The sequence below is a fragment of the Thermobia domestica genome, chromosome 7 (genome assembly GCF_964235325.1).
Source record: "Thermobia domestica chromosome 7, izTheDome1.hap1.1, whole genome shotgun sequence".
Lineage (NCBI taxonomy): Eukaryota > Metazoa > Arthropoda > Insecta > Zygentoma > Lepismatidae > Thermobia > Thermobia domestica.
The window spans coordinates 199,469,938-199,542,026 of record NC_137460.1 but is presented as its reverse complement, the minus strand read 5'-3'; the positions used below and the strand labels follow the sequence as shown (position 1 = coordinate 199,542,026).

At 36.1% G+C, this 72,089-nt stretch overlaps 1 protein-coding gene across 1 annotated transcript; it reads left to right on the top strand.

Moving 5' to 3' along the window:
• The first annotated feature begins 38,612 nt into the window (after positions 1–38,612).
• LOC145690637 (uncharacterized) lies at positions 38,613–69,305 on the top strand. The gene is made up of 3 exons (XM_081765720.1): positions 38,613–38,732; positions 47,329–47,897; positions 67,032–69,305. Exons 2-3 carry the CDS (start codon positions 47,362–47,364, stop codon positions 68,971–68,973), a joined length of 2,478 nt encoding a protein of 825 aa, XP_081621846.1. The 5' UTR covers positions 38,613–38,732; positions 47,329–47,361; the 3' UTR covers positions 68,974–69,305.
• Positions 69,306–72,089: the final 2,784 nt, after the last annotated feature.

Genomic DNA, 72,089 nt, shown 5'->3' with positions numbered 1-72,089 from the left:
TCGACTTAAGGTGTGGAAACCTACGAAACAAACTCGAAAGATTTGGTTAGATTTAGCTGTAAAACATAGTTCTCGAAAATACCATGACATGATTTCAAGCGAATTTAAAAATTCAGATTTAGAAAGTAGTGTTGAAACTGTTCTTTGCAACGCATTAACCACAATACCAGTATGTTTATCTCAAAAGGTTCAATCAAGAAGTAATAACCAACGAATACACAAAATTTTGGAAAAATTGTTGGAAGTTGACAAATATTTGAATTTTCTTTACTGTAAAAATCTATGTTCATCTGATGTGTTGGAGTTAGCATTGGTAAATTTACAAAATCCTTATGTGTTATTGAATGAGAGAGTTCAAGGAATATATAAAAAAGTTGTTTCATATGATATAAGCAGGCATCTGTGATCAGCTATGCGACTTCCAGATGGCCGTTGATGTTTTCTTTTCCGAAGTAATGGAAAAACCAGCAAAGATATATGCAAAGTCATTGAGATGAGGTTCCCCCCTTTATATATTTTGGGTAATGTAATATTTCTTTAACGCTCGGAGTAAGCAATTTTGGTAAATCCCATTCTTTATTATTTTGAATTTTTAACCTTGTGTTCTATATTCCGGCCTCATCTCGGGGTGGAAAACAAATAATTCATTGTGGGTAGGCATCTTCGAAATTTAGCCAGGCAGACCTTGTCGAGTGGTCAGAAAGAATCATAACTGAATTATTACGTTGTAAAAATTTAGCTGTGAATCTTAAAGGCGTCGATAAATTTTATTAAATCTCGATAAAAACGTATATTAGTCAATATTGTGTGAAAATAAAGTTTAATATGTAATATGTTTTGAAAAATTATTTACTAATGAGAGAATTCATTTTATATATTCGTGTTATCGTATTATTGCATTGTGTTTGAAGTTAACTCATAAGTTAATAGTGTCGTTTAAATGTCGTATTTTAAACGTTTGAATAACGAATATAATACATTATTAAAAGTTATTTTGAAAATTAGTTATAAGTAAATATATATGTATAAAAATAGTTATTTTTGCATTTTATGTGTCATTCTTTTCAAAACATTGAAAATTTGGTATATCCAGTGTGGTATAATAAGGATCTTTAGTGTAAGATGTAATAACACGAGTCAGATACCTACAAAGAAAGAAAAAGAAAAGGTTGAAATTTTACGATTTATGTAATGGTATAAGAAATATATTAGTTATTTGATGTGAATGAATAGAATATGAAAACCACATATATATGATATATAAAATGAAAATATAATAGATCAGGCCCGTAGCCAGCCTGATTGCTTAGGGTGGGCAATGATGAATACTGAGGGGGCAATGGCAGGGACCTCGAGGAACACAAAAACTTTCTCTCTCTAATATATATTGTTTTTGTTCCTTGAGGCGCTTGTCGTTGTCAATGTCTATGTTCATTTATATATTTATTTATTATTTATGGAATCGATAAGGAAGTTGAAACACTTTATTATGCTGATAAATATTTACAGTACCAAATCCACGACTATCAAATATCATCATTATTTTTTTGTTAAAATGATTGTATATAATTCAATATATATTTTAATACACTAAGTAGTACCAAAAGTAAAAATAATAATTTATTTTGGGAACATTTATTGACTGTTATCTAAATTATAGTATTTTGGAACTACAATACTTTTATTACAGAGCTCTCTCGTGGCTAAGCGGTTAGCATACGCGCCTCTGGCGTGGGAGACCCGGGTTCGATTCCCGGCGGGAGCTCATGTGGTTCGGATTCCACGTTAATCAGTAGGTCCACGTCTCATATAGCCTCGCTGCTGAAAGGGACGCTAAACTAAAATCAACAACAACGATCAACTTTTATTACAAGTAGATCATGGAGTATTTTTATGTATAAAAATTAGGAAACAACCCTGACATAAGTAAAATAAATATTTTTTACAGCCTTTATGTAAGTAATTACGTCAAAAGGAGTTTACGTGAGCACTCTGCAAATTCAATTACAAGCTGGTCTAGATTTAGTGCACGCAGAATATCTTTGTTGTAAGCCAGGAGAACGAGGTCCGATTTTCTTTCATGTCCCATAATCAGACGTTGAGGTCGAAGAAGAGCTGTCAGATGTGAGAAGCAGTTTTCGACCGTGGACGTAGAAGACGGAATAATTAGAGCAGCTTCTGTAAGCATCTTTAGGCCCGGGAAAACCTTGCCATATTTTCCAATTTGTTTTGTGAGCTCTTCCAGAGATGTCTTGTTGATCAGTCGATTTGCTAAATCTATTTCCTGCTTCACATTCTGAAGCACTTTGCAATGCAGGTCTTTGTACTTTACAACATCACACAGAGGTTTCAAGTTTTCTTCACTTCTTTTCTCGCTCAGTAAGTGGTGAATGGCACCAATCACAGCTGTCCTTGTCTCACTGAATCTGCTCCGAATTTCTTCGACGGAGATATTGAGAACTTCGCAGAATAATCTTTTCAGCTCCTCGTCTTCCTTTTCCTTCATGCCTTCCAAATCAACAACCGAATCAGCTAAGCGACTGGGGAGTGTGCATTTGCGTTTCAATTGTTGCTGAATCGAAGTGTTTAAGGCATATACCTTCATTGCATCGTGAAGGATATTTTCAAATATTCCTTCGTCTTGCCGGCAAGACCTTGAGCTGTTCCGTTACCGATCCCATTAAATTCACAGCGGCATCAATATCCAAATCTCTTCTTTGTAGCAGTGCGTTTGTCGGTTTTAGATATCCAAGAACTCTGAACATGAGCTCAGTGGGGAAACAGAAAGTCTAAGTGGAGATCTGATGTAAACCGGTAGCTTCAACTTTCATTGAGGCGTGTTCTTCTCGGGAAGTTTGAATTACCATCAGTGCACTTAATATGTGAAACCTGTCGTCATGAATTACAGTCACTGTGTCAAGATGTCCAGTCCAACGTTGTTCCAACAATCGCTTTAAAATCCTTCCTGCTTAATTTGCTGCAACGCGTCCTTTTCTGAAGAAAGTAATATAGTTGTTGACAAATATCAAAGAACTCTTTCAGTTCAGGAATTGTGTCAATGGCTCTACAAATAACTAATTGTAATTGGTGATTGAAACAGTGAACAAACAAAATGTTCCTCTTCAAATCCTCAGACAAAAGAGCTTGCACTCCATTTTTCTGTCCACTCATGACAGGTGCTCCATCGTAGCATTGTGCTATTATCGTGTCGGTTTTGAATTCTACTTTCCTTAAACAATATAAAATGACGTTCTTAATGCTGGCAGCGTCTTGTTTGTCCAACTTCAGTATAGCTACGCATCTTTCTTGCACTTTAAAATTCACAAGGTACCTAATTGCGACAGACAAATCTTCGATTCGTTTCTTGTCTCTGGTTTCATCTGCAAGTAATGAACAAAATGTACTTTCGTTTGCATCATTTACTATTTTCCTCTTAACAGATTCTGCCATGAAATGAATTATCTCAATCTGAATATCCGGACTAGTGTATGTTGCATTGGCAAGGATAGTTTTGACAATTTCTGCTAATTTCGGATCTTTACGAATACTAAATTCAAACAAATTTAAGAACAAACCACTTGATTGTTTTCCGAGTTGCTCACACCCAGAATCTCCCTAAAGGACAACTGATTCACAACCAAGAATTGAATAACTTCCATCACACTTTTTACATAGTACCTACCTATTATTCTTAATTACATTACTACACATCTTCTTCACGACAGTTTCGCGCGAGTCCTCACGTTTCCGTTGCTCCAAGTAGCAAGCCACAGCGTGCCTATGAGTTTCAGAATCGGGAGACGAGAAAATCCCTTATTTTTCTCGGTTGCATGCTTCCAGTCTCTGAAACCATTCTGCACAAATGAGGGATCACTGTTTCTTAAGGGATATTTCCGGCATGAGAAGCAAAACGCAGCATCTAACATAACAGTATACTCGAGCTAATCCTACGTTTTGTACCATATTGGACGAAATCGTCGAATTGAACCAGAAATGCTGGAACCTGGAAAATTTGCAAGATGCGGCTGAGCGGGTTTTGTATTGCCAAGGTCTGATTCATGGTGGAAATCAACACCAACATGGTGGAAATCAGATGTTTGACGTTTAGTTTCTTCTTGACCTTCTACACATGTTAATACAGATGACCCTGCTTCTGAATTAGTTTCATTTTCAATAACTTTTGCAGCAAAAAATGACTTGATGGATGCCTGCTTCATATTTATGACGTTATAATAGTAGAGTAATTGGAAACGTCTCGTGAGGTACATTTGCTTGTAGTTCATTTTCTACTGTTTTTGTTTCCTTCTGGAAATTCGCTAAGCACTCTGCTACTTATTATTGCGCGCAATTATAATGGTGTGTGACAAAACCTTTTTAAAATTATAGGTTCGGTGTTCTGCTGCCGTCTTGATTTTTTCTCTGAGTGCCTATATGGAATTAACGTTCCTTTCATTCCGTATATTTGTAAACAAATCGTGAAACAACTGGCTTGGGGCCATTCAGAAAACACAAGGTGAGCCGATATAAACTGCTATTTAGAAACATTTTACAATCATTGATTTATTTTCGTGGATGCTGCCCGCAAAGACTCAAATCACGTGAAAAACAGCATTGTTGCCGCTTTTACAATAATAAAACTTCGGAATTCCCCACTGATTTTTTTGTATCTGCCTATTCTAGAGGCGCATGTACGTTTTCACCAGACATCACAATTTCGATACCAGTTTCATATATGAAACATCCGTTTTCCTTGCATTGTAAGGAACATGGACATGTTGCATGTTTTACACGTTAATTACAGGAACACGTGGGACATGTACTATCAAGTCGGCAAAACAAATGTTTTTACCTGCAATGTTACACGTGCACAAGCGAGGCACTTACATTCATGTAACATAGCCTGTTTTCGAGTCAATTTTCATATGGGTATTCTTTGGAAGGGCATTTTGTCCATCGCCTTGAATGCTTGTCGTGGTTGTGATTTTTCAAACTCTTGGAATGAGGAAAAGTAATACATGGCAGATTATTGAGTATATCTAGCAATTGGAATAACTGTTGTTTTTCGTAGAAATATAAGCCACGTTCAATTTCATTTGTTAGTAGTAGTAAATGCGCGCTAAGTTCAATTTTATTTAGTAAATAAAATCACAAGATTTTCCCATTTGGGATTTGCTGAAACAATTTGAAACTTCTGGACAACGTCCTTTTTAAAGCGGAAAAATATTTTAGAGCGGGCAAAAAATATTTTAGAGCGGGAATTGCCCACTCTAGCCTCTCCCTGGCTACGGGCCTGTAATAGATAATCGATATATTATTCCATTTGTTTTAAAACATTGTGCTATGAGCAAAATATAATCTTATACTGATACAAAAAAGCCAATTTAAAGTAAATAGCCCGTAAAAATAAAATAGCCCATCTACGTTTATGTAAAGTGTTAGTGAACCATAGTAAATCAACTATTAATGGTGCAAGAAAGAAGAGGAGTAATAACCGGAAAAAATAATTTTAAGAGGAAAATTCCAGGATTCTGATAATCTTCAAAGAAGATCATCGTCCCATCCGCACGCCATATGTGAGCGTGTGGCCCCCTCACTCCCATTTCATTTAATTTTCCCAGTTACTCTTGGCTGAAGTGGAATAAGGCTCCATGGATTATACGTCGATGCAAACTTTGTTAGTTTTATCTTTCTCAACGAATTGGCAACATTGTACAGTGGTGACTTGCAATATCTATTGAAGGCACAAAGAACAGAAAGGCGTTAGTAACTCTGCGAAAAATAGTTCCTTTAATTCCAACCTCATCGATATTAATCTTAATTATTTTCAACATTTTAACTATGTAATTTTAATGATGGATCAAAATGAAATTTGACAATGTATATAATGTTTATGAAAAGATACTTTTCAGTAATAATCGCAGTAAGTATCAGGTGTAAGAACACAGACGCTTAGGCGAAAAGGCGCGAAGATGTGCTTGGTGATGATGGCTACATAGACTGTCCCGCATATGTTGCGTCCGTCGAAATAATCTAAAATTTCTTTGAGCATCGTTGAAAATATTGTGGATTAAGTTATATGAAAATGAAGTGGAACTAAAATAAGTGTTTGAACGCGAAATTTTCATGAAACTAATGAACGTATGCAAAAGCAACGCATAATATTCAAAGTAATGAAAGGCCACGATTTGTATACAAGGAATCGATGCAGGTACAAATTTAATTATTTCCAAAGTTAACTAGCAGCATCCAAGACGGAGACCGAAACATGACCATTGGAGAGACATCACGAATCAATAAGGAATTTCTTCACTGGGAATAACTACAAGACCCCCCTCCCAAATCCATCAATTTTCAGTGCAGTGAGCTGTAGTGTGAATAAATAGCGTGTGTTGAATGTTAATATATCGTTGAAAGTAAATTCCAGCCGGCAACTACGGTGTGTTATTTTCTTTAAAGAAAGAAAGAAATCAATCGTTCATAATTACTCCTTCGTATAAATCTTAAATAAATATCGATATGGGCTTATAGGGTGTGAGTACATGTTTAAATAAATTTCTCAATAAAATATAGTAAAGTTGTACACGTAAGTAATATACATAACTTGTGTTAATTGAATAAAAGTTCCTTAATGTATATGTTTTGTTTGCAATTATCTTTACCGTATTCATTACATGAATCACTATCGAAATGGTAGATATTATATCTAAATACTTGCGTGCATTCTGTTGATGTTAGCAGGCGTGACGAGGACGGTAGGCACCCGCAGTCGTAACCTCAACCGGAATCCAAATTGGTTCGAGATCAAACTTGGAGATTTGCGGATTCTTTATACTAGTATTGTCAGCTGTGGAATGAATATTTGTTTTCCACCAACCACTAGAACCCACCATAAGAAAGGGTACCAGTCAAGAATCGAACCCAGTAGGGTTATAAGAATTGCTTATCCCGAATGGGAACAGGTAAGAACCAAACCCTACCGGTTATAAGAATGGCTTTTCCGAACAGGAACACGAACCAATCGTGTTATACAATATAGTAAAGAGATAAACCAGTTTATTACAAATTTGCAACCGATAAATTGGCAAAATCCCGATAAGAAGATAATAATCGTCATGGATGCCAATTCAAAAATGTGGCTTGGGGGGTCTCCATATACAGATACAAGGGGAGAAGAGATGGGAGACTTTATCGCGCAAAATGAAGAGGAAACAAACCAACATTTTCCTCGGAATAATCGTATATTGAGTTAACAGTATGTACGCCAAACTTAATGGGAAGGATCATCAACTGGGTAGTGCATGATAAACTAACGAATAGCGACCATGAAGTTTTATCCTTTAATTTAATTATGGAGAAACAAAGAACAACTAGCGAAAAACTGAGTACAAAGAAGATTAATTGGAAAATTTTAAAAGAAAAATTGATACTCCCGCAATTAGAAATAACGTAAGAAACCGACACGATGGTGACGAGAATTGAAGAAGCAACAGTGTTAGCAATAAGAGCATCAGCTCCCAAACAGATACAGAGAGCAGGTTATGGGGACTTCTGGAATCCCAAACTGGAAAGAATAAGAAGAATAGTAAGAGCAAAGAGGAAAAGTTATCAAGCGACGTGGGTACCACAGCTAAAACAGGTGAGACTCCAGGAGTACAGAAGAGCTAAAGAAGAATGTAAGCAGAGATTTTGGAAGCAAAGAAAGAAAGTTGGGTTCTTTTCCTAGCAAAAAACATAGAATTTGATCCATGGGGTTTGCCATACAAACTAATTATGCAAAAAAAATAAACCCGGTGATATTATATACTGTTAGAAATTCGGATGGATCATTCACTAACACAAGGAAAGAAACACTAGACAAACTAACACAAAAGTTCTTTCCGAAAGATTTAAAAGAAAACGAAACTGAGGAACAACAACTACGAAGGAAATATGAAGAAACAGAATTTGTAGAGGAAATTACGGAGACAGACCTGGTCACTAACGAAGAAATAGGAATGATTATCAAGAAATTAAAGTCTGGAAAATCGCCGGGATTAGATGGTATAACTAACGAGATTTATAGACGAAATAAAGATGTTTGGACTCCATATCTGTCAAGACTCTTTAATATGCTACTGAAAAGACAAGAATTCCCTGATAGGTGGAAAATTTCTAAGTTGATTATACTGTTAAAATGTACATACAAGGACCCAGTGGATATATTAGCATACATACCAATCTGCTTGCTAGAAAAGATTAGTAAAATGTTTGTAAAAACAATAGCCAACAGAATAAACAAATATAGGAATTAAAAGACGACGAACTGCAGTTTGGATTTAGGGCAGGCAAATCAACAGAGGACGCGCTAAATGCTTTTAAAGAACAATTGCAGATAAGTAGCTTCCAGAGGAAATATGCGCTGGCGCTATTTGTAGACATAGAGGGTGCCTTTGACAATCTTTGGATACCATAGCTAGTAGATAATTTAAAAAGTATAGAGCCTCCACAATACCTAATAAATATAATCGAAAGCTACTTCTGTAATAGACGAATATTAATACAACTAGAACAAGGGGATATAACTGTGAATAACGAAAAAGGATGTCCACAAGGCTCAATTTTGGGACCACTCATGTGGGACATACAGTTGCAACCATGCCTTCATAAAATGAATAATAGCGAACAAATACACAAAGTAATAGCTTTCGCCGATGATATTGCCAGAATAGTATCAGCAAATTCTAGAAGAGAATTAGAGGTGAAGACAAACCAAACACTAAACGAATTACAAAATTGGTGATACTATTATCTATCACAACTAAATTCTATACAACTAAAATTATCAAATAGAAAACCTAAATACATGTTATTCGGAACAAAACTGCAGAGATATCCACTAATTAAGATCGAAGATCAGAAAGTAGAAAGAGTAACAAAGTTTAAGTATTTGGGGGTCAATATTGATGACAGACTAAACTTTGGGAAACATATTGAATACATTATTAAACGTGGAAATAGAGTGACAAATAAATTACTGACAATTGGCATGAATACTTATAAATTACCCATCCAAACACTCAAATTATATCATGAAACTTTACTCTGTGCGACTATGACTTATGCAGCAAGTGTATGGGCACATAGAATTATTAACAATAAAAGGATAAAAGAAAGTATAAACAGACCTCAGAGGAACTTACTTATAAGGTTATGCGGAGCTTTGAGCACTACACCCAACAACGTTTTATGTATACTGTTAAACGATAAACCTTTGAATCTCATAGTCGTACAAAGAGCCTGCAATTATTGGCTAAAGAAAAATAATCAAGAAAAAATAAAAGAGTTAATTGGCAATGAGGCCACAACCAAGAATGACATCGAGGTAGCCATTGAAAACATATGGGATCAAGAATGGAGGACCTCGACTAAATCTAGGAGGTTATTCAATATAATATCAACAGTGGAGATGAGAAGAGAATTAAAATACCTTGACCCAGCATCAGGATTGATACACTTCCTCAGTGGACATGGACCCTACGAAACTTACCTACATAAGATCAAAGCAAAAGAAAACCCGTTCTGTGAATGCGGAGAACTAGGATCACCTGAACATCATGTTCTTTGGTGCCCAGTGTTGGAAGATGAGTTACCAGAAAGAGATAGTATAAGAACAAAAACGCTGGAACAGATAATCAGCAGCGAAAGGGATTGCAAAATATTAAGCAAAATCACACAAACATACTCAGAAATGAGGAGAAAAAATTATTACAATGGAAACAAGTAGGAATCAAATATGGATAAAGTGAGATGGATGCGTGTTGGAGAAAGTGGACCCCTCCCCAGGACCGAAGGCACCGGAATTCCGTGCTCCCCGGGGAAGAATGGATGAACCAGTGCATTCCCGGGCTAAAGCTGGATCGGAACTCCGAATGCGCTGGATGCGTGTGAGTGTGTGTTTGTGTTCACACTAGGTGTTTCTTGTGTGTGCTACAGGAACTGTTACCTCGCTAGTGACTGGATGGCAGGAGTATCTCTGGAATAAGGTTAGCCGGTGTGTGGATCTCAGTTCGGATATAGATGGTAGGACACAACTGACCAGGGCCTGCACTAAGTGCTCTGAGTGGGCCCTGGACCTCAAGCCTGTATCACTGAGATTACTCGACAAGGATACTCGACTGAGAACACTCCTCCATTGGACAAGCATAAACCACTAGGATCAGCTAAAACTAATGTAGCCACAGGGAAATCGTCTATGATTATAACTATATTGGAATGTGTTGAAATAAGTGAGAAGAGTGAATATATGCAAAAATGTATGTGATTGTAGCCAGTGGTAGGGATTAGTGTTGTTATTCTAGTGTTAATCAGTGTTTACCGTGAAATTAGAAAAGACACACAGGGAAAAACCCAGTCAAAATCGATTAGTAAATTAGTGCATTTTCTAGTGAAACACAGGAGAGAAGCCCATACAGGGATTAACCAAAAATCTTACAGGGAGAAACCGAAGAAAGAAGAGGACACCAAAATAAATAAATAACAAAATGAATAAATAATATATAATAACATAATTAATGAAAGAAGTATAAATATGGAGAACTAGTACACAAAAGAAGGGAATGTAATGGAAACTAAATAAAAATAACTGATATTGTAAATAAATAAATAAATAAATGCGTAAACAACAAATAAATAAAGAAAAAACTAATTATGCATAAACAATCTATTTTTTTTAGAAAAAGAAAATATTAATAAATAAAACCATAGAATAATTAAACACTAGCAAAAATAAACAGTCATGTTAGGCTAGGCTTAATTGGGTAAGATAGTTTAGTAAATAATAAACATTAATAAATTTTGATAAACTGTTAACATAGGAATAGGAAACAATTAGGAACTGAGGTAGGCAGTTAAGAGATATGCTAAATGAATATAGCACTTAGGGAAATTATTGTTTTTTGTTTGTTGCTTTGTGTGTGTTGTGTACTGTGGTTGTTTTCCTTTTCCCTTTTTCCTTTTCCATTTTCCTGAAATATAATGGATAATGAATAAAGAAAGGAAAAAATGGCAATGATGATAACCCGTTCCGGTTTAATTTTTCAGATACCGGATCTGAAAGACGGGCCTGAGCCAAAATAAAAAAGTAAGGGCGACAACGCAAAGGTCACACATACGTGATAAGATAAAGGATTATCGATCTGGTGTAATTGCAATCTCATTACTTCAATTGAAAAAACTAATTGAAGTGTGCTTAAAATAAGTCATAAAAGGGAACAATTCATTCATTCATTCATTCATTTCGTCTTTTTAGTCATACATATTGCACGATTACGTGCGTATGAATAAGACTCGTCAAGGGTACAAATATATAAAACACGTAGTAATGGAAAATACATACCTATTGAATTAAACTACTATGCTACATCTACGATATAAAAACAGTACATAACAATATATATTTCCAAAACTATCAATAGACAATTGAATTAAACTACTATAGTACCCAAAACTATCAAAAGACAAATTCACTTACATATCTAAAAATTCGTTTACATAATAAAAACAGTGCTGCAACAGATAAGTTTTCATTAACCTCTTGAACTCTTCTTTTTGTTCTGTCCTTCGAATATTCTGAGGTAGTTTATTGTACAATCCGCGGCAAAAAGCCTGCAACTTGATCATATAAGTTTATTGTGAAATGACGAAGTCTTTTGCTCCAAAATAAGTATGCACGGGAGGAGGCCGAGGTTTATCCTGGCGTGATTCGGTCCACTTAGACGTTATGTTCATTCCCTGTGGTGTTAGGCGTAGTTTCACATTAAACTTAAATCCTCATGTTGCAGGTTTTTTTGCCGCGGATTGTACAATATAGTACCCATAAACATTGGATTCCTTTCATATAACTTATTGAAGTGCTGTTTGCTGGAGATTTTATCCTTACGCCTGGTATCATATTTATGTGTTGATGGTGTGTTAAATAAGTCAATGTTGTTTTTGACGAAGAGCAGCAGTCGAAATATGTAAAGAGAGGGTAACGGCAAAATTTTAAATTCCTTAAATATTATCCTACATGGGTCGTTTATTTTGGCTCCTGCTATAGTTCTTAAAAGCCTTTTTTGAATTACAAACAACATATTACTTTTTCGAGAATTTCCCCAGAAGATTATGCCATATGTAAGTAAAGACTGAAAGAGCCCGAAATATAAGTTACGAATCGTGTCAAGTTGTAAAACATGTTTAATTGGTTTTAATGCATAGAGCATTTTATTGAGTTTTTGGGCCATTGAAAATATGGGAGTTTCCCAGGAGAGGTTGTGATTTAGCCAGAGTCCCAAAAATTTGTTTGAGTACACGATTTTATGATTATTTAGTATTATATCAATTTCTACGCACTGCTTATTTTGAATGTGATGGAAATTTAGAGCTGTAGATTTGTCTGTGTTTAATTTTAGTTTATTTTCGACAAACCATTTTCTAAACTACGAGTTGTCTCGTCAATTTTATCGCAGACAATATCATATTTTGTACCTGTTATTGTTAGGCTTGTGTCATCTGCGTACATAGTTGTATTTGCTAATGATACGTCATGTGGCAAATCATTTACGTATAACAAAAATAATATGGGTCCTAGTATCGAACCCTGAGGGACGCCGGTAGAGATGCTTCTAAATTGAGATTTATAAGTTGCTGATTCAGCTGTGTCTGACGAAAAAGATATTTCAACAGGTTGGGTGCGATTTTGCAAATAAGATTTAATCCATGAGTTAACGACTCCTCTTAGACCGTAACTGCTAAGTTTTTGGTTAAGAATGTTATGAGGGACAGAATCAAAAGCTTTGGATAAATCTAGAAACAATCCTACGCATTTTTTGCCTTTGTCCAGGGCCTCCGTAACCTCATTGATATAATTATAGATAGCAATTTCAGTTGATTTGCATTTTTGAAACCCGAACTCTGAAGGTGAAATTACATTATGTTTAGATAGGAATGGTATAATTTGGTTGAGAAAGGCTTTCTCTGTAATTTTTGAAAAAGAAGACAACAAGGAAATTGGTCTGTAATTTTCGATTTTTGTATTGTCCCCCTTCTTATATAGCGGTTTAACTTTGGCATATTTTAATTTCTCAGGAAAGGTACCTGTCTGAAAGGACATATTAATGTGGTAGGACAATGGTTCCGAGATGTGAATGCTGCATTTTTTGATGATGACAATTGGTATTTCATCCAGACCAAAAGACCACTTTGACTTTAATGACATTATTATGTTATGTACATCTCTTGCTGAGGTGGGGCGTAAAAACATAGTACCGATAGTTGTGTTTATCTTGCAAATGTTTGGGTGCGATTTATCATTAGGAACGTGCTGATTATGTAAGCCTGTGTAATAATTATTGAAGGCGTTTACAATATGGTCTGGGTATGTAACTTTGCTCCCATTAACATCCAACTCAGTAATTTCATTTTTCTTTTTGATGCTATGTTTTAACTCTATGTTTACTACCTTCCACATAGCTGCCTGTTTGTTTTTACAATTGTCTATATAATTTGAGTGATGTGATTTCTTGGCAAATTTAAGCAACTTTTTATAAACGGTTTTGTAGCGTTGATAATATTCCTGCATTTCTGGAGATAAATTCCCTTTTTATACGCCATATTTAGAGACCTTAGTGTTTTGCTTGATGTTTTAATAACGGTGGTTACCCATGTTTTTTTATTACATGTCGATGTAGGAACAGAGTACATTTTTTGGGACACGCTTCGTTGAAGTAATTTGCAAAGATATTGTGAAAACTATCCTACGCTTGATTCATGTTATTAGCCGCATATACGTGCTCCCAAGTTTCGTTGAATAAACGAGAGTTTAGATGTTGTATGCTCGAGTCATTAAAGTTTCTTTTCGTTAATAATCTAGTACCGCGTTTATGAACTGTACCGTTAGTAATCTCGTTACCATTTAACAATACTGTAAAAATCTGCGCCTCATGGTCTGAGCACCCACTGTTTAGTACTTGAACATTACAGGCAAGACAGGGGCGTCATTTAGGGGGGGGCAAGGAAGGGCAATTGCCCCCCTAGGTTTGAGATTTATAGATTTTATCAATAGAATAGTAGTAAATGAGTAAAAAAACGTGAAATTTTGCTTTTATCAAGGGGTCTTGCCCCCCCCCAAGCACAATCTGAAATGACGCTCCTGAGGCAAGACGATTGGAATTGTGTAAAATTTGATCTATTGCACTGTTTTTGTTTTTAGATAACCTGGTTGGCACTCTGACTGCTGCAGTTAAGTTATATGCTTGCAAAAGAATCTCGAGCTGGCCATTTATTTTGGGTTCTAAAAAGTCAATATTAATGTCACCTACTATGACAACTTGCTTACCCGTTTTAATATAAGATTCAAGGATAATTTCTAATTTTTTCAAGAAAATATTAATGGCGCCGTCTGGGGTTCTATATACACACAAAATAATTAACTTCATATACGGTATTTCTACTACACATGATTCAAAATCCTTTTCTATATTTAGATAATTAAATTTAGTTACGACCTTATTTTCTAAACCTGTTTTGACATAAATACAAGACCCCCCTCTATTCCTAACAGATCTACTGTAACTAGCGATTAGATTAAAACCGGGAAGGTTAGTTATACTCAGCTCATCTGAATTCAACCAGTGCTCAGTTAAACATATTAACTTTACATTTTTCTTAATGTCACTTATTAACACTTCCAACATATTTCTTTTATCAATCGTAAACCCTTGCACATTCTGATGGTATATTACTAACTCACCCGGCTTTTCATTCACCATAAAAAATCATCTTTAAAGGTGTTTGGTTTTTTACACCTTGCCGATTTTCTAGTTTGCAAAGTCGATTAATTTCCACTTGAACATTTTTTAATTCCATTCTCAACTTCTGACGCTTGTTGATTTTCCAGAACACGCGCTATCTTATCTGACACAATGACACCTTTGGGAGATATTTCTCTATTGTCACTTATTTCACCCTCGTTTTCTTTGTGAACTGTCTTTTTAGCCGGTAGCTCACTATGGTCACTTGGACGTATGTTTCGGTTATCACTGTCATTACTGTTATTGTTACTAACCACCTGCATATTGTTGTTGTTCCGAGGAGTCGATTCCTTTACTTGATCCGTTTGAGAGGAATTTATACGAAACGGTAATGTTATAGGAGATTTCATGGGCTCTATTGTTGATAGTAGATCAGTTAGGTCTTCGGCGAGGGAGTTTTTACCGGTACCATTAAGATGCTGACCGTGTCTCGTGTGATAGTGTCTTGGATATCTGCTAATATTAAGAATCTTCATATTTCTAAATCGTTTGCAAATATTCTGAATTTTAGTGTTTGTTTCATGTACCTCTTTGTTCACTATGGAGGAAGCTATTAGATCGTGGCGATGCGGTAACGTAGCGACTATTACATTTTTATGTGTAAGAGTTGGTAAAGTTGTTCTCAGGGTGCTCAATAATTACATTACATTACATTACATACAAAAATTATCGAAAATTTAGTTACCTTTCGCTGCAACACTGCAAAAATCACTAAAATCCCTTAAAAATCAGGAAAATTTACCTGTTTAGGGGAAAAAAGTATCACTGCAATTATTCTCATTACAGGCAACACTGTGAGATCCCGACATTTTTAGGATAAACCTACTAGGGATGGGCACGAGCGAGTTTTCTTTGAAACTCGACTCGAAACAGACATCTTTGAGCTCGACTCGAGAACTCGGCTCGAAAAATTTTCTACAACTCGTCTCGAATTTGGTTTGAGTTTCGAGTCGAGTCGAGACAAATCGAGCTAAATCCTGTGTATAGTTTCAAGTACTCTCTTCAAGTATCCTACACAGACAATATCACTGATACTGCTACTACTACAAAATAATAATAATAATAATAATAATAATAATAATTATTATTATTATTATTATTATTATTATAACAATACCGCGTACAAACATGAAAGATAGGCGGTTTGTTTCTGAATACTTAAATCTAGTTGACTACCCACCTCTGTAGACGTGAAGTCTACGAGGCAAGGACATCGTTCACGAAGTTCTGGGTTTGAGTTCCAGAGGAGCAAGGAGCCATAAATTGTTCAAAGTTATAGGGCACTGGCCAAACATGTTAAAAACTCCTCGGCCTGGGTTTAGAATTGTCAACAGCTCGAGTGGCTCGGCTTCACAGATTATTCATTATCGAGCCAAACCAAGAAGTGAGGTCACCCAACCGACCCGGCTCGAGTCCTCAGTTCAGTATAGATAAGCTAATGGCTCATCCCAACCGCGTCGGCTCCAGCCGACGGTTCACCTGAGCTGAGTCGGTGGCTCATTCCAACCAAACTGGCTCGAGCCATTGGCACAATTTAGGCGAGTCAATGGGTCATTCCAACCGAGCCGAGCCGATGGCTCATAGGCCAATGGTTTAAAAATTATATGGCGCTGGCCAAACATGTTAGAAACTTCTTGGCCCGGTTTTAGGATTGTCAACAGCTCGAGTGGCTCGGTTCACAGCTCATTCACTATCGAGTCGAACCGAGAAGTGAGGTCACCCAACCGATCCGGCTCGAGCCGACGGCTCACCAGAGCCGAACCGAACCGAGCTTATGGTTTGCACCAACCGAGCCGGCTCCAGCCATCGGATCAGTTGAGCCGAATCGAACTGAACCAATGGGCTTGTTTCAACTGAGCACGCTCGAGCCGATGGGTTAGCTGAGCCGAGTCGGTAGCTCATTTCAACCGAGCTGATGGCTCATCCCAACCGCGTAGGCTCGAGCCGTCAGCTTACCTGGGCAGAACCAAACCGAACTCATGGCTCACACCAACTGATCCGGCTGGAGCCATTGGCCTAATTTAGCCGACTCGAACCGAACCGATGGACTCGCTTCAACTGAGCAGTTTCGAGCCGATGGCTCACCTGAGCCAAGTCGAACCAAGTCGGTGGCTCATTCCAACCAAACTGGCTCGAGCCATTGGCACGATTTAGTCGAGTCAATGGGTCATTCCAACCAAGCCTAACCAATGTCTCATCGCAACCAAGCTGGCTGGAGATGTTAGCTCAGTTGAACCGAGCCGGCTGACATCACTACGCGGGTAAAGCTTCTGCTTGGGCTCAAAAATTAGACTGTGCAGTTCTCAGCTTGGATAGTAAGAACTTTAGTATATACATATATTGGTGCTCACAACATTTGAGGCTGTCTCGTTATGAAACTCTTGTCGTCTCATTATCAAGACGAGACGAGACGCGAGCCGTGTTTCCTCTTATGAGCAACACTAAAAGTACTTTACGTTACTGTTTACATTTCTCATAACTTTCGTTTTTCAGTCTAATCAGGCCATTATTCCAAAACGAGCTGAACGAGCGAGCCATTCATCAAACTCGACCTCAAAAGCAGTTACTCGGCTCGGAACTCGACTCGAGGTGGTTATCTTTGACTCGACTCGAATTCGAATCGAGTCGAGTTTTAGCTCGACTCGTGCCCATCCCTGGCAGTATGCAATACCTTACATAGTGAAATTTGAGAAAATACAACTTATTGTTGCGTTGGCAACAGGGCCGTGCTGTGGGGGAGCAACGGCCCCGGGCGCCGAAGTAAGGGGGCGAAAAATTCGGGAGAAAAAAGGAAAAAGATAGGAAAAATTGCTTGGATTGTGTATAGGGGCGCCGTCGTATACTCTTGCCCCGGGCGCTGATTTTCCACGGCACGGCCCTGGTTGGCAACACTCCTTGCTTATCTAGTTGTAGATTATCTAGAAGAATTTTTCCTTCAATATATGACACAATATGGTACAAAATATCAGCATTTTAAATATATCTATATCTATATTTCTCTCTCTCTCTCTCTCTCTCTCTCTCTCTCTCTCTCTCTATATATATATATATATATATATATATATATATATATATATATATATATCTTCCTGCAAGGGAAATCAACGGAAACCGCAATATATAACTTGGTGGAAAGTGTACATGAAAGTTTTTGATAGTAAGAAGAAATGTATAGGTGTTTTCCTGGATCTTTCGAAAGCATTTGACTTAGTGTCACATAGAAATCTTCTCTCAAAGCTACAAGATTACGGAATAAGAGGCATTGCATCCAAATGGTTTCAATCGTATCTGAAAAATCGGCAGCAAGTAGTGGAAATTACATAAAATGACAGGGATACAAACCAAGCTACATGCTACATATCAGAGAAACAAGAAATATGTGGAGTGCCACAAGGATCTGTATTAGGGCCGCTATTATTTTTAATATATATTAACGACCTACCAAGTTATATTGCTCCAGCAGAACCATCCCTTTATGCAGATGACGCTAATATTATAGTAAAAGGTAAAACAAATGAGGTTGTTGAAGGTAGTGCAGATGAAATCCTTTGAAAACTATCTCACTGGGTTAAAGAAAATAAATATTGAAAAGACACAAGCAATTAATTTTCATCACATGCGCAACAAACATGCACAGCCTAAGAACATTGTAATTCAAAATAACGAAACAGAATATGTAACCTCAACTAAATTCTTGAATTTGGATAGATAAAAATCTCTCATGGGATGTGCACATAACTAAGCTTAGTAAAAAAATTAAACCAAATGTATTTCGCAATTAAAGTACTTAAAAATAATTTAAGAGAGTCTACTTTAAAAACAATATACTTTGGATTATTCCAATCGAATTTAACATATGGTATTATATTTTGGGGAAATACACACAAGGTCAAAGTAATTTTTACGATACAGAAACGAATAATAAGAACGATGGCAACTGCTAAACTAAAAGATCACTGCAAACCAATATTTTAAAAACTACGTATACTTCCAGTATCCTGTTTGTATATTTCAAATCTAATGATATTTGTAAAGAGACACGTACAAGGTGTCCTTACGCGAGTAGAACAGCAGCATGATCATGATACAAGAAACAAACAAAACTTTTATATTGTAGAACACTGTTGGGGCCGGTGGAAGGAGGCGATCAAAACTTTTTCGGCTACTTGTGAGGGAGTTCCACCACAGGTCACGAACATAAAAAGAGATTATTAGCGACGCTATCTCTACCGAAGGTTGTCGAAAAGAAACTAAAAGAATAATTAATAAACGACCACGAAAGGTCTCGAAAATATCACTGACTTAGAGAGTTGCCTGACATTTAAAATGTAATGGAGCTGAGCAGTCTCTTGGCTCAACAGTTAATTATTAAGGTAAGGAGGGGGTCCGTCCTGTTCAAACGAGGGCCGACCAACAAGGCTGTCGGCAGGGTGATTTAGTAGAGAAAGAGAGAGAGAGAGGAACAGGATAATTTGAGTGCCTAGGTATGACAATAACAACATCAACTAATTACAAAGTTCAAAGCACGAGTTTAACGAGATTATAAGGGAGCCTGGATTCACGAATGTCCCGTAGGTAATTGCCAGCACTTTGGGGCAGTGGTGGCTCCAAAGGGAGTCACTAGTTAACGTGAAGCCCACACAACAACGAGATTAATTAGCACATCAAAATAATAGACAACTAGGACTCGTGCAAAGAAATAAATATTTGTAGCGAGATGACAACTTACTAATTAGGCACTTATTATACAGCAATGCATTAAGTTAAAGCTAATGCAATGTAAACAAGATTATTAACACAATTAATGGACCTCAATTAGGTAAACTTCACAAGACAATGTCAGGCTTGGCTATACTTAATTAATCAAAAAAATATTCGTTTCATTAGAGACTTAGGTAATTTAGCCTAATAACAATTTAATAGATAAACAATAAAATGAAAGAGATAGTTATCGCTAACAACCTTAGTTGTAGGATCACTTTATAAAAAGACAAACATTGAAATCGGATATTGGGTGCACAGAAGTAGACGTGTTTCTGAGTCTATGCGAGGAATCAAGATGCACAATTAAGATCACCAAAACAATTTAAATCACTCACCTCGCAACCAAACACCTACGGAGATGAGTGGCCTCTGGAGATATCGTCGAGTCGTGTATAAGTCCAGTTGAGCTTAGCGTGGCAAGAAGATGTTCACTGCGACCAAGAATTCCCAGAAGGCGTCTGTATTGGTTCGAGCGGTAAAACCAACAAGATACTATCACTTCCTACGGAGAGCGAAGTCCTTTCTCCAATTGGAATTCCCACGGACGAATGCAGAGATGGTACTGGAGTCGCAGAGCACACAGAAGGGTGATGGTTCACCCAACTTCCCAATCAACAGAATGTCAAGCATTCAGTCCTCGACAGACGAGACTTGCGTAGTGGTTCACGTAAGAACAAGATAACAAGAGAGATATTCGTAATAATAGACTTCGACGAACGGCTTCTTCGGAGGTACTTTCTGAGAGAATATGAGAACAGGTGAGGTAGTACTTTGAGAAGTTTAGATAGGCGTTGTAAATGACTGGAACGCTGAGTTAGAAGTAGTATGAGTTTTATTGTATGTTGCTTTTGTACAGCACAGAAGAGTTTATAAGCGATAAGTTTGTTATACAGCAGAGGTAACGTTAGACGACGCCTAAGTCCAGTGGCGTATGCGTGAAATTTGAGAGGGTCAGAATATTACCGATGTTAGAAGAGAAATAAGGGCAGTTCAATGAAGAGATCGAATTGCGACTGCCTGCATGTAGTAGTAGTAAACTTGCTAATCAGAGTTCAGCACATTGACAAAATTCTTACAGTCTTGCTCACACGAAACGAAAGCAGAGATGGTCCTTGATAGGAGAACGGAGATGACTGAGTTCTCCACTACACAGTGTAATAACATACTCTGGTAATGCACTAAGTTCTTCTCTGTATGACTAACAATGTCAGAGAAAAGAGACAAAGTCCGGCGGGTGAAGGGCAGAAGCCTGAGCCCGAGGAGTGGGCCGAAGCCCGGCTACGAGCGCGAGGCTCTTGCTCCGTGTTAACGCAGCAATTCTCCTCCGTCGAAGACGATGGGTTTTCCCCAGAAAACAGTTTGTAGAGCTATTTGTATTCAGGGAGTTTTTCCACACGTTACGTACGTGGAAGTATAATAGGGTGGTGTCTTTTCAAAAGGGAGGACACTCGTGTGCAATAAAATTAGTCTTTGCGTTTAGATTGGATGCTGTTTATCTAAACGACTATTTAGGGTGTTAACTACAATAGTCACGCATGCGCGTTATTATAAACAGTATAAGGCTTTAGCGTCATCTAGTACATAATATCCAAATTAAAAGTCAAAGGTTAATGTGATAATACAAAGAAAATCAGGCGTTATCAGGTTTTAATAGGTTTCTTAATAGTTTCACAGTGATACCAAAAATACAAGTGTTCACTAGACACTTATTTTATACAGTGTCAAAATAGACATATTTAGTATTTTTGAATTGTCAATTCGGCGCCAAAATGTTAGTTATATGTCTAGCATGTTTTTGAAAACATCTGGGCTTAAACAGAGAACAATGAAAGTATTCAGAAAATAACATCAGACTCTCAGATAAGACACAAGGGTTGGATGTTTCCTTGTATGAGCAGCGAATCGAATTTTATAGGTTACCAACTCAGATCTGTTTCTCAAGATGCAAAGAGGGGAGAAAGAGATATGAGTTTCCTCTTACGAGACAACAGCTAACTTTAAGTATTCGTCTGGCTTAGTTACTCCACGGAAAGAACAAAAATACGAGGGGCATTCAATAAGTAAAGAGACAAAGTCTATATTTTTAACACTAATCATTTTTTTGTTGTTGTTGTTTTTTCAGGAGTGTTAGCTGGCAACCTTGGGATATGCTCTGATCTGCTGTTTCGTAATTTTATGTCAACATAACTTCAAAAATCTTAATTCATCATGGCAAGTCCTCTAGAAGATTGCACCTTAGAAGAACAGCGCTCAGTCATTAGGTTTTTAGTCGCAGAAGGTGTAAAACCAAGTGAAATTGTTTCTCGAATGTTGAGACAGTACGGTAACAGTTGTATGAACCGTGCGAATGTGTACAAGTGGGTTGATCGGTTTACAAGTGGCCGAACAAGTGTAGGTGATGAATCCCGATGTGAACGCCCAGTGGAAGTTTCTGGTTCTTCGTTGGAATCGAGGATTGACGGACTTATTCGTGATAACAGAAGAATTACTGTTGAAATGATAGCTGAGGAAGTTCAAGTAAGTGTTGGAACTGTTCACAATGTCATTAGGAACATTTTAAAGTACAGAAAAACGCCCGCCCTCATACAGCCCAGCTGACCCGAGATAAGCTTCAAGAATTGGGTTGGGAGGTCTTACCTCATCCTGCCTACAGCCCAGACCTCGCCCCATCTGATTTTTACCTGTTTGGACCACTCAAAGACGCCCTACGTGGAAAAAGATTTGCTAACAATGAGGAAGTTAAGGCAGCGGTGCAAAGGTGGCTTCGGGGTAAATCGAAAGATTTCTTCGGCAAGGGAATTAGGAAGCTGCAAGAAAGATGGGACAAATGCATAACTGTAAAGGGTGATTATATTGAAAAATAGCCTTAGTTTTGAAAGATTGAAATAAATCTTTATTGAGCTATAGCAATTTGTCTCTTTACTTATTGAATGCCCCTCGTATAAAGAAAGAAATTTAACATTGAATAATACGTGCAGTAATTAGATGACAATAAAGCAATTAAACGTTTTTTTTAAATACTAATTATGAATTAATAACAATAAGAAAAGCAAAAAATTAGATCGGCCCGAAGGCGCCACAGGTCGGCCGTTACAACAGAGAACAGTATTATATGAAAAAGGGTGTAAATACGCAGTTATTATGCTTTACAATAAACTTCCGAAAGAAATAAAATGTCAGGACTCTGTTGCTAAATTTAAAAAAGAACTCCAGAAATATTTATTACAACATTGCTTTTACTCGGTAGAGGAATACATGAACTGCTAAGTGAATGGAAGTGTTACATGATGTACAGTAAATCAATGTCATTACTTGCTTTTAGCATTTGAGGATATTTGTTTGAGGATTACTAGATTCACTGCAAGTAATAATTGCTTACTCTAAGTTTATTTTTAATAATGATGTCATGTAATATGTGCAGTGTAATAAGATGTAACAAGTAAGGCTTAATTATTAATCTAGTGTGTGTAATTTTCACTATTATTGTTTCTTTTAGTTTTGTATTCATATATAAATGACGTGTCCACTTCATATGCATTGTAATACAGTGCTAAATGTGTGTGTGTGTGTGTGTGTGTGTGTCTATATAAAATACGGAAGAGGCTGTTTATGCGCGGATCCAAGGGGAGGGCTATTGGTGCTATAGCTTCCCTTGACGCTCAAGCATACACTAGATAAAATGGGCTTCAATCCTTCTTTCTTTACACTGGGTAAAGCGGCAAACTATAGTTTAGCCCCTCCTTTGCTTATATCCTAGATCCACGGCTGTATATATGAGGGGCTTGAGCCCGATAGCCACCCGCTAAATACGCCACTCTACGTCAGTCAGCCGTTCCGATATTATCTAACACAGCAACGAAACAAATTTTGAGTAAAGGCAATTTTCGATCAATATTCGAGACGAGACCAAGACTGACCTAAATCTCGTCTCGATTTATAAAAGTCCGTCTCGGTCTCGGTACCATCCCTACCGCACAATATGTAACTCTTCTACATTCTTCCACACTTGAACAACCGGGGGTTTCCTTCAAACGTCTTGGTACCAATCAGCCTCGGATAGTGCGCCATCTTTGGGAACACTACATCCAATCTCATCACTCAAATACTATTTTAATCTACACGGATGTTTCCAAACAGCATACCGAATATGAATCTGTGGTTGCAGCAGGAATCTATATATCAGCGCTTAATTACGCAGAGACTCAGACTTCCCCCGGATATATCAATTTATTTAGCAGAAACCTGGGCAATTCGCACGGGATTGAAAATTGCCCTACAACGAAAACTCCCAATCGTAGGCATTTCTAGTGATAGCCTTAGTGCTTTAAAAGGAATATGTAAAACCCCATGACATCTGCAAATACATGGTTGCACATAAACATTCTTCATCAGCTTCGCATATTAAACAACAATCATCAAGTGGTTACGTTAATTCATGCGCCATCCCATTGTGACATTCCGGGAACGAAGTCAGTGATATCCTTATCAGATATGCATCCTAATTGGCACGCGCATTGATCTCCGGCTTCCAGCATCTTCTTTCTCCGAGATGCTGCTACAGAAACGGCAAACCGAATGGCGAACCTACCAACAACAACAACGACCAGGACCAGGAATTTATTACTGGCAAATAGAACTTATTCCCACCACGAGAAATTGGGAAGCCTCTCATAATTTGGCAAGGAAACATCATTATTTGTATTCTCTCCTTCGTCTTCGTACTGCTCAGACTCCTATCCAGCAATATAAAAAGCATCATCGCTTCTCACGTTTCTGTTATTGTGAAGAAAACGAATGTTCAATTAACCCCTGACCTTTGACTGTTCTCTAACGCCTGGTTACCGTCCGACGTGCAGTTTGACTACACGGATCCATAGCAGGGGTGCCCACAAGGGGGGGCTATGACGCAAACTGCGTCATTGAAATATTTGGGGGGGGTTAAAAATCTATATAAATATGTTTGGCGGGGGGGGGGGTAAAATGAATCGAAAAGATTTTTTTTCATGGAAGAATACCTATGGATAGACAATTGCGGGGGGGTGCGTCATGGACATAAGGGGGGGTGGGCACCACTGTCCATAGTATAAGTAGTAGTTGAAGTAGGGGTAGCAGTAGGAGTAGAAACGGGTAGGAGCTTCTAAGGTTCTGTTCTCGACACAAAACGGGCAAATTAAAGACTTCCCTAATTTTTTGGGGCCTTGTACAACTTCACCCCGTCCCATACTCAACACAGTCATTCACTCTGTTTATTTCACTAGTCCCGTCACAGTGTCTTTCTTACTAGCTAACAAAAGTCACTTCGTTCTTTATCATCTACTACAATACTACATAGTGAAATACGACGACTTAGTTTATAATGGGATTAAAATGAACAATAGTGCAATTTTCTATTTATTCATAGCAGCCTGTGGTATATAGTGTCCATAGTGTCACTGTCATAGTTAGTAGTTAGTGTTCCACATCGGACCTTCTCGAGAAAAGGTGACACAAGTCAAAAAAAGATTAAGGTCCTTGTCCGTATCCCTCACGAGAATAGTGACATAACACGCAAATTGTCATATTTGTTCTAATGCGCTCTGATTTTGGGATAATTTTAAAGCTATACTTACAACACTTTTACACATAAAAGAAAAAAAACCTTGTGATTAAAAATAACTTTAAAACAAGTTACGAGTTATGCCATTCTTCTCGCGAGGGATACGAGCTTGGACCTTTAGGTTTTTTGACTTGTGTCACTTTTCTCGAGAAGGTGGGATAGCAGTGTTGCCAACAACTTCTGAAGAAAATAGGCAAGATGACCTTCAGAAATATGCTTTCTTACGCAAAGAATGCCTAAATTTTGTACTGCTAACCTATAACCCACATGTAGATTTTAAACCCTTTTTTGTGTGTTATAGTAAAATTTCCAATGTTCAATTTTATTCACTGAAGACTAATAAAAACAAGATACATAACTTTAAAATTTCAATAAAATCCATCAACAACTCATCTGATTTGTGACAGTCAACAGCCATAATTATCAATTGAATTGAAATAAGTCATCATCGATGACGTTGTATCTAGCCGAGACACCAGAACTGGATACACCATCGTTGGATTGTGTACTGTTTGTGTTTATGTAGACTGTCATTGTCCCACATATTGTTTATGTAGAGAGAGAGAGAGAGAAGATTGAAAAACAAGTGTTAACAGCATAATAAAACGCCCTGGGCGGTATTCAGAGAGAATTCGTTAATCGAAAGTTAGTAACAGTCTAGTTAGTAAGCATACTAACTCTTTACTAAGGAAGGTGCACTTTTTGCTATTCAGTCTACTTTGAGTAGAACTAAAGTGATTATTTGGGTATGATTAACTTATAGAACCCCAATGCAACGATGAGTAAAATAAATGTGGCAACTACGGAAAAGTAGATGAACGCATGTATAGTTTGTAAAAATGAAAATACATGAATTACGAAATACGAAGTGTTGTGTCGCACACTAAACCGTGGGTAAAAGATTAGTCTCTGCCCTAGATTAATTAGTCACATGTGATTAACTTCGTCCAATACTCAATGGCGGCCGGTGGATTCTGGTTTCGGGTGTTGCAGTACGAACGATAAGAGACACAAGATATAAAGTTGACTCATTGACTACTCAGCATAACTTTAGATGCAAATGCTATGTGACATGTTAAATTAAATAAAATTCTGTTTTTAAAAAATAAAAAATGCAGAACATTTTATCCGATTAATCACCTTAATTAATTAGTAAGTTCATTCTCCTCTCTTTGATTGGAGAAATCTGTCTAATACATGCTGGTTGAACTCTGGTATTCTTATTGTCAGGTCTTTTTCGATGGAAATCATAGCCAATGGTGATATTTTTTCTCGGGACATTCAATTCCTTGAAAGTGTCAATTCTTTCTCATGTGGAAAAAAAAAAAAACTTTTCGTCTTTTGCTGGCGCCATAGGTACAGTTAATATTAATTTCATATTATGTAAATTCACTAAATATTTTTTCTAGATTATTGCGAACGATACATTCTAGCAAACTCAGCCCCTGACAGTGATCCGAATTCCTCTTCAGCGTTGACTGAAGAGAGTTCGTAGCAGAGATTAGTGTTTTAAAAAAATGTACATTGAACACACTTTATTCACAATATATCCAGGAAAATTTAAAATAAATTGAGGAAATGTATCTGGTGCAAACAACACTACTGCCATAAGATATCCTGTAAATTTAAACTGGATTTTTTTTTTCGAACACTCTCCTGAACTGCCCTTTGCTTGTTTTGTCTAAGCCTTAATTGCAATTTTTTTCTCAGTTGAAAGCTGGTCAATGTTTTTGTAAGTTATTTACAGAATTCATGTTATACAAATCATTCAGAATTTGTAGGTTATTTACTGAATAAAAGCACACACAATAAAATTAAACCTAATAATTAAAAACCAAAACAGCTGATACAAAATAGGTACTGGTATATAAATTCCGAATGTCACATATTCATACATCAACACATACACATGTGCGTAAAAGAAAAAAAAACTACATTCCAAATCATCCGTCTTGGTTGTTACGCAATGCACGATGAACACAATATACTTCCACATGAGGCGAAACAATGCTTACCAATGTGATATGTTCTGGAAAGGAAACCTCGAAACCCGCCAGATGAAGGATTAGCATGTAACAGAAGCCAAAAGTCAAAGAACATCAAAACAAACAGCACTGCCAATTCTACACCCAGAAATGTAACTGGGAGGGGTCCAAAGTATTTGAGGGAGGTCCAATACGTCTACATAATATGGAACCTGTCTTATACTGCATCCGAAAAGACGATAAATAATTCTTACTTACTGTCATTATATTTTTAGAAAAAAATGATAGAACGATTATTTTTATAAGAAAAGAAGAGTACATGATGCGTAAAATAAAATATTTAGCCTACATCAATCATTTCTCTGTTAAACAAATACAGTTCGTTAAGAAAATCCACAAATGTTAGTCAAGTTTCGAAATTTTTGGGAGGTCCGGACCCGGTCGACCTCCCCCTTCGTGGCTACGCCCCTGAGCATTGCTAACTAGTCCCAAATTCAATATGTCGTTCCCCATCATACACTTTTGTGGAAATTATCAAGAGTGTAAAATATATTTATTTTATAAAAGAAATATGTTTATACTAAAATACTATCCACAGAGGGGGGGGGGGAGCGATTCTACATACTGACTTCTTAATATTTGATTCACAAAAGCCTTCATTATCAATATAAGCTGAGAATTAGCTTGTAAATGCGGGTCTACTTTCATTTGTTTTCTCCTCACAGTAGACCCGCATTTTCTCCAATTGCCGCGCTGATGGAATCTGGTCGTTGTAAGCTCGCTGCAACACAATATAAACTAGAGACTCTGTGACGGATTATTTTTCGCTTTTAAAAACTGATTAACTGAACGGACAGTTACAGAAGTAAAAAATATTGTATTTAAAGTGTATATATGCAAGTATTAAGGTTGGTGTAAAGGGACAAGTTTTGCCAATAGATGTCACTACACACTTTGTATCTGTCTCATGTATTTTTTACCTTTCACGAAAATTCACGATTTCTCTTACAAATTTCAACCTAGAGATTTCAATTTTTAGAGAAGGAACTTCATAACCCATCGAAGGAAACAATCCGTGCCGATTTTTTATTTAGAATTTTTTTCTTTGTTGAAACAGTTATATTGTTAAAGGTTTGGATATCCCTTTCAAGAAACAAGCCATTTCAACAATGAAGAAAAATCTAAATAAGAAATCGGCACGAATTGTTGCCTTTGATGGGTTATGAAGTTCCTTCTCTAAAAATTTGAAATCTCTTGGTTGAAATTTGTAAGAGAAATCGTGAATTTTCGTGAAAGGTAAAAAATACATGAGACAGATACAAAGTCTGTAGTGACATCTATCGGCAAAACTTGTTCCTTTAAACTAACCTTAAAACGCATTTTTCTGCTCTTTACTACTATTGATAATAATATTTTTTTCTTGAAATACTTTGGTCGTTGCGCAACGCTGCAACACTAACAGTAGCCGCCACTGCCAATTAGGGATGGCCACATTTTTTCGAAAAATACTTTTTCGATAAATGAATTTTTCGAAAACGAAAAATGATAAACGAAAAATTTTTCGAAATATGAAAAACGAAAATTTTTTCGGAAAACGAAAAACGGATAATTTTCGTACAACAAACTAAATTCATTCATTTGTTAGTACTTCCAAACTATACTATACTATGCATACGTATAGGAAGTCTTATAGAACGGCTATGTTCATCTGTCTGTCTATCCATCTGTTCGTCTGTCGGCTAGCATCAGAGCAAGAGCGGTAAGAAATAGCGAGAAGCATATGTTTGCAACACGAATAGATTCATCTAATGCATTTGACTTTTATTTAATCCAGAAGTGGTAGAGATCTATCGCTTTCTGCTACATTGTTGATCACCACAGAACACAAACGGTAATATATAGAAAGACGCGGTTTTCCAGAACCAATTCAGTGTCCCAAGAATATAATCAATGTTCACCCTTATTACACTTGCAGATTAAGCTATGCGTAAGTGTCGGAAGTCTTTAGAATGGCTTTGTCCGTCTGTCTGTCGACAGGGGTCAGAGCAAAAACAGTAACAGATATTGAGAAGTCGTTTCTTGCGGTCGATTTAGAGCCCCTAAAATAGGTTCGATCTCCTCCATTAACCCTCCATTCAAACCGTAAAGTGTTCAAATAACCTTTTTTTGGTTTCAATTTTTATCGCTATAGAATGAAAAGAGTAATAGATAGCGAGAAGTGATTTACTGCAAACAATTTAGCGTTTTAAGACAACATATAACTATCTACAACATTCAATCAAAACCAGAAATTGTTTATATTTACTATTATTTCCGGTTTCAATACTGAATTACGAGATATCGAGATGTACATTTTTGCAATCGATTCAGCTACCAAGAAATAGGTCTATCTTTTCCATTAATCCTCTATTCAGATCGGAAGTTGTTTAAAATAACATTTTCAGTTTCAACATTGATTGATATAGAACAAAAATAGTAATAGATAGCCACTTTTTTTTTTTTTTTTTTTTTTTTTGTCGAATCGATACAGCGTCTAAAGAGCATATAAGCTGTATATCATCTCAACCCACAATACTATCGAAACTGAAAGTGGCTGAATTTATTAGTATATAGGTTTCAATACTGATTTCTATACGTTTCAATACTGAGCAAAAATTTGGAGAAATCGTGATGCGGTTTTTCGTGATCGACTAAGCGTTCTAAGAATAGGCTCTACCTTCTCCCTTGATCTCTATCCACACCAGAAGTGGTTCAAATTAACGAGTACAAGCTTCAACATATATCACCACAGAACAAAATTGGTAATAGATAGCGACAAGTGATTCACTTACAATCGATTCAATGTCTCAAGAGGAAATACCATTACAATCCGCGACATTCCACAAGGGCAAAAATGGTTGAAGTTTATTACTATTTTTGATTTTATAGGTAATATTAATTTTCATAGAGCAAAATCGGTGAGATATTGAGATGCATTTTTTAAAAAATCAATCCAGCATCCCAAGAACAAATTCCACCTTCTTCATTAACCGGTTTAACACTTGTCGCGATAAAACAAAAATTGTAATAGGTAGCGACAAGCAATTTTCTGGAATCAATTTAGGGTTTTAAGAGAACATATCGTCATAACCTGCTTCACTCTTTTGTAACCGGAAATGCTTGAAATTCACTACTACCTTCGGTTCCAATACTTATATTCATAAAGCAAAAACTATAAAAGATATCGAGAAGAGATTTTTCTGAAATCGATTCAGCGTCCTAAGGATAAATTCTATCTCCTCCCTTAACCCTCTATTCAAGCCGGTTCAAATTAGCCATTCCTGCTTTTAATCTTTATCGCCATAGAACAAAAACGATAAGTGATAGCTACAAACGGCTTTTTGATACGGATTCAGAATCCGAGGAACAGATTCTATCTTTGATCTTATTAATCTATTCCAACCAGGAGTTTTAGTTGTGCTACTTGTTGTACTGAAGTTTGAGTATTCAATTCGCATAGTTTGGAAGTCTACCGTAGTTTTACACTGTGAAACGAAACTCACTTGTTTCTCTACAAAAACAGGAAGTAGGAAAAATATATCACAACCAGGGGCGCTCCCCCACCAGAAGGGGACATTTTCTTATTTTATATATAAATAAAACCCATCCCAGAGTTTGGAGCTCTTAAAAGCAGCTCTAAGTAGCAGTATTACAACCCACCGCCACCAACCCCAGAAGTCCGTTCTGGATCCGCCCCTGATCACAACTCCCGGTTTCAGTATTGATCATCATAGAGCAAGCATGGTAATAGTTAGCGAGAAGCATGAATTCAGTACCTTGGCAATATACTATCTCCAAGTTTTATCCTGTGGTAGAAATTTACTGGCATTCTATAATATGAATCCCGGATTCGAATATTGTCATCTCGATCGCTATGTCTCTATGTAAACCGGAAATAGTGAGAAACTATCATTTCCGATTTCATAGTAAAGAAAAAACGATAGCCGGAAGCAGTTTTTGATATGGATTCTGTGCCACAATGGTAGTTTCCATCTCTAAGTTTAATGCAACCGAAAGTGATAAATACTTACTATATCTCTGGTTACAATATTTTTTTTTCTCATAGAACGAGAGAGGTACTAGGAAGCGACAAACGTTTCTTTTAAATATATAATCTCATAATTCTAAGAAAAGATTTCAAGCCCTGCCCACTGGTCTAGTGGCTAGCGCGTATTCTTTTGATGCACAGGGTCCCGAGCGGGAAAACATAGGAAGTGTTATGGTGGTTCGGATTCCACTTTAACATGTAGTCCACGTTTTGTATAGTCTCGCTCAATACTGAAAAGGGACGCTAAACTTCAACAAACAACCAAATAAAAAATATTTCATCTTAGTAGTATTCTGCTACTGAAGTTAGTAGCAGTAAAAACTAATACGAAAACGAAGACCCACATATTTAAAATTTGAATTCTCGTTTGATGAGATTATTATAGTCAGTTACTTAGTTCTTCGTCCTACTGCATATAAAACATCTTTAGAACAAATAAACCATTCAATAGTATTATGTTAGTATTAAATTGCCTATTTTTGAAAGCAATCAAATTGCTTTTGATACTGACTTAATTAGTTATAGAAAATAAAAGAAATGAATGGGGAATCTTAGTAAGAAGTCTTTAGAATCAATATCAGTACATATAATCACTTCATGTTTCATATTTTGTTAAAATCAATTGTTAAAAGTCAATTTATTACAGAGTTGTCTGATACTATCACGATCAGTTATACAGGATCCTTCTATTTGGTAATTTGTTAGTCTTTTTTTACAGTATAAAATATATTGTCGGGTCAACTGCTGTATCGCCGAACCAATTTTAGGAAATTTACCGGGTCAATTAGAATATTTTTAAGGTTATGAGGAATAGTGATTGAAAGTCAGATAAGGGGAATAGTAAAAGCTCAGAAAGTGATTGTATTTGCTGGTAGTTTCTGATGTTGTAAGCGGCACTGTATGTGGAGGCGGATGGACTATTTCGCGGAAAGGTACACTTGTTTTACTATACGGATCCATAGATTGTAAAATGTACAGAAAAATTTGCGCAAATCTTTAATTTGCCCATTTCATGTCGAGAATAGAACCCAACCAACCCATGCGGGGCTTGTAACCCGTTCCTCCTTCTCCTCCTCCTACTACTACTACCCCTACTCCTCCTCCTCCTACTAATACTACTACTCCTACTACTACTTATACTATGGATCCATATAGTAAAACTGTGTACCTAATAACATAATCTAACGTAATTTAATGTAATCCAACCAAATATAACCGAATACAGTATATTTTGCTCCATTTTTTCGATTTTCAAATTGGTTCGGCGATACAGCAGTAATGCCATATTGTCGATAACACATTAATAATCACTATTAGTAAATACTTATTTTTTAATATTCTGTAAAATATAAATTTTACACTGTTTACCTTTGTGAATTATTATTTCTAATTTATATCCCTCAAGAACCGAGAACGAAAGGTCCAGGGGAGGATACAGGACCGACTTCTGGGGGGGGCGGTGGGTTGTCATACTGCTACATTTAAGGGCACAAAACTTTGGAATATATTTTACTTATATATATAAAATATGAAAGTTTTCCTCTTCTGGGGGGGCGACCGCCCCGATCGCCCCCCTGGATCCGCCCCTGAAAAGGTCTGTGTATGACAATATTTCGTGCTGAGCTCGCACGCGTACCAGACTCGTTAAAGTCTATGACCATATAACTTTAGCCAATATCGGATGAGTTTAACGCGTTTTCATGAAATTTCTTGATTTTACTAAGTTTAAGTCCAAATTTTCTGGACAGTATTAAAAAAAAAAAATACTGCTACAGCTAGTCAGAGCATCAATGCAACTGTGTACTGTCAGCAGTTGAGCTGTGTGCAAGAAAAAACTCAAGACTAGAACCAGCACTTCTGAATCGCAAATGGGTCCTCCTGTTACAGGACAACGCTAGGCCCCACGTGGCTAGGATACCCGGGACACCATTCTACACTTTGGATGGAAACTATTTCATCTGCCATACTCCCCGGACATTGCACCGTCTGATTATCACCTGTTCCATTCCTTGGACAATCAGCTTAGAGGACACTAGCTCAAATCCCTAGTAGAGGTGCAAAATGCACTTGATACCTTCTTCGCTTCACAGCCCACCAAGTTCTACCGCGATGGAATGCATGGCCTTCCAAAACGTTGGCAGAAGGTCGTCGATTATGATGGAGACTATTTTTGATCTTCCAGGTATGTCTTAGGTTACATATCGATGTTTGAAGGTGTTGGGTGAAAAAGTGACAGATCTTTCTTGGTTTCCTTTATAGTTACTAAGCTCGTCAAGATCTACCACCTTGCAAAGTTTGGTAAAAATTGGATGAGTTCCATCTTTCGCGCTTTAATGAAATTTCTTAATTTCACTGATTCCAAACCTAACATTGATAGCTAATAACTCAGGAACAAAAAGTCTGTGCACCATAATATTTTATACTGAGCTTCCATGCATACAAAGCTTGTCAATATTTACGATCCTACCAACTTTCGTCAAGATCAAGATCATGCGTCTTAGTGAAATTTCTTGACATCATTAACTTAAAACACAAATTTAATTAGCAATAACTCTGGAACCAAAGTCCCAAACACCATAATATTTAACGTGTGTACTAAATACATCGCATTCCATAATCATACTAATTTTGGTCGTGATTGAATGAGTTTCGTCAATAGTAGGCATTATACACTATCCTTTCATTAAATCCAAATCCAAGGAGACACGGTAGCTCAGTTAGAACGCTTACCTTTCGTGCATTTGATCCCAGGTCAAGTAAGTTCGTGGCAGACAACATCGTGTCCATGTGTTTTCTCGAGGTACTCCCATTTCCTCCCACATTATCATTCCACGAATTCCGAAAATTTTCGAGAACCGAAAAATCATCGAAAAACGGAAAACGAATTTTTTCGAAAAACGAAAAAAGATTTTTTCGATAAAACCAAAAACGAATTTTTTCGAAAAACGAAAAATCTTTCGAAAAACGAAAAGCGAAAAATTTTTCGAGAAATCGAAAAACGACAAATTTTCCGAAAAACAAAAAACGAAAAATTTTCCGAAAAATTTTTCGAAAAACGAATTTTTTTTCGAAAAAACGAAAAATGAAATTTCCGAAAATTGAAAAACATATTTCTCGAAAAAGGCCATCCCTACTGCCAATACTACGTCCTAATCAGAGACTCTGAATACAATTTTGATAACCACCCGTTAGTCAACGCGTAGTATGGTTTTAATCAGACGTCAAAACGACTCTGCATAAGGCCCCCTTTGTCTAGAGAAATCAATTAATACTACTATATATAATGATAAATAGGCTTTTTTTTAAAAAAAAAAAATCACTTTATTTTCAAAGAAAAATTATTTTTAGAATTAATTTAATGGCTAATTTGAAAGCCAAAAATGGCACAAGATTTTCAAAAAATAAGTTATCTTTCACCTTATGCAGAGTAGTTTTGACATTTGATTAGAGTCATACTAAAGGCCTGACTACTGCAGTAAACATATGTTAGTATAATGCTTTAGTTAACACGCGTCAGAACTACTATGCATAAGGCCCATTATGGCTATAACCATTCAGTAGATTTGTATGGCTAAATGCCTTTCCAAATAGGCTAAATTGTCATCTATTGTGTTTACGCACTTCGTTTCTGTATTCAACCTGGATCATTCAGGCCTTATACAGAATTGTTTTGACACGTTATTAATGCCATACTTAAGAAAAGGAATAACATAAGTTCCCTGCAGTAGTCAGGCTTTTAGTATGATTCTAATCATACGTCAAAAGGACCCTGCATAAGACTTTTGGGGCTGTATTCAGAGAGAATTTGTTAATCGAGCTTTAGTCACAGACTAGTTAGTAGTTTACTAACTTTTTACTAATGAAGATGCACTTTTTGGTATTCAGTCTACTTTGAGTGCAACTAAAAAGATGATTTGGGTATGATTAACTTATATAACTCCCATACATCGGGTGAGAAAAATAAATGTGGCAATTACGGAAAAGTAGATCAGCGCATGCGTAATTTGTAAAAATGAAAACACGAAATACGAAATGTTGTGTCCCACGCTAAACCATGGGTAAAAGATTAGTCTCTGCCCTAGATTAATTAGTCACATGTGATTAACTTCGTCAAATACTACGTCCTAATCAAAGACTCTGAATACAATTTTGATAACCACCCTTTAGTTAAGTGCGTAGTAGGGTTTTAATCAGACGTCAAAACTACTCTGCATAAGCCCCTTCATCTCTAAATGAATAAATCCCCATTTTCCCATCTGGATTGCTCCGTAGACATGTTCTTGGAGCATCAAACATTGCGAGAGAGAGAGACAGACAGAGATCCGCTTTTTTAATAATGGTTTTACTTTGAACAATTTTGAATAACGGGCGAATTCGGGTTTACACCCGTGTCATTTTGGTTTTTACTTACGTCATGACCACGTAAATTGTTTAAATAATTTTTGTGAATAATTCAATTTGATTTTTCTACAAAATGTAGAGCAATGATAGACGTACCTAGCAAGGCCGCTACTTTTAAATTCCTGAATTTAAACCAGTGTTGCCAATTCAGCGACTTTGTCGCTAGAACTAACGACTTTTGGAAGTGTCTAACGACAAATTTTTTTATTTAGCACCTAGCGACAAATTTAGCAACATTTAGGAATTCAAAGATTTTGTGCTATATTTATATTAAAGGTTCCAAAATTTTGCAGTTTGTGATACTAATAATTACTTTTACACACAAGGTTGCACTACTACTATGAGCGAATTACTTCGTTGGATTCATCGCTGCTATAGGGATTATGCCCTTCTTCTCTGCGGCATCGGAAATCCGGGAATTTCCCGTATCTAACTAGTTGACCGCTGGTAACCTCTTACATTACACAGTGCGTGAAGTGACAGTGGCCCTGGAGAACATTGTGCTTTTCTGGTTCAGTGTAGTGCGTGTGATTTGTATATTAATATACAGTAACTGCGATCTATATAAATTATACAGAAATTTTCGTGGTGTGAGTCGAGTGAAGTGTTCCAATACGAAAGCAATATGAATTTATTCCTCCAAAAAATCGTATAGTCAACATTATATAAAGGATGGAAAAGTGATTCAAAATTTAAAGGCTGGCTAAAGCCAGTTGACGGAGATTTAACCAAAGCATTATGCGCTTATTGCAAAACTACATTTTGCGCAAAGATAATTGACATTGGTAAACACCTTAAAAGTAAAAAGCATGAAGAAAACTCAAAATTGCATACTTCGAAGACGCAACCCAGAATATCGTTTACTCCTTCTAGTTATATGAGTTGACACTAAACCATCTAAAGTTGCAGAGGGCTCTGTTGCCATGTTTATTGACAAACATTGCTCGATGAATACAAAACATTTAACTGCGCTTTGTAAGAAGGTGTTTTCGGATTCCGCGGCAAGTCCAAAAATTAGGTTAGGTCGAATGAAATGCAGTGAGATTATTCGTGAGGTGTTAGCTCCACATTTCCAGCAAAAAAATCGTGACTGATATTGAAGATAATAAATATAGTACCGATTTTGGATGAATCAGCGGATATTAGCGTAACCAAACAATTAAGTGTTGTAGTGCGGTATTTTAGTGTATCTTAGTGTCGGGTTATTTCGACGTTCCTGGAACTTGTTTCCCTCTCTTCAGCTAGTGCGCGAGACATCGCTTTGACGTTCGTAAACACACTGAAAAATTTGGGACTGAATGTCGAAAATCTTGTAGGTATTGGCACGGACAATGCTTCGGTAATGACAGGAGTGAACAAGGGAGTATACAGAATTTTGAAAGAAGAATTCGGTTTGTCTTATTTAGTTCTTGTGCGATGTATTTGCCATTCTCTACAGCTGGCAGTGTCTCACGCTTCTGAATCTACTCTTCCAAGGAATATTGAATTCCTTTTAAGGGAAACATATAACTGGCTTTCTTTATCACCCAATCGTCAAGAAGAATACAAACAAATATATGAAACCATAAATTGTGGAGAAAACCCTTTGAAATTGTTGAAGACTTGTGCAACTAGATGGCTTTCAATTGAACCGGTGGTGGACAGAATTCTAAAGCAATGGACTGAATTATTTTTTGAAATTGCGAAAAATAAGAATAACTGTTACACAGCGGAAATGTGCTGTAAAATTCTATGTACTCTGATATTAGAATTTTTTTGTATTTGACATACCTAAAGACAGTTTTAAATGAAGTTCAAAGTGCTGTTAAGGTTTTTGAAGGAGAAAACACGGACACCACACGGTTACTCGACAAACTCATTCACCTTTGCAATGCAGTTTCTTCGAAAGTAGTTGCACCTTCTGCAGAGATGAATGTTTTTACCAGCAACATTAAAAGCTACCTAGATCCATCGCCTTATCTTGGTTATGCTCTCGGAAAAGCTGTCCACGATGCCAAATTGCGAAATGATGATAAGGTACTTCGGAAAAGATGCATTGATTTTACAATTAAGCTGTTTAAAGAACTACAACAACGTCTATCAGAAAATGTGAACATATTAGAGAAAATGTCATTACGTTGTGTGGAGGAAGCATAAAGCCACAAAGATATAACGATATAATGAAATTGGCTGAGTGTTTTGGGCTTCATGAGAAAAGCATTGATAAAATCATTGTTCAGTGGCATACTCTGAACTCTGTGAAATGGGAAAATACAAGTAATACTATTGCATTTTGGGCTGAAGTGCGTAATTACAGAGACGCAGTGGGACTAGTAATAATTGAAGAATTAACTAATTTAGCAATGACAGTATTGTCCTTGCCACATTCCAACGCTGAAGTCGAACGTGTATTTAGTGTCATGAGTACTGTGAAAACCAAACTTAGAAACCGTCTGAGCACGAAGACAGTAAGTGCCATCTTGAACGTGCGAACATCTCTTAAACATTTTAATGCAGCGTGCTACTCATATAATCTTCCTTCTGAAGTTATTAAATTGATTGGCACAAAAGCGGCAAAACCTACTCGTTCGGAGCTTCGCAGCTATCAATATCTGGAGTTCAACCATCAACCTCAGGAACACCATCAACATCTGTAGATGAATCTTCGGAAGAAATTGAGGAAGAGGATTTGCATTCATTTTCCGATGACTCTGATGAGGAGTAAATGGGTGAGTATTTCCAAACTTTTAATGCCATATTTATTAATTTTGTATTCTTCAAAGTGCGTAGTGCAGTAGTTTTGTCAAGATGATATTTTTTTCAAAGAAAAAATACTCGAGTCTTCCATTGTAAAACATTTAAATTATTTTAATTGCTTTGTAAAATTATATGGCGACTTTTTTAGCGACTTGGCAGGAGGCTTTTAGCGACTTCTAGCGACTTTAGAGTACTAAACTAGCGACATTTCAAACCCGGGAGTTGGCAACAGTGCTTAAAACTTTTATTTTGTGTTTTACATTTGTTTATGTACTTGCACTTTGTATTGAAAATGATACCGTAAACTGAAACGGAAATGAATCATTTATAGTGAGGTAAGTATACAGGATTAGGGCAGTCAATGCATTTCAAACGCAAATTATGCAGAACTCAAATTTGGTACACCACTCATAATAATGGTTGAATAATTATAGTTTTATAAGTAATTTTCTTACTGTCCGCCAAGACAGCTTCGGTTGGCGACATGGCAAAATTCCATATGGCACAGGGAAAGATTAATGGGACCACTAGAACTAATTGTTCAAAATTACAACTCTCACAATTTCGTGTAGGTGCTAGTGTAGTTTTTGAATATATACAGGTAAAATTCAATACTTTATATGAAAAGACATATTTATAAGGAACACATTTCTGCAGGCGACAAACACCCATATTTTAGGTTTAGAGTTACTAGTGTAGGGGGTCCAACACTAAAATAACCTAACCTAATATAACATTATATTATGTGATCAAACGAAAATCAATAGAAAGAAGTGGAGAAATTGTAAATTTCGTGTGGAAGAAATTACTGGACCCCCTTAACGGAACATTGACCGTGTAGGGTTACTAGTGTAAAATCATTACAAGTACCTTAGGATGAACGAAATAATTGAGTGCATATGAAATATTACTTTACTAGATGTTATTTTCACTGGCGATGTATTTCTGCACAGTATACAGAAGCTGTATTTTATGTTCAGAATGGAGCGTTGCTAGTATGAAACCATGACAAGTGCTACGGAAACTCGTATCTTTGCCAACCCACTTCTTTTCACTATCCTCACTTACGCGTACACCTATCATCGCTGACGCGCTTACTTTCTTCGGACGCGCACCAGCTTCGCCGTGCTCTGACTCGAGCATGTAGCATTCGTGTATTTTAGTGGCCACGTAGCACAGGTTGGTTTGTGTTTTTGCACCGTAATTCATACACCATATAAACGAAAGCTGTATTTATAAGCAAGTCGAAAAGGAATTGTAATTTTTCAAGAATGACTTCTGGTGGTCTCCTTGTATTTTATCAATGCCAAGTCAGATATTTTCATGTCGCCCAGCGCAAATCTTTTAGGTGACAATACGAATCAAATTAGTGAAAGAATTATAATTCAATAATTATTTCGAGTGATTCGCCAAAGGTAAACCTGCACGTTCGTTACAAACCCCACACATATGGCATAACCCCACAGTGCAATGAACATAGACCAACCTGTACTAGGTGGACACTGGATAATATAAATGCTACCTAACCGCCTAACAACTTGGTGAAGCTTGTGACCCGTGTGCATCGGAGGGAGTGGATTGGAACGGAGCAGACAGTAGGTGTGCGTGTACACAAAGATAGTGACGGGAGATTTACGCAGTGATAAGTGTTCCTGTAGCACTTGCGATGGTCTGACACTTGTAACGGGACTCTTGTAAACATAAAATACAGTTTTTGCACACTATGGAGAAATACTCCACCGGCGACAAAATAGTAAATTATGTAATACATTCATAATTCATGTGGAATACATTCATAATTCATGTGCATTTACTTACTTTAACCATCCTAAAACACTTATAATTATTTTCAACTGGTAACAGTACACTTGTAAACATGAAATAGCTATAGCTATATTACTTACAGCACTATTTAGTTCAGTTGCATGCAGAAATTTGTTCCTTATAATCATGTATTTCTTTTACTTGTAAGTTTTGCCAAATATAGCGTTCTTATACTTGGCCATCACCTGAAATTAATTTCCGTTAAATGAAACACAGATAGGCTAGAATACCAAAAGATTAGTATAGTTTGTTACAGACATGGCTGTGAGAATTGTGTGAAGTATATAGTGTTACTCGGGCAAGGTTGTAGAACACAGGTCCCTCTTCCCATTAAGCTGTAATAGACAGAAAACACGCGTGACCCTGTGTGGCTTTAACCCGCCTTCACTAGTTAACGCTCGCTCGGCAGTACTATGTGAATTAAATATTAAACTTTGGTACAGAAAGGAACCAACCCAGCTATTACTTTATGGGGGGAACATGTGTTCCAGAACATTCCCGGTCACTTGTGAACTAATGATTTTAATTGTTATGTAAGGAAGAATAAAAAAACAATGTTTAGTTAACGGAGCCTTTTTTTTTTTTTTTTTTTTTTGAAAAAGTTTACAATTTCGCTAATTTCTCATACTTTAAGCCTACGTTAGGTTAGGTTAAGGCTAACTACTTAAAACATAGTATGTATATTTCCTTATGTGCGCTTTCAGTAAGTACACATAGTCTCTTCACCATTTCGCATTTCTACAAAATGTACTTCTATTTTATTCTTAAATGAGACACAAATCAATTGTGCTTCCCTTACTTAAACTCATTTCTTCTGCAATTTTTTGAAACTCTTTTTGGCCCTCTTGATCAGAACATAGCCCAAAATTAATAATCATATCCGCTAATAAAGGCATATAGATTTAGGAGAGTTCTATCAAGTGGTTTTATTTCGAGTATAGGAAGGTAATGGAGAATTTAAAAAAAATTAAGAATATTCGATTTAAGAAAATGTACAGGCAAGTTGAACACTGCTTATAAAGACATACTTAAAAGAAACAAAGGGTAAATTATATAATACACGCGCCAGCTGCTTGTCGGTAAGTGGAACTGCTTTTAAAGTGATTAAGCAGATTAGGGTTAAGAATTAGATTCGTTAACTTTAGGGAGCAGACCGGGCCCGTCTGTACATTCCTGCTTGTGGAAATCAAATAATTTATTCATTGAATTATTATATAAAAATGCTCAAACGTGCAACATGAGGTGGCTTTTATCTCTTAAAATCGATGGATTGAAACACGAAATAATAAGCTATTTCTGCAAATTAAACTAATGCATATGGGTTTCGTTAAAATGAGAAACGTTTTATGAGAGTTACTTTCGGACAGATACAATGTACTCGAATGTCAATCCACTGAATGACTGAAGCATTGTTAACGGTCACTTCAATAAATACAGAACAGTAATTTATTATATATCGTTGTATTGAAGCTTCTCGAGGACAGTAAATAAAGTTGTAGAAGACTAAGTTTTCTCGAATCAAGTGTTAATTATGCTGTTAATACTTGACATAATTGTCGGTCACGAACTTATTATTTAAACATAATAGAACTTTCCAATGGATTATAGCATGAAGAATTTTAATCGTCCTTATACTTATAAGTTGAGATAAACAAAATTCCATTAGCATTATTATTATTCTGCATTTTGGTAGGTCCTGGGAATAATGATTTTTTTTTTGGGGGGGGGGGCTTGTGCCTGAATTTGTTTATTCCACGTATTTCGATCTTGAGCCTTTTTCAATTAGAAAAGTAAATTAAGATTTTTTTTTTTTTTTTAATGTGATCAGAATAGTGACTTGGTTCAAATAGCTTCATAATTATATTTCGATTTTGACCCTGACACCAAACAGTCCATCAGGCACAGAAAATCAACCATTTTAGTGTATGTTTATTTTTTACCAGTTCTAAAATAGAGTACAACATCTGAAAATTCCATGAAATCGAATATGGATATTTCGTGGTTAGATATTGAATTTATGCCATCATGCACCATTATTAAATCCTAACTTCTTGCTTTTAACTATTGAGATTTATATAACCGATCTTCCATTTTTATAGTTACTATTTAATATAAGTAGGTTTTTGTCATTTTATTCTACAAGTGTTATACAATTTTAAGTTTATAGGCTGTGCATGTAGAATATCGGAACGAAAAAACACTGGCTTCAAGGGGAAAATACAGAAAGATAATGTTAACAGAAGTAGAATGCAAACTGTGGTTTGGTTACTTGGAAAATTTGAGTTTCCTGCCGATTGCGATTTTTAAAATTCTTTTTTATTTAATCACAATGCATATGCGTTTAAACACGGAAGGAACAGCTCCCCAACCTGCAAATGTCGAGTGTATGTGGCAATAAAATTGTTATCATAAGACAGAATGTTGCAATTCTAATCTTGAAAGAAAGGAGAGTGCTCATTGTGCCATGAACTACCAGTTCTGGAAAGATGTGAAGTGAGATACTGCCTGCCTGAAGAAGAAACCTGACTAGTTATTCAGAGTGTATTGGAAGAGATTATACAAATAATAAGATGTCCCGCACATGTAGCCCTTACCCGTTTTTACACTTGATCTGATTGAGTATCCCCACCGGAAATCGAACCCAGGACCGCTTGCACACAACGCGAGAGCATTAACGACTCCGTTACACTAGACCACGGGATATAGTGTAATAGAGTAGCATAGGGCTTGATTAGCTTAGGGTTTACGAAAGTGGATCCATTTGTTAAAATTAATCGAGTATGATTTCTTGTTTCTGTGTAAGGATATCAACTGGAGCAGTCATTGTGAAGTCCACTTGAACCAAATTTCGTACAGGTAACTGATGTAAATAGTAAGAAATACAAGTATATTTTATGTTTACAAATGTAGATTTACTAGTGTAAAACCAGTGTAACTGCTACACAGCGTTAATAATAAGTAAGAACATGTGAAAAAGGGGTGTGCCAAATATTATCTTGCGCTGCCGTAGTATTTCCACGCAGTGTGCAAAGTACTTTATTTTAAAACTCTAGCGCTACTAGTGTGAAACAAAAGTGCTATAGGAACTTGTATCACGGCGGTAACCCACATGAAGGTATTTAAAAATGCAACATACAAGCACTATCCGAACCTAATATTTTTCTAACGTATTCTACCCGACTCTACGATCCGTGATGACAAAATCTGACAGGTGAGCCATTTAGAAGTTTGAGTTGAGTTGAGTTGATTTTGAGTTTAACGTCCCGTTCAGCAGCGAGGCTATATGAGACGTGGACCTACTGATTAACGTGGAATCCGAACCACATGAGCTCCCGCCGATCTAGAAGTTTGAGCAACACGATGTGTTCCCAGTATACTGCTTTTCACTACATTCACGGCTATAAAGCAAGTTACTATATTCTTTTTCCATTTATGAAAAAATGATATGGCAAGTGTGATTTTTTTTTTTGTGTGTGTGTGTGTGTATGAGACTGTCGACCCAATGAAATTTTCTTTAGTAGCAATCAACTACTTATTCAGTGAGTCACCACTGTACGCTATAGGGCGAGAGAGCGAAGCAATATTGACTCAGGCATTGTTTGAAATGCGTGTCTTTTCTGTGTTTTACCTATGAAATGAAGGCACTTTTCTTCTGAACCGAATTTCTCATACGTATTATGTTAATGAAAAATTGGTCTGTCAGTGAAAGTATAAACAGGAGAGGAAAGAAAAATATGAGCTATCCGCATCATGCTATTAGATCTTTAAGCATATTAGAAAAATAAATTATGTCCTGTATTTAATTAAAATATAATTAATAAATTAGCCTTATTACCGAGTGGAAAGACAGTATGTATTTTGGAACGTTATATTATATCTGGGAAAGTTCGTGTCAGATTCAGAAGAAATGTAGTTTTTAACGTAACATTTTATGATTATGACATTTACGCTAAGGAAGAAAGTGACAAATTGATCATAAACCTGTTGCAGCGATAAACAGGAAAAAATGGAAGTACACTCTTAGTGATTAGTGTGGGAGACCTGGACCCGATTCCCAGTGCAAATTTATTTCGTTCGGGATCCCACGTTAAGCTGTAGTTTACGTCTCATATAGTCTCGGTACTGGTAGTTACGTTAAACCCCTCCATCCAACCTATCAGTTTTAGAACTCATAATATTGTGGAGAAGTTATTGATTTGTGATCTGAAAAGGGTTGGAGTTAAACCAACAAGCCGGAAATAGAGTCACAAATGTGGGTATAAAAGTTGATCTTTCACTGAAACATCATGACTCGTAACTAAACTTCAGATTTCTAGCTTCCAAAAATTGTGCCTTTAGGTTCCAAATATGCACTTGAAAAAGTAGTTAAATATATTCTAAAAGTAATGAAATAAAATCAATTATTTCTTTAAAAATATTGATTCGGTAAAGTTTAAAATCCAGTGTTTAAAAAAAATTGAAAAATAATTAAACAAATAACTGAATTAATCTGGATTTCCAATCCAGGTTTTCACTGTTCATGCTATTTTAAAATCCACCGTATGAAAATAGAAAAGGCATAAAAAAAAGAAAGAGAAAAAAAGTTGAAGACGTTTGCATGAATAATTTATTAAAATACAAAGGCTGCGATACACTTTTATAGTTAAAAGTATTTTATGATATTGTGATGGTACTCCTTAGATAAATTACTCTAATAACGTAAGTAGATTCAAATACGCAGAAGGAACCAAACTACTGCGAGAAGGGAAAGAAAATCGGTTCGATCTACCAGAAGGAATTTAGAAAATTGTGACAAGGAGTAAGATAGAAATACGAATATCACAATTGAGAAAGCTTTTGTACTTACTAATGCACCACGAACTTACAACTAATGTAATTTTCTACTTTTTCTTTCTTTTTCCCTCTTTCTCCCCCCTTTTCTCGTGATCCTTCCTCATGGTTACGTGATTAGGATATACGTCTTCGGCGCTGGAAGCCCAGATTCGGTTCTCTGCAGAACCTCATGTTCGGATTCCACGTTAATCTCTAGGGCCATGTCTCATGTAGCTTCAATGCTGAAGGAAACAATAAACTTTAACCCTGTGTACCTAATTTCTTTTGTGATCGCAGAATAATGAGGAAAAACTGGATTTTTTCGCTTAATGGATATGCTGAAGAGCGACTAAAAATGGAATGGAAAAGAAAATAGTATAATTATGTCACTTCATCACTGGAGTCATGATTGAATGAAATAAATTAGTAAACGATTATAAACGTAACAAAGTACAGTATGCCTTGAAGCAGAAAGTATATTCTTAATCACTAACAAGAAGGCAGACTTTGGTAAGTGAACTTCGGGGCCATTTTTTGCGAGTTGGTAGTGCACATTAAGAGTATTAATATTGCTAACTGGAAGTGCGCAGTGGCCAAAAATAACGGAGAAAAACCGTCTTAAAGTTTTCTACTCGCTGCATATATTGCACACGCACACATTTACCAAGTGTCGGCGTGGCAAAGTGAGGAATATCTTTGACTCATGAGTAAAGGGTTTCGCGTTCAATTCTTGTTCGAGTCATACATCTTTTTTTTGCTTCAACCAATAAAGTACCGGTTGGCCATTTGTAACTATAAGTAAAATATTAATTCACTATATGTTTATAATGAATAAAACAATAGAAATTTCCAAATCGCTTGTAAAATCTTTCAATGTTCCATGTTAACTACGGTAGGAACAAAATTTAACCTATTCCGTAAATATTATTGTCACCGCAGTCGTTGTGTAAAAAATGTTCGTGACGCTTTGTGTCTACATTTGTAGACAGTGTGCGAATTACAAGGGGAATGAGGAGAAAATCTTCTTTGGTTATAGCAACATCCAGTATTAGCCCCATCAACTCCTTTGTAATTCGCATACTATCAACACATGTAGACACAAAGCGTCAAGAACATTTATAACGCAACGACTGTTGTAATCAGTGGCGTATTTAAGGAGGCGCTTCCGGGCTTAACCCCCCCCCGAAATGTTATTTACTATAAAAAAGTAAATGAAATATCTTGGAGAATTTTCACATTTCCAGGAATAAAGTTGGCAAAGCCCTCCCCCCAAAATAAAATCGTAAATACGCCACTGGTTGTATCCATAATATAAGTCGTGATATGAGTATATTTAGGAAATAGATTAAATTTTGTTTGCCAGTTATCATGGAACATTGAAAGATTTTTCAAGTGATTTGAAAATTTCTATTGTTTCATTCATTATAAACATACGGTGAATTAATATTTTACTTATAGTTAAAATTCCTACTTTATTTGTTGAAACAAAAAAAAAAAAAAAAAAAAAAAAAAGATGCATGACTCAAACAGGAATCGAACCCGGGACACTTTACACATAAGTTACAGATTTTACTCACTCTGCCACATCGTCACTTGGTAAGTTCGTGCATCGTACGATATGTGCGGCGAGTAGAAAACTTTAATACGGTTTTTCTCCGTTATTTTTGGCCATTGCGCTCTCGCAGTTTGTAATATTAACTTTATAATTGTGCATTACCACCTCGAAAAAAATGGCCCCGAAGTTCACTTACTAAACTCTGCCTTCTCCTTGTAAGATTAAGCAGGATGGGTACAGCGTATACCGCCGTATACAGTCGAAAGTAGCCCTGGCTAAATCAGATTCGGTACCCGGTACCCAAGTTATGAACTTATATATTCTGAAGTATCTCAAGAAATTATCCATGTTCTTAAACTTACAATTTTGTCAAAAACGTACTTTGACTTAATAACCTTTTGCATAAGCACCCGAGAATTATCAGCTTTGTTTCAACTTATCACTTTCCGTACTATTAATTTTTATATTAAATTCAACACTTAAGATAATTCTCATTTCATAGTAGTGAATGTTGTCATTTTAAATTTTAATAAATTAATTTATAAGTTAATTTTAGCTTTAACCGTTACTTTTTCTCACATTTTAATTCACTAACATTTTCGTAGGTTTATTTTTAAATTGTAATCCGTGTAAATTATTAATTCTTGAAAATTTATATTTATGTGTGTGTGCCTGTATATATATATATAGTTTGATTTTTTGTTGTATGGTTTTCTAATTCTTTTTGTTGATATTTTCAGGAAGTATGATGGTTTAATTAAGCAGAAATAATAATGGAAAACTCTGATAAAAATCATGATGGGATCTCCGAGTTGCAGGTTATTACTCTCACATGTTCATCTACTGACACGAAGTTTGATAATAATGATGATGATGATGATTGTGATTCTTCAACATCTGATTACATATCAACTTCGTTCTTGGTGGAAGATGTTGCAGTCATTTCCATTCAGAATCAAATATCTGACACCAGTATTAATGAATCCCATGGAGTGATTAATAGTAGATATGCAGATGACAACGGTGTAGTACTTGGTGGGGTTGAGAAAAGTTCTGCGATTGAAGTAATTGAATCTGTAGACGTAAAAGTGGAGAATGATTTGGTGTGTATTTCATCGGGAAGTGAAGAAAATGATCTAATAGACAGCGTACAAGATGATATGCAAACATCAAATGAAGTGGTGGAATATGTAGACGTAAAAGTAGAAAATGGTTTGATTTGTGTGTCAACAACACGTGAAGAAAATGGGGAGGTAGACATTGAGCAAGAGTGTATGCAAACGTCAAATGAACCGGTTGAATCAGAAAGGTTAGTTTCCTAATGAATCCATTTTCTAAGCTTACAAGGGTCATCACCCAAATGTCCGGCTCCGATTTCAATGATTTTTTTTTTTCTGATAGAGGGCATGTATGCATTATTTGTGATGACAGAAACTTTTGTCATGGTGCATGTTTTCTATTTTTTTTATAATTTTTAAGGGTTGTGATGTGGTTATTAGAGATTATTGCAGAAATCCCTTATTACCCTTTGTAAACGGAGTGTTAATGAAAGAACTACCATGTAGATACATATAAGGCCTAGGGGGAAGTCGTATGGTAGGTTTGACCTTATCGGCAGCCATCTTGAAATCCGCAGTTTTAAATTAAGGTCAAGTTTTTCTAAATGGGAATATGGTAATAAGATACATAATTTCGGGCTAAAATTTAATCAGGGAAATGAAGGTGAAGTTATTTATGAAATACGCACATTTGGGGAAAAGTTACAGGCATATTAATTGTTTATACTTACTATGTGCGTAAGTCCCTTACCTCCGCTTCTAACGCGCCTATTAATGATAATAAGTGGATAAAAGCTTCAGTAATACATATTATGCCTAGAGGCAAATGGTACGGTAGGGATAACCTTGACGGCAGCCATCTTGAAATCCACCATTTTGAATTAAAGTGAAATTTTGAAAAATTAAAACCATAGCACGTGACACCTCATTTTAATAGCAAAATTTCCCAAAAAGCCAATGGTATGCTTATTTTTTTTCTATAGTTAACCAGTATAAATTTAGGACTGTTTATAATCTGCACCAAACGTCCATTATTCGATCTTTCAAATTGGTAACACTCCTAATTTTTACCGCATGTTTTAAGATTCCAACTGGCACTTTGCAGTTGTTGCCAGGGGGCGCGATCGTCTCCCCCCCCCCCCCAGAAGAGGAAACTTTCTTATTTTGTATATATAAATAAAACCCATCCCAAAGTTTGAAGCCCTTAAAAGTAGCAGTATGACAACCCCCAGAAGTAGGTCCTGGATCCGCCCCTGGTTGTTGCCATGGCTCATGGTTTTAAAATATATTGGTGTCTTCCATTTCAACTCAGGCAAAAAAGTATAAAATTGTACCATCACCATCTCAAATATTGTTGAAACTTTTTTTTATAGCAACTAGACCCATATTTTTTTGTTTTGTCGAAAAAAATTTTCCCGCCAAGTAATGGGCCATGAAAAGACGAGGAGTACAATTTATGAATTGTAGAAGACATGGAAAATGGTCAATTTCGGAGCCTCACCATTCGGCTATGGAGACAGGTAGAGTTATAATTCTTGTTGTGGTATGTACATAAGGATATAAAGAAACTATATTTTATTATAGTTTGGTTTGCGCATGCGTATCTTTTTTGCAAATAAATTAACAGATGAATGTCAATTTATCTAAAAAGTCGAAGTTTGCGAATTTTTTTCGAGCACTTCCGGTTCGAATTTTAAAATTCTGTTTCCACGGTTGGTAAGACCTAGTTACCCGCTTTCCGAAAAAAAATTTTATCGCTTCTGTGTGCAACCGTTTTGTCGCGAAAAATTCGAGAAATTGTAAAATTTTCAAAAATTGCCATTTTTGGGCGCTATTTTCTCGAAAACACCATCTTTTTTAAATTCTGAAATTTTGTCAGATCGTTCAACTTTGCATGAACAATAAATACACCAAATACCATTCTCGACCAATGCATCATGAATTAACGGCAGCCTTTTAAAGTTAGCGAAATTCGTTAACTTTGATGTCACAGTTAGCAACACTGGGAACAATAAAAGTGCAATGATTTGATGATGTTTGTGGTTCACATTCATTAAATGAAGAATAAAAGGTTTTCTTGACTGTTTTTTTATTATTTTGATCAAAAAGGCTCTCTGAAATAGTAAAATGAGCCTCTCCGTACTCCTCTGTTTTCTTAAACCAAAATAATCTGAGGAGGTGGAAATTACGATTACGAAACACAAATTTCAAGTTCACTTACTTAAAATGGTCTTCGGAAACAAAATTTCACTGATTTTTTTTTTTTTTTTTTAACATGGACCAATCATTTGCTTTATTGGAGTCTTCTTCGCTAATAGCATGTAACCGTGCAAATGCTTTAATTGGTTTTGGTTCACTCACAACTCGTCCAGGAGTGGGTCTAGGAGGACGCTTTTCCCCCTAGAAGAAGAAACTTTCTTATTTTATATATAAATGAAAACCATCCCAGAGTTTGGAGCTCTTAAAAGTAGCTCTAAGTAGCAGTATTACAACCCCTTTCCCCCAGAAGTCCGTCCTGGATCCGCCCCTGTGTAGCACATTGTCGATAGTCACAAAACACTTATTTTCACTTCTCTTATGGTCTTCTGGAAACCTGTGCCCTGCTGAAGGTCTATGTGGAAGTATAAACAGCAATTCAACTTAACGTAATTCATGATTTATTCATAATATTTCTGCTACGCACCACTAGTTATCATACATATATGTATGTAACAAAAGTTCCTTTTTGCAGATTTCTTAAATCTACACTTTGAATTTCGATTTTGGGGGAAGCATGAAGTTAGTTCATGGTGACCCGTTACTGCCATAAAAACTTCGCCATTTTCCGAAAGCCATAGATGATTTCGTTGAATACCAGTTACCGGTCGCATACTTTCCCTTTTTTTTCTTCCGGAATTCGTCGAATTCAGTTCCAGGCAACAAAACGAGAGTAATACCCAGAGTTTGTACTTGCACTATACTCACGAATTCTTATGCGGTTTTAGTGGGGGCGCGGTGGCTCAGTGGTAGAGCGTTCACCTCCGGTGCTTGGGGTCTCTGGTTCGATCCCAGCTCGCGCCGTGTGGGCTTTATGGTGGACAAACACCGTGCTCGTGGGTTTTCTCGGGGTTATACTGTTTCTTCCCACTTTCTGCATTCATTTCATTTTTCTTCTGCGGTTTTAAAACTATCTGTTTTTGCCTAAGGTTATGCCGCGTTGCCACATTCTTTCTCCCACCCCCATACCGTCGCAGAGACCCTTGCATGGCCGGTTTCACTGCAAACCAACTCCTGTATCGGACCTGTCTGCATCTCGAACATCTGAAAGTGATTTTTAAAATGGGATGCAGCACCATCAGAAATCACTGACACGGTTTGGGAAATTGTAGACACTTATTTTCACGTATTCAAACCTTTTTCTACAAAATATATTTTCGCTTTTCTTCGAGTATTTTTAGAATCTTGTCTATGGCTATGAGTACATGAGCCGAATCGTGTGTTTTATCGTCGTTTATTACACCAAAAATGTCAGTTGTTTCATATTCCGGTGATAACTCTGAATTTCACTTTGCAGAATAACAGTCCAGTTTTCAATGAAGTCCACATGAAGTAAAATAGAATTTGTATCGTGAAATTTTATACGATTCTTTTCGGTAGCAATTAATTCTCTTTGGACTTTCTTGATGTAGTCATGAATTACAATTCTTACAGTTAAACCAGCAATGTACGATACGAAAACAGAAAGTGGCACAGTTTTTTTTAGCGAGATCATTGTTTTCCCATATGGCATACGTAACACTTTCATTTTCATCGGGATCAATAATTAGACTCCACACTTATTCCTTCTACTCCAGGACATTCACCACATTCTTGAAGAAAAAAGCTGTCATTTTCTACGAATCATACTACTAAAGGAAATACGTCACTCATGACAGTTTCAATACAGACTGCACCTTTGATTTGTAGCAACGCAGTAGGAGCTAACTCAAAATTCGCACAACACACACACACACACTTCCCTCGCAGGTTGCGGACTGACCCACTTTAGTCGAATACTATAAAATTCCGAGTGACCCATTCTTATGCTGGGATTGTTCTGTTTAAAAAGTCAGTAAATTTCTTTGGAACGCGTAAAAAAAGTTTCGATTTTTTAACTTTTTGTCCTTTTTCGATCACTGTAATGACATCGCACTTAATTGAGGCTTTGTCTGGAACATTCCAAATCATCACTCAGGTAATAGTTCAGGCTTTTTATAGATCATCAGAATTTATTGGATGATCATTTCAAGTAAACTTAAAATGTGTGTGTTTCATAATCGTAATTTCCACGTCAGATTACTTCGGTTTAAGAAAACGGAGGAGTAGGGAGAGGCTCATTTTACTATTTCAGAGAGCTTTTTTGATTAAAATAATAAAAAACAGTCAAGAAAACCTTTTATTCTTCATTTAATGAGTGTGAACCACAAACATCATCAAATCATTGCACTCTCATTGTTCCCAGTGTTGATAACTGTGACATCAAAGGTAACGAAACTTCGCTAACTTTAAAAGGCTGCAGTTAATTCATGATGCATTGGTCGAGAATGGTATTTCGTGTGTTTATTATTCATGTAAAGTTGAACCATCCGACAAAATTTCAGAATTTAAAAAACATGGTGTTTTGGAGAAAATGGCGCCCAAAAATGGCGATTTTTGAAATTTTACAATTTCTCGAATTTTTTGCGACGAAATGGTTGCACACAGAAGCGATACAATTTTTTTTCAGAAAGCGGGTAACTAGGTCTTACCAACCGTTAAAACAGAATTTTAAAATTCGAACCAGAAGTGCTCGAAAAAAATTTGCAAACTTTAACTTTTCAGATAAATTGACGTTCATTTGTTAATTTATGTACAAAAGGATACGCATACGCAAACCAAACTATAATGAAATATAGTTTATTTATATCCCTATGTACATACCACAACAAGAATTATAACTCTACCTGTCTCCATAGCCGAATGGTGAGGCTCCGAATTTGACCATTACTTGGCGGGAAAATTTTTTTCGACAAAACAAAAAAATATGGGTCTCTTAAAAACATGTCTAGTTGCTAATAGTCTTAAAAACAACTTTGTATCCATTGAGATTGTAAATTTTTCCGAGGCCCTTTAAAAATGTTCATAAATCGTATTTTAAAAAATCAAGGTTAACTAAATTTGTTAAAAATAAAATATTCCATTGATGGTAAAACAATTACAAACCTGAAATCAAGAGTGTGATTATTTCTAAAGGCCTTTAAAAAAAATCATTGTATTAGGTACAGGAGTTTTGCTGATGGTTACACTGAATATACTGGAATTTTGAAAATGAAACTCAGTAGACACCCTGGATAAGCATCAAGCGATCTTTCTGAATTTTGGAGACTTGCAATGTAATTATTTATTTCAAACCAGAATACATGAGTAGGCTATGGACCTATGTGACGTAAAGAAATACAAATAAAATTATAACAAATTGTTGTTATATGAACACAAAATTGCCAGGAAATGTAGCCTACATGTTGCGCAAACAACAAACAATAAAATATTTTTAATTATTGTACCATGAACATAATATGAAAACAGGTAACTTGTTTATAAAGAGGTATAACTTAATCGAGTTCCCGATCAAAACTGATTATAAATCTTACAAATATGAACCTTCGACAACAATCGCTAGAAAACGAATATTTTTGTCTGACTAGCCAAAAAATTGCCATAGAAAATAAATAAACAATAAAGAAATAAATATAAAACAAAACAAAAAAAGACCATTAATTTACACAACAATCATATTTCGTTTTCCTTTTTGACATGAATTTTCATTTGATTTCTCGTGTCATCTACTATCCATAACAAGCTGCTTCTTCGGTTTACGTGAATGCAAAGTTGGAGTTGTTTCATTGTGCGATGATTCATGTCAGTAAACGAGTTTTTGAAAGGCAGGTATAGGAAATAAATAATTACATTGCAAGTCTTCAAAATTCAGAAAAATTGCTGGATGCTTATTTCAACACAATTCATGAACTGACAAATCGCAACTCTTAAAAAATGTAATAAATTTAGAAAACATGTGCCATGGCAGCAATTGCAAATTGCCACTTGGAATCTTAAACATGCGATGAAGATTAGGTGTTGCCATTTTGAAAGATCGAACAATGGACGTTTAGTGCAGATTAGAAACATTTCTAAATTCATACTGGTTAACCGTAAAACAAAAATAAGCATACCATTGGTTTTTGGGAAAATTTGCTATTAAAGTTTGTGTCAAATGGTACGGTTTTCATTTTCAAAACTTCACTTTAATTCAAAATGGCGGATTTCAAGATGGCTGCCGTCAAGGTTACCTTTACCGCACCACTTGCCTCTAAGCATAATATGCATTACCGAAGCTTTTATCCACTTATTATCATTAATAGGGGAGTTAGAAGCGGAAGTAAGGGACTTGGCACATAGTAAGTATAAACAATTAATATGCCTGTAACTTTTCCCCAAATGTGCGTATCTTAAAACTAACTTCACCTTTATTTTCCTGATTAAATTCTAGCCCGAAATTATGTATCATAATTACCCTATTCCAATTTTAAAAAAAACTTGACCTTAATTTAAAACTGTGGATTTCAAGATGGCTGCCGACAAGGTCATACCTACCATACGACTTTCCCCTAGGCTTAATATGTATCTGCATGGTAGTTCTTTCATTAACACTCCGTTTACAGAGGGTAGTAAGGGACTTCTGCAATAATCTCTAATAACCACATCACAACTCTTCAAAATTATATATATATATATATATATATATATATATATATATATATATATATAAAATAGAAAATAGAAAATATGCACCATGGCAAAAATATTTGTCATCAGAAATAATGCATACATGTCCTCTGTCAGAAAAAAAAATCATTGATATCGGAGCTGGACATTTGGGTGATGTCCCTTGTTAGTATTCAAATTTACAAATGTTATGAACATTTTTAAACATGTATTTTATAACGTTACATGTCAAACTTAGTCAATTCAAAATGCTTTCTGAAATTCAGTGTGTTTGAGGGATTTAAAATAAAAATATGGGAAATAATAATAATAAATAATAACCTAATTGCATGGGTCGAACAAAATCAGACAGTCGTAAACAAAGTAATCTCTATCAGGTTAGAGATACCAGTACCTGATAGCTACCCTAACAGCTTTGGATATGATACACAAAAGAGTGAAAAAGTACTTGATTGAACAGAGACTTGAACTAGGGATTTTCGGCGTTCCTTGCTAGTGCGTTAATCACTACGCTGCTCAGTCTGTTCCTTGAGCAGCCATATACACACTTGCTGGTGTAGAAGTTCATAAGGACAGTTTGTGTGAAATGTGCAATCTGCACACTATTATTTATCGGTCTTGGATTGTCTGTTGTGTGAAGGAAGAAATGAGTTATTTCCAATTATTCGTTTCAGACATCATTATGGGAATAAAACTAAAGACTGTCTCATGGATTAAAATCCACAGTAGATCGATTACTGTCTAAATTTTACATTCATACACACACACACACACACACATATATACATACACACACAATATATATATATATATATATATATATATATATATATATATAGAGAGAGAGAGAGAGAGAGAGAGAGAGAAACAGTAAGGACAACAAAGTTTGTTCTTTGATAAAATCTTGTTAGAGGGAAAAATGAATTGACACTGACTAAATTTTCAGATTGCCTATATATTTTTCTTTCCTTCACAATGAGAGAAGAGAGATCTTTCATTGACAGTGCCATATTGACAAGGCAGCAGGAAGACCTCCGAGTTTCCAGCTTTTTTTTTTTTTTCTTTTCTCACACCTTAGAACATTCTCTTTCATACTCGAGTGGCATAGGGTAAACTAGAGGCTGCTTATTCTTCATCTGTGCAAGAAATGAACCGATTTGTGCAACCACTTCTCCTCTCAAAAACAAACGCACAGGCTACTGTGCATGCTAAACAGTGGTCATCAGTATAGGGTTACTTACACGGGAGGGTCCTACAAGTTGTCGCTAAAATCTGACTGCCACATAGCACATCTGATAGAGCAACATGAGAAATGAAAATGAGCAAAGTTTAAGGTGCTATGGACCAAAAGGATAGGAGCTACGGGGCTTCAAAATTTGAATATACAAAAAATTATATCATGGAATTAAGTACTTTAAAGTAAATATCTTGAAACTCGTTCAAGCAATCAAAACAAAAGTTGCATAATATAATGAGAACAAAATGCATTATCGGAATCCAGTGTTGCCAGAGGTGAAGCAGTGTTGAGAACTCAGCATAAAAACATTTTGTTTGAAATAGCACCATATACAAGTGTGCACAGATTTAAAATCCATTATTATCACTAAACGTAACAGTGAAGTGTAGTGGTACAGTGTTGCACACTATTGGAGCTACATGTACTGAAAATGTACAACAGAGAAGTCTTATATGTGGCAACAAAGTGTAATAAAGTATTGCACTAGAAACAAGTGTGGATTTTGCATTATACTTTGTAGCCCCGATTAATAAGCAGACAACTCGCGGAAACAAAATGATACACGCGAGGAAAGAAACACGTGTTTTCTAATTCTGTAAACTGGCTCTCGGTTGTCTTATCAACATTTGGAAGAGTACTTTCTTGGTTTCTGTCTTTCGTGTTAAGTGACTTTTTTTTTTTTTTAATTCTTCTCCTACATACCATATGATTACGTTTGTACTCTGTAATATTACCATATTTACATTGGAAATATAATTATTTTAATACTGCCTAATTTCGTTTTTAGTTGGCCAGGATAACCGTGTGGTCTAAAAGGCTAGACAACCGACATATTAGGCATCGCGGGTTCCAATCCCGCCTCGGACATGTTTTTGTTGTACTTTTCACGTTACATTTCATTGTAATCTTTCTCTTTCATAGTGATTCGGATCCCACCTTACACTCCCACATAGATTCGGAGCTGACAGAGGACGTAAAAATGGCATCACTCAATTTCGTTTTTCAAATGCATCAGTATTTTGTGACACTGCTGACATTTTGCTGTTATTCTGTCTATGTTATGCATTTGAACTAAATTCATAGTATGAGACCCAGATTCCTTTATTACTATCTATTGCCACATATCAGACTTCTCCATTGTACATTTTCAGCACACGTAGCTCCAGTTGTGTGCAACACTGTACCACTACTGGGGGCGCGGTGGATCAGTGGTAGAGCGTTCACCTCCGGTGCTTGGGGTCCCTGGTTCGATCCCAGCTCGCGCCGTGTGGACTTTGTGGTGGACAAACAGCGTGCTCGTGGGTTTTCTCGGGGTTCTCGCGTTTCCTCCCACTGTCTTCATTCCACCATTTCATGCATTTCTCATCATCACCGTCTCCTTTAACCTAACCGGCATAACCGTGGGACGTAAAACTCAAAGATTTCATTTCACTTCATTACTGTACCACTACACTGTTTCGTTTAGTGATAATAGTGCATTTTAAATCTGTGCACACTTGTATATGGTGCTATTTCAAACAAAATATTTTTATGCTGAGTTCGCAATACTGCTTCACCTATGGCAACACTGTTTGTGGTTTCCGATAGGGCATTTTGTTCTTATTATATTATACAACTTTTGTTTTGATTGCTTTAACGGTTTTCAAGATATTTACTTTAAACGTACATAATTCCATGATACAATTTTCTGGATTTTCAAATTTTGAAGCCCCGTAGCTCCTATCCTTCTGGTCCATAGCACCTTAAATTTTGCTCATTTTCATTTCTCATGTTGCTCTATCAGATGTGCTATGTGGCAGTCAGATTTTAGCGACAACTTGTGGGACCCTCCCGTGTTAGATAGATGGAAGTATCGAGAAAGTAAATTCCTACGAAAGTCGCAGACGAGTGACACTTTATTGTCTGCCCCTCCTTTACGAGTGAAAAGAAAGAAAGGAAGGAAGATAAATTTCTAACATAAATATTTTTCCATCTTCCCACTTGCGTACGACAGTACTGTCATCTATTTTCGTAAGTTTCATAACTGAAAACTATGCCGTCTGCGACTGAAAAATTTTATTCCTTTCCCACGACTCTTTTCAATGGCTTTAAACTAAGCTTAAAAGATCTTTCCTTCCCGAAATCCTTATTTTTTTTTTCTTTCTTGATCCCAAGTCGAAAATTGGTGCTATAACGTCTTGAAAATCAGAAATATACCTAGAATGGAAGGTTAATCATAAAACTTCTGCACTGCGATTCGAGATTTTGGCAGTAGTAAAGCCCGAATAGCCTCAGATCTATTTGAGCCCATTCTAATTTCATTTCTCTCTACAATAAAACCTATGTATCATCCTTTCGAAAAAGAATGGTTTGTTAGATAAAATCGTCAAACCCTTTTCTCTTAATTGTATCATAATTTCTAATACTTTCATATGCTTATTTCTTTTATTTTTATAGGCTGTTGAAATGTTATCCAATATAAACCCTGATTTTCAGGATTCTCCAACACCTCTTTTATATATATGGATAAAACATATAATCCAGCCTTAATTTCTGCCGAAACTTTCACATGTTAGAAGGAGTCAGTGGAAGTCACGATTGTGGTGGGATCTTCACTTTCCTTGTGCTAAAGAAATTGAAAATATACTTTCTTCAGATCCAGAGACGGCATGTAATTAATAAACGGCCAAATCACGTACACACTCTTCCATTACAAAGGTGGGATATATATATATATATAATCGGACGAAAAATTGTTTAACATAACGTAATTAGCCACTAATCGATAGAAGCTGTCTCTGTTCTCTACAATGAAGCCTGTACTTCCGTAATTCAGTGGACAGTCTGTTTCAAAACTTCTTGTGCAACTAACTTTCTGATGAACTCTCGTAAGTGACCATAGGAATTGGAAAAGGCTTATCTTTGAAAGTCATTGTTCTCGTAAATACATTTATAATCTTCCTAACACCCAACAGTGTTATTGATGACATCAGAGTGTTCTTACTACAAGTTCCTAGCAAATTCCTCAGTGTCAGTATTAGACCAATCATCAATCTTCCACTTCTGAAGCTTTCCTAAGTGTACTATATTCATTGCTATCACCATTCATTTCTTGTATATCATTCTCAATTTCACCCGAAGCGTTAGAAATCTTCACGATATCTGAACTTGATCCAAGTCCAAATTGTTTTAATTTATTAATCCCTTGCGTAAACTCTTCTTCTAATAAATCGGACCAAGAATCCTGAGTATTGAAAGCGGGTGCACCAATCCTGAGCCCTTCTTCAATTCCTTCGAAGCATCACTTCCTCCACTAGTTTGGAAATCGGTTCTTCACTGTGAGTATCATTGTTTCATGTATGACCCGAAACATCTGCTCCACACTCATTATCGATAGTTGTCCAGTGTTTCTCTTCATTAATTTGAACTCTGACATTGTTAATACTTTATTAGATTCAAATTCTGATTCACTAATATACGCCGACCACTTTCGCCACTAACATCCGAAGCGCACTGTAGTGAATCAACATTAGACGAAATTTGCGTAGTCTTTAGTTCAGAAGCATTCAGTCTCATGTGATAAACGAAAGATATTTCTTTCGCAGCATCATCCGTTTAAGTCATCGGCCTTCCTCTCGACGCTCCTCTTTAGAAACCATAAACAGTTTTCCAATATAGATTAATTTGGTTACTGAACACTAATTTATTTTCGATAATGGTTTTATACTTGATTTAAATATACTCCAAGTCCAGTTAATCCTTGTAATAGGTAACTGTTAACAGGTATAATAGATAACAGTATTCCGTTTTAAAGGCTTGTCATATGTTGATAAATAACATCCTCGCATACCAGTTCTAGAAATCTTTCGTCTAGAAGATTGATTACTTCTACTACCCAACACACTTGCAACTGTTAGTTGACCAATCCCAACTATCACAAGTAACGCCGGCGTATCCTCAATGTATACAGGAGTAGATCTAGATTACAAAGTTCTACTTCACATTTTGACCCCATTCCTTGCAACCAAGTGCGGAACCTGAAACATCAAGAGCACTGCTGAATACAATTACAATGAACATTTTTTTAAACATTTTGTTGTGTTTCATCAAAGTTACATAATTCATATTGTGAATTTTTATAGCAATCACGTTTTTTATTTAAGTAGTTTAGGATCTACATGCCCTTTAATATCTCTATCAATTCTTAAGTTCTGACTACCATCTGGGCTTACACCAACTTGCGACTTCCTTACTACGTTCTCAACCTGATTCACTATTCTCTGATTACACATTAGTCGTAAGTGCCTATTTGTTGTATTAGGAAAATTCCAAAAATTTACGCTTTGATTTCTTGTAACTATCTCTCAACTATAACTTTTATTTCAGCAATACAATTAGGAACTATATTATCAAAGCATTTATATTTGTACACAAGGTTCATGCTGTGCAAAATACTTGTAATTACATCTTGACCAGACTGTCCTAAATTATGGACTAGAGCATAAATATCATCAATGAAGTCTACAGTGCTTTTACTTACTCATTGGCCTGTAAACCTTATTTACAATTAAATAGCCACATGCTGTTGAAGTGATAAACCTTTCTTCAATACTTTTTTTAATATCTGCTCAAGACTTAACCCGAAGACACAAATTCTAGTAATTCTGAATTCAAACTACAAGTTTTAGACAAAACAATATAAAGTACCATCCTCTCGGGAAATTGATAATTAATCATTATTCCGTTAACTGGCAATACAATCTCAAACACACACAAGTTATTGTTTCTATCAACTTTTCGTAATTTCCTTATCTTCTAACTCAACACCTACCCTTCAACTATAAATTTATCAATATATATCCATACATGGATAAGCACCAGTTCGTATATCTTTATTCATACTACTACATATACGCAAATTCTTACGGCTATCAGTTCCTCCTATGGCATTACCACTAAGTTGTTTTCGGTCTGAAATTATTTCTTCCCCTCGTATGTTTTGAATTTTGACTTACGTTCTCATTAAAATATCTCATAGATCCCAGATTAGCATTTTAAAGCGACGGAACAGAATATTCTTTCCATTGAACATTTCAATCATTCCTTTCATTTACTTGGGCGTTATGTTTCAGTGAATCATTAACTACCTTAGCAAAACCGAAACCAAGTATCTCCAATTTACAAAACCGAATTTCCAACAATTCACAGCCTAAATCACATTTTTGTTAATCTTTAGAAAGCGTTTTTTGTCTTTGGGGTACTCAATCTGTTCGCAGGAGAACTAAGATTATGATTTGGAAATCCAAAAGGGAACATATTCAGTATGTATGTTCCTAACATCAATTCCACTAGAGCTATCTGTATACGTAACTTGCTTCAACTTTGTTTCACAGTTATCCACTGATTTAACTTTTGTCCAACACTGTACATCTAATTCCGGCCTGTCAGAATTTAAAGGCCCTCTCCTTTTACAACGCAACTCAATAAAGTTTGGATTTTTTTATTAAAATTCTTCTAGAATATTTTGAAGGGAAGGCAGTGAAGCTACATTAACGCCGAAGCATTTCTGCATCGAGCTCCCCATACTACCGAACTATGGAAAATTACCTTTACTATTGGGAAGACCTGGCATTTCAAGCAATGTTTCCATTTTGGGAAAGCCCTGTAAGTTACTTGAAAGGTCTGCTTTGGGACTACTCTGTGTTTCATCTGAGGGAACAACATCCTTACTTTCTCCGTCCGACGTTCGTGTATCTTGAGAACTATAAAAAATTCCAAATGGTAATGTGACCAAAACCTGTAGCAACCAAAACATCACGTAAATCATATCTACTGACATCACCTAGACTCTTATTAGTCACTACTTCATAGGCAACACCTTCAGAAAATGTGTTGGGATTGACAGATTGTTTGTAGCGTGACACGTTTTCAAAATACGAGGGTAAGTAAAAAAATATCCGCATTCTGACAGAACTCCTCTTACATTGTTCATTCTTCCCTCTGTGCTCGTTTATTTTGTTGTTATGCTGTTGCGTTTATGATATGAAAGTTTGATCCTAATTCCTCCATTTGTCTTCCTTTTATTGCAGATAGATCATGGCCACTCCATTAGAAGTTTGCACTGAAGAGGAATAATGAGCAGTGATCCGGTTTTTGTGGTCGTAAGAAATATCAGGAACCATGACTAATTTCCAGACGATGTTCCACTTCATCAATAGTCACTCGTCTATCTAACAAAACCACGTCATCATGTGTGCTCAATATTGCCATCATTTGTGAGCGTAGATGGTCGCTCGGATCCTTCCTCATGTGTGACACTTGTGTGACCCTTTTTGAATTTTTCAGTCCATTCGTAGACACTCCTACGGCGGCAAGATACTATCCTCATATTGTGCCGAAAGTCTTTGATGGATTGCGGCCTTCCGACCACAAAAACCGGATCACTGCTCGTTGTTCCTCTTGGTGCAAACTTCTAATGGAGTGGCCATGATCTATCTGCAACAAAAGGAAGACAAATGGAGGAAGTATAATACGAGGGCTATCCAGAAAGTAGATTACGTTTTCGTCTGTGTCCGCTAGGGGCGGGGCTAGCGCGGCCATCTTGGGGTCAGAGCGTTGCGCAGCTCAGTCGGCATCTAGCCGTGCTAGTGAGAGGTTCGTGCTGTGCTCCGTTAAGATACTGTGACGGTTTGAAATATCTGCGTTAATTGAAAATCCCGCGAGCTGCGAGGTGCGTGCAGTAATAAGGTTTCTGACAGCAAAAAACTGTAAACCGATAGAAATCTATCGGCAGCTGTGTGAAGTGTATGGGGACAACATTATCACTGAAGGTGGAGTGCGACAGTGGGTCATAAGATTTAAAAATGGCCGAACCAATGTTCACGACGAAGATCGAAGTGGGAGACCCAGCAAAGTGACTGCCGAACTTGTCGAAAAAGTCGATGTTAAAGTCCGTGAAAATCGAAAGTTCACAATAACGACCTGGCACCGAGCGACTTCCACCTATTCCCAGCAATGAAGAAGTGGTTGGTTATGCAGCGTTTTGATGACGACGAACAGCTGCAAGAAGAGGTAACGAAGTGGTTGAAGTCGCAGGCGGCCGAATTTTTCGACGAAGGAATTTCCAAGCTCGTACATCGCTACGATAAATGCCTTAATTTGAATGGTGACTATGTCGAAAAGTAGTATTTGTGTGTGGCTTTCATCTGTATATAATAAAATTTGTTTCCTATACTTTGTTGATTTTTTATTCCAAAACGTAATCTACTTTCTGGATAGCCCTCGTAATACTTTCATAGCATGACTACAACAGCATAACAATAAAATAAAAGAGGACAGAGGTCAGTATAAACAATGCAAGAAGAATTATGTCAAAATTGCGGTAATATTTGACTTATCCTCGTATAATAAACAATTACACACAATGCAAAATATTTTAAAGTAATGAATATAAATATCAATAAACTACAAATCTAATATCAATTACTAGATTACTACTACAGGAGTATCCAAACACCAACTCACATTCACTCATCAACAAATTCAGGAAAACAGTTATAACAGATAAATCTTTATTTAGAACACTGAAATAATTCAATAGATTCAGCTCTCCTTTGAGAACCAACTCTTGCAATAAGTATTTTAGGTTCAGTTTAACAAGTTTCTTGAAAATTCAAATAATACTTATTAAATACCCTGTACAGAAGTCAATGGCAATAGGGTAACCCAGAATTCAGTTATTTCTAAAAAATACCAAAACATGATTATTACTGCTTACTTAATTTAAACCAAAACTGGTTCAGCAAAATTCTGAAAAATTCCTAACGTTAAAAACTATAAGCATAAACTCACAGTTAATTCCTTTATCATGAATTAAGTTTATTCTCATACCATATAGGTCATTAGTCATCCACAATTCGCTCCGCAACCCCTTGCTTCGCGCAACTATGAATGAAGTAATAATGCTGGAAAAATAATGTCTATTTTTGCATCGCCAGTACTCGCGACAGAGGACACTCGAGTTCCAGAGAAGCTTGCAAGTTTTTAAAAAAAGAAAAAAAAAAGTCACAGCATATATTTTTGCCATGGGTAACTTGTGGACGGGTCTTCTCTTCCTCGAATGCTCCAAACTGCATTTTTACTATAAATTCAAAACAGTAAACCTAAATGAACAAAACGGTGAATTAAAACACAAGAAATGATGATGATAAGAATGTTAATTGAGCACTTTGTTTTACGTTTTAAACAAAATTATTATTGAAAATCTAAGCTCATACTTGAAATTCCAGATAACAAACAGGAATACGCCCGCCAAAATACGTAACAGTCGTGTATAACTACCTGAAATACCAGAAAAATTCAGTGAAATAACCATACTATGTACCGAAGCTGAGAGAGACGATGATAATGAACGAAATGGGGGAATGAAGAATGTGGAAAAAATGGGAGAACCCCGTGAAAATTTGCGTACACAGTATTTCTCCACGCGCCAGAAGTGAGCTTTACCTTAAATTGTATTGTTCATAGTATCGAATGTTTCATTTTTGCCACGGGAAAATACGAAAGGTAATCCGTGAAAATTTTGTGAAACTAAATTTTTTTTACTCCTTTTCATTTCAAACCACCTCTTTGTCTTTAACTCTGTTTTTTTTTTTTTTTCCTAGTTTTTACTACAACCATTTTCAATTTATGCTACTTGCCTTCGTGTTTTCTCCTGTGATCCTCGCTATGTATCAGCTCGATCCTTTTTCATGTTCCTAATAAAATTATTTTTAGTCTCTTCATCTGCGTCATTGGTGATGTCTGATGAAGGTATTGCCGAAAAAACTGAAACAGAGATTACTAATAAGAAATGTTTGCTTTATTCAGATTGTATCTCTAAATATTTTCTTGTTAATTTTAAGTTACAAATTTAAGAGCTGAAAGTAGATGTTTCCCTTAATTAAAATACAGACGCAACAAGATTATTAATGATTTGTGAGAGAAGTACTTCTCACAAATCTAACAGCACAGATTCTCAATTGATCTTCGCACACTACTAGCGACGATAAGGGGTCACGTAGGTCCCTAAGTATTCTATTTTTTAAGAAAAAATATGAGCAATTACATAGAATGTTCCCAAGGGAAGATTCTTTTATAAATCTGAATAATATGATTACATTTTTCATTAACGATACAAATGTTGCAAAATAACACTTGCTAACTATCTTAATGTATCAAGTACAAAATTTACGTAATATTCACCTCCTTGCTAGAAAAAGGACTTTGCTAAATAGCTAGCAATTGTTTTATAGATTGATTCTTTTATCTCTCTTTTATGGAGATGTTTACTTTTGTTGTACGCTACATAGATATTTCATTCTGATTAATAAATTACAAATTATTAATTTTAGTATGATGAGTTTTTACTTTCGTAGCTATTGTTTCAAAAGCGAGAAAGGAATACATTTAGTGGAATACAGCACTCCAGTTGTTGTTGTTCTGTTCTCGACTGACAGCTCAAAAAGTGTAAGGCATTAAACAATGCTACCGCAAGATCAATCTCTTGACAGTTCAAACACGTACGTTTGTCTTTTTATTGTCATTTTTCAGCTCGTTTGGCCTCCTAGAGCCGAACTGTGCAGCGTGAACCTTACAAATGAAATTAACTTGTACTTATAGCTCTAGAGGATAACATGCCAAACACTGTAAATCTACTGGCGCATATTTTCATATCCAATCAATTAACGGAATGAGCATATAAGCTGCTTGAAATTTTACCCAATAGAAATAAAATGTAATAATTTCAGTTTTGACTCAGTGAAGAGCCTCGAATACTCCGTTGCCGTTAATCTGTTCCTAAGCTAAAAATATGAACATTAATATGCGAGGATAAGTCAATAAGTAAGTGCAATATTTTTCTGTGTCTTTTCAGGTTTGCTCTACGGCATTGTGTGCTCACCAGGTGCTAAGTGTCATCGTCGACTTCGCCTGTGGTAGGTTGCAGCGCTATCATATCACTCCGTTTTTCGCTGTTGCGAAGTAAAGATGATCGCGCCACTCTCTGTGTGCAAAAGAACTTAGTTCTGTCATCCGATTTTTTGTGCTCTGAAGGTGCACCCGGAGTGAAAATTCGTAGAATTTCAGCACAATACGGGGACAGATGTTGCTACAGCGGAACGTTTACCAGTAGATTGAATAGTTCAAAAGTGGTCGAAAGAGCGTGAAGGACGAGAAAAGAGCAGGGCGTCCAGCTACAGCAAGAATTGAGGATATTACGGAACGAGTCCGTGCCTTGATTCTGAATAACAGACAAGTGACTGTTAATGAAGTGGCAACCTATATGGAGATTAATCATGATTCTGTATATGACATCATGTATAATACGCTCAACTTTTACAAAATCTATGCGAGATGGGTTGCGAAAAAACTCGATGAAGACCACAAGCAAAACCATGTGAGAATCTGTCAGCACCTGCTGGGCCATTTGCTAACGAAGGTGAAGCATTTCTCAAGCGAATCATCACTGGAGATAAAGTGTGGATTCATCACTTTGAACAAGAGAGCAAACGCTAGTGCATGGAATGGAAGCGCCTCGGATATCCCGTCAAAAAGAAATTCCAGAGTCAACCTTTTGCAGCGAAAATGATGCTCGGACTCACAAGGGCCAATCCTGGAACATTACCTGGAAAAGGGGTCAACAATAAACAGTGAAAGGTACGGTGATATGTTGGTAAGCAAGTTAACGACTGCAATTTGTAATAAATGCGGGGGTCGATTGTCGGAAGGCGTTCTTGTGTTGCGTGTGAGATGCGCGTTCACATACTGCCGCCCACACCGTTCATACTTTTCAGATACTGCGTTTCGAGGTGTTGGAGCATCCTGCATACAGTCCGATCTCGCTCCGTCAGATTACTATCTGTTTTGTCCACTCTAAGATACTCTCAGATGCTGTCTATTGAGCTCTCTGATCAACAGGTGAAGAAAGCGGTGCATTCGTGGCTTGCTGCACTACCAGAAACTTTTTTTTTTCAAAGGATATCGGAAAGCTTGTGCAACGATGTGTCAGGTAGATTGAAAAGCAGGGTAGCTATATTGGCTAATGATATGAATAAAAACATTGTACTTTTGTGGTAATAAATTATAAAGAAAATAATATTGCAGATACTTATTGACTTATGCTCCTATTTATGAAAATAAGTAGTAAAATTTCAGCAAAAGATATCTGATTCCCTAATTTTTATTTACACTTTCCAGTGGTGCATCAAACGTAACTCCAGAGTGTGAAAGACGATATACACTTACGATATATACTTACTATATATACCTCATATTTTTAATTTCAGAATTCATATAAAATTTAACTTTAGAATACTTGCTTCTGAAACATACATTTTGTCCTTTCTTTCAGATCTTCGTCTCTTCCGAATCAGATGCAGCTCTCCACAAATCTTAATTTCGAAAATAATTTGAGAAGAACGGGAGAGCCTATGTCTGAAAACGGATACAAAATGTACTCCAATAGCAAAAAGTGTAATGAATTAAGTTTTGGACTACCAGATGAAAATAAGACAGAATTTATGTGTATTCCTTGTAACAAATATTTTAAGACTGCTAAAAATTTAAAACTCCATGATAGAATTTTTCATAAAAGAGAACAAATATTTAAGTGTGACCATTGTTGCAAAGAATTCTTCTTTAAAAATCTGTTAGACGCTCACATTCGTAGTAGTCACACTGGTGAGAAAATAAAGTGTTCACATTGTGATAGGACGTATAATGAGAACTCCTCTCTGAGATTTCATTTAAAAAGTGTTTTTGGGGATAAAAGGCATAAGTGTCCACATTGCTCTAAATCGTTTGTTATAAGGTCTAAGTTGTTGAGGCATTTGGCTTCAGTGACAGGCAAATCAAGATCAAGGTTTGCCTGCAATTACTGTGGAAAATGTTTTGCTAGTAAAACATCTTTAGAATATCATATTAAACGACATAATGGCGATACACCATTCGAATGCAATTCTTGCGAGAAAAGGTATTCAAATCCAGCGTGTCTAGTTAGACACATGAAAAAACGTCACAAGAAATATGAATGTGTTCAGTGTGGTCAGAAAATTGAGAATAAAATTGAATATAAGAAACATCTAGGATCTCATATGAGTAATCCATGGTTGGTTTGTGATTATTGTGGCATGACTTTCATCAATAGTGATTTATATGAAGAACATGTGTCCCAACACAGAAACAAGCGGTATGTATGTAATCTTTGTTGCAGGTCATTTATTCATTCAAGTAGCATTAAGAAACATTGGAGAAAAAAACATCCCGGTCGGATGATGCCAAATCTTGATACAGAAATTTGTGAATACTGTGGAAAGACTTTTGCAGATTCGGTTTGTTTCCAGGGACATCTTGCTTCTCATAATGAAGGAAAATCGTATGAGTGTTCTCTGTGTGGACGTTCGTATGAGCTTAGGAAAAACCTAGTTAGACATATAAAGGAGTCGCATAAGGAAACCAATGATACAAATTGTATTCTTCTGTCATGTAAACATTGCGGAGAAAAATTCACGGATAAAACCGAATTACGGAAACATATTCATACTCATCGAGAAAAACAAAGTTTTATATGCCATATATGCGGTATGGTTTTTACTTTAAACGGACGTTTACAGGTACACATGAAGAGAGTTCACGAGAATGGATCATCTAGTATAAAGGATAAAATAGTGACCCAAAGTGAAAAGATAGTAGCGGAGAAATCGACAGATAAAATTGAATTACGGCAACATGTAGCTTCTTACAAAGAAGGCTCTCATGTTTGTTCTGTGTGTGGACGTTCATATGCGTTTAGTGGGGGCTTATTAAGACATTGGAAGAAGTCACATATCCCTGTGTCTTGTAAACATTGCGGAGAAAAATTTACAAATAAAACTGAATTACGGCAACATGTCCATACTCAACGATGTCACATATGCAATATTTGTTACGAAGATTTACAGACACACATGAAGGAAGTTCACGTGGCCCAAAGTGAAAGGATAATAGCGGAGAAATCCACAAATAAAATTGAATTACAGCAACATTTAGCTACTCACAAAAATGGTTCTAATGTTTGTGATCTGTGTGGAAGTTCATATGCGTTTAGGGGTGGTTTATTAAGACACTGGAAAAAGTCGCATGGCCTTATATCATGTAAATATTGCATAGAGAAATTCACAAATAGAACTGAATTGGAGCAACATGTTCGTAATCATCCACAGAAACGTACTTACGTATGTACAATATGCGGGAGACATTATATTCAAAATAAGTGTTTACAGAAACACATGAAGAAAGCGCACCACAATGAATAAAGGAAAACAAATAATAGCAAGAAAACGTGAAGAGAAAATAGCGGAACTGATGTGCATGACAAAAACAAAAACAAAAAATAACAATAAAGCGTTATTCTTGTAAGTGTAGAAATTACTATAATAAAATAGAGCTATTGCTCCGTACACAAAAGGAACGCATAATGTTTTGCTGCTTAAGTTTTAAACTAATTCTCAAAAATTTTGTTACAATCGAATAATTAGAAGAAATGTAAATTTATATTTTCGGTTATTCCACAACACTTCGTTTCTATATATGTGAATAATTTATTAAATTTTATAATTTATTAAATTTTATACTTGAGTTATTGAATTTATTCTATCGATTTTAGTACAAATCCTTTTATAACCATGATTTCCTTTGTTATTTCTTACTGATCATTCATATCGAGATATTCTTTGTCACTTTCATTACACAAGACTTTTATTCCTTCTAAATTTGTCGGATGAACGACCATAGCCTTTTGTGCTGCAGTATATGTAATATTCGTCTGATTCACTTTCACTAACGTTTGAAGCAACCATTGCTTCGTTTTGACTATTGAGAGATGGTGTGAATTTTACCGAACAATGGTTCTCATTCATTTTGAGGGAATTTTAAGGAGTGAAGGAAATTTACTTTCGATAATCCTAACTTAACCCACAAAGGTTAGTTTTAATTCTAAACAAGTGTTCTCGGGCTATAAGCCAACTGGAATTATTGGCTTCCGACGTTTCGAATGCAGACATTGTATTTATATTCAGCGATTATTATGAAGAGACCAAAGATTTATATGGGCATATATGTGTAGCAGCTGTGTAGTGGCGTGGCTATGATGGGAGGCCTATGATTTGCTAAGGAAAACGCTGGTTTGCAATTGGATGTTATTGTCGAAAAGAGCCTTTGTTGAACACCTGTTTCTTACTTCGACTAGATAAGACTAAGTTGAAACCCATTGTCTTATTGAGATTTTTGCTTTCAGGTGAGAATGCTGTCTTTCTATATTATTCTGCCCCAGCAATTGCTGAATTTGATTAATATCTGTAATATAAACCCTGTGTTCAACTCTAATCCTCACTTTGATAGTTCTGCCTTTTCGATTGTTGAAGTCTAATCTAGCCCTTGTGATATCCGTATCGTTGTTCTGTAGTGCTTCCAATTTGTCGTATGATTTTCCACATTCACAAGGGATGTGTTATATTCCTGTAATATGCGATATACTGCATATAGGTTTTCTTTTGTTCGTTTCAGTAACAATTTGATGTTGACTGGTTTTTTGTGAACAGTTTTCATACCACATCTGTCAAGTAATGTTGAGTTTACCAAAGATATGGCCAATGAAAGGTAATACGGTAGTGGTTAGAGTCCTCACTCCTGACTTTTTCGATCTCTGTTGGGAAGTTACGGTCGTTTGATTTTTATAAGACTGTTTTCTTGTAGCGTCAAACGAAGAAAATTGAATTCTTCTTGTAAAGTTTGGTGGTCACGTACAGAAACTACTTTATGGGTCAGTGTATTTAGCACTTTAAGACATTGTAACTAGTAATGATAGTTATTAGCGTTGAAGTAGAGATCCTTGTGTCATGCTTCATTGTATCTTGATGTTCCGTCAGCTTTACGACGATCAAGGATATGAAGAAAAGAGAGACACCCATTCTGCTTTAGTTCCATGGTGAATTTGGTCTGAGAGTAACGACTGTCGAGGTTTTTTTTTTTTTTTTAGTTTTTTTTTTAAAGTACCCAGATGACAAAAGTATCATCCATGTATTTGAAGAAACAGATAGTCTTAAGAACCACCTTGATGTTTTATTTTTATTTATTTATTATTTATTTTTTTTAACGATACACTTCATAATTTTCTGGAATTTCTCTCTGTCTTCTCCGCTCTTCTGGTGGTAACACACGCCTTTTGTGCACGGGTTCCCTCATTCGATTCTCGGTCGGAGATGCATTTCGATGATTTGGATTTCAGTTTGAAATGTAATCTTATATCTCCTATAGCATCGGTGCCGGAAAGTGACGTTAACAACTAATCTCTTCATACGTTGGAATTTTAAGACCAAAATGATAAATTAAACGTGAGATTTTGTGATTTTTTTGGTGAATAATTTCCAGAGTAGCAGCAGAATATCCTGAAAAAGAAATACCAGGTTTCCTCCAAGGTGACTACCAGATCTCGAGAATGAAAATGTATTCTAGGAACATACAAACTCTTCGAAACGAGACAGAAGAAGTTAATGTCTACAAACAATATAATTTAAGATTTTCATTTCTCTCAAATATTACTGAACTAGAGGCTCCCCGAATTGATAATGTTGCAGAGAAACTCCACAATTCATGTACGATTCCGCCATGGAGAGTGCACCTTATTGGAGGATGCATTCGTTTTTAAAGCTGTTTTATCTATGTAGAAAGAAGATAGTAACAAGTTACGAGTATTTCCTGTTCCATTTCCCTAGTCTCAAGGAAAATTGGTGATGTCTAATAAATTATGTACACTGCATTTAATATTTACAACTATACTCCAGACATAAACAATTCTACTAAAATTTCATTTTCAGTTTGAAAACGGATTAAAAATGTGTACCGACAGAAGAGAATAAAAAAGCATGAGTCTTTAATCTAGGTGGTCGCAGTAGAACTATTCATCGTAGCCAGGCACGATTTCGAAACAACATAAATGCATTCACAAATTCAACATTGAGAAGAAAGTTTAAAAAAAAATGTGTATATTTCCCAAATCATTGTCAGTGTTTCTATCATATGTATTTCAGTTACTAAATTGGAGATCTCTGTGATGATACTAGTGCTTGGCTGCAGTAACCGAGATATATTTGTGCTATATATTGACAAAACAACTCTGTTACGAGCAACCGAATTTGGTTAACTTAACCCTGCAAATTTCTCAGTGCAGGATAATTATATTGGATCGGCGAGATATTGGAAAAATCTTACTGCGCAAAATGCATTGGTATGTAGAATACTATAACATCCTTCCTCTCCATCACTGGATCCAGGAAAGCAATATCAACTGTGGGTGCTCTCTCCACATTCCTTTTGCATGCTTGACAGGCGTAACAGTATCGTCAATACGTTGAAACTGTAAAAGTGGAACTTG

Bases quoted from the DNA above. Each gene is read 5' to 3' on its own strand.
- LOC145690637 (XM_081765720.1), top strand. From the start codon at position 47,362: ATGGAAAACTCTGATAAAAATCATGATGGGATCTCCGAGTTGCAGGTT. The intron at 47,898-67,031 runs GTTAGTTTCCTA...CCTTTCTTTCAG, and splicing joins GAACCGGTTGAATCAGAAAG to ATCTTCGTCTCTTCCGAATC.